This window comes from Schistocerca cancellata, chromosome 4 (genome assembly GCF_023864275.1).
Source record: "Schistocerca cancellata isolate TAMUIC-IGC-003103 chromosome 4, iqSchCanc2.1, whole genome shotgun sequence".
Taxonomy (NCBI): domain Eukaryota; kingdom Metazoa; phylum Arthropoda; class Insecta; order Orthoptera; family Acrididae; genus Schistocerca; species Schistocerca cancellata.
Genome location: NC_064629.1, coordinates 819,179,615 through 819,246,446, shown reverse-complemented (window position 1 = coordinate 819,246,446; position 66,832 = coordinate 819,179,615). Strand labels below are relative to the sequence as shown.

Genomic DNA, 66,832 nt, shown 5'->3' with positions numbered 1-66,832 from the left:
CGGACGCGGGTTTGGACCGGCGTCCCGGCGTCCTCCCAAATGCAAGTCCTCTGTGCTAGGTTTGGAGGGATAAAAAGTAAAACAATAGCCATGGACACAGTTTGCTAACTCCGTTATAGGGGTGATAGCTTCGGTAGGGAGAACAGCATTCGTGATTCTAAGAACAAATAAGCGCCTCAAATTTTAATGTGACTTGCGCAGTATGAATGTAGATGTAGATCACAAACATCATTATTCTTTCTGAAACATTTAATCGTTGTGCGCTAGAGTCAAAGTAGTTCTTATTTTCAGAAATATTAATCTGATTTTCTTTGTTCCAACACGTTTTCAAATTGCTCTCATTAGCCTATGAAATGGAGTATCTAAATCTATTTGTGGTTTTCTGTAGTTACTTAAAAACTGACAGGAAAAAAATAACGCTAGCGTCAATTTTCATCCAAGTGTATAGGCTCATGCTGACGTTATATCCTTTCGAATAGACTGGTAAAGCCTTTGAATGCAAAGTGTTACCGGTGGATTATTAATGGCGTGTGGGAAGAAGAAGTTAGCTAGAAGTGAATTAAAATCGTGTTCCCGTTCCATTTTAACGACCCTAAAGATGATACTTTAAAAATCAAGTAAAGAACCTGAAACTTTTCTAGCATGTCAGGAGTAATACTAAATCAATATGTGTTGAATATCAGTTCAATAACTTTAACCATTTTCGAAATTTGGACGTTTTTCTGTAAAAACCATTGGCGCAACAGAAAAGAGCTAGAAACTTAAAAATTTGTATTTAGATTCCTTTTGCATAATAATTTAGTAGAAACAGTATTCTGGATCTCACAAATTAAAATTTTAGTTGAAATTCATGATTTTCTGGTTTTTGTCTTAAAAATTAAGGAAGCAAGATAGATTAAGTAGGCTAATAAATAAGGCTAGGATGTTTAAATTTAAGTAGAAGGGAGATCCGCTATAATCATAAAAATGTGAGAAGTTTCAATTGAATAACTATAAAACTATAGCGATAGCGTATCTCCAAAGGGCAAGTTCAGAGCTCGTCTACTGCGTGTAGTGTGATTAAATTATTTCTCTCGCCCAAAATATTTGACTTAGCCACGTCAGACTTTTATTATAATTACTTACCTGTGTGCTGAATGCACATTTAAATTGAGAGCTTCATCGGCCATCAGCAAAGGAAGCAATGATTTATTCGATAACTTGAAGTGGTGCATTACTAGCCCAGCGGCTAGTCGGGAGAGCAATTTTGATCAGGCGTTCCCTTAGCCGTCCGCACCGCGGCTTTATATATAAGAACGCTGCGCGAGAAAAAGAGGCCCCAGTTCTCTCCAGACGCTGATTAGCACACCACCTGTGCTGGGAGTCGCGTCGCGTCGTTGTCATTGCTATAAACAGCCTCAGATGCCGTAATACGTTACTCGGGATACGCGTAACGATGAAATCGTTTTCGAGTGAAGTGTTAATTCTGGGATGACTTTAATGATCTATCTTCAGTTTGCGTATGTCGTATTTTCACGTGCCGTCGCGGGACAGACATTCCTACCATTATTGAGCGTGGCGTTTGATGAACATTATCATGAAATTATGGCGAGCATTCACTTAAACATTTAATTTGAACAGTTATAGTTGCATCAGCGCATTAGACTCTGAACTGCTCTGGTTGTTGGATTGTGTGGATTCTTTTTGGTCTGTGACTTTCAGAATATAGTGAACATTTTTAGAGAATCGTTTTTGATTATGAATCCCAGACAATCTCCTAATTCCTCAGAGCTATAAGCTGTAGCTATAAGTGTATATCTCAGATGAAGTGGGCACTAGGAATGCTAATTACAGGCTTCACGTTTTGCTAATCACTTTCTGGTTGCCAATATTGTAGTTAGTGAGCCAGTGTTGAGAACGGCAAAAGACTGCATAAATGATAGGAACATTTAAATAACAACATATATAATTCCACCCGCCGCCCCACATATGTTGCTAATCGGCCGGGAAAAACAAACAAAACATTTAAATAACAACAATAATTCCACCCGCCGCCCCACCCCCGCCGGGGTGGTCGAGCGGTTCTAGGCGCTACAGTCTGGAAATGCGCGACCTCTATGGTCGCAGGTTCGAATCCTGCTTCGGGTATGGATGTGTGTGATGTCCTTAGGTTAGTTAGGTTTAAGTAGTTCTAAGTTCTAGGGGACTGATGACCTCAGAAGTTAAGTCCCATAGTGCTCAGAGCCATTTGAACCGCCGCCCCACATATGGTGCATCGGCCGGGAAAAACAAAACATTTAATATACAAATAATTCCACCCGTCGCCCCACACTATGCATCTTCGGTAGGGTTCATCTCTGGAGAACATGTTGGCCACTCTAGTCGAGCGATTTCGTTATGCTGAAGGAAGTCGTTCAAAAGATGTGCACGATGGGGGCGCGAATTGTCGTCCATGAAGACGAATATCTTGCCAATATTCTGCTGATATGGGTGCACTATCCGTCGGAGGACAGCATTCACGCATTGTACAGCGGTTACGGCGCATTCCATGACCTCCAGCGGCGTACGTCGGCCCCAAATAATATCACCCAAAAAAAGCAGGGAACCTCCGTTCAGCCTTATCGGGTTGCCTCCAAACACGTTCCCGACGACTGTTTGGTTGAAGGCATATGCGACACACATCGGTGAAGAGAACGTGATGCCAATCCTGAGCAGTCCATTCAGCATGTTTTTGGGCCCATCAGTACCGCGTTGCGTGGTGTCGTGGTTGCAAAGATGGACCTCGCCAGTGACGTCGGAAGTGAAGTTGCGCATCATTCAGCCTATTGCGCATAGTTTGAGTCGTAACACTACGTCCTGTGGCTGCACGAAAAGCATTATTCAACATGGCGGCGTTTCTGTCAGGGTTCCTCCAAGCCATAATCCGTAGGTAGCGGTCATCCACTGCAGTAGTAGCCCTTGGGCGGCCTGAGCGAGGCATGTCATCGACAGTTTTGGTTCACTCCGAGACGCCTGAACACTTCCCTTGTTGAGAGCTCTTCCTGGCACAAAGTAACAATGCGGACGCGACCGAACCGCGATTTTGGCCGTCTAGGCATGGTTGAACTACAGACAACACGAGCTGTGTACCTCCTCCCTGGTGGAATGACTGGAACTGATCGGCTGTCGGACCCCCTCCGTCTAATAGGAACTGCTCGTGCGTGGTTGTTTACATCTTTGGGCGGGTTTAGTGACATCACTGAACAGCCAAAGGCACTGTGTCTGTGATGCAATATCCTCAGTCAAAGTCTGTATTCAGGAGGTCTGGGAACCGAGGTGATGCAAAGCTTTTTTTCATGTGTGTACAATCTAGACGAACGTTCATTTGTTTGTTTGCATGCAACGTGGTCTTACGAGTGTCTGTGCGTATTATTCAGTTCACACTTCAGCTATACTATTAAGCAACCATCTACTTGAACGTTTACTCGCTCGTGTGTCAAATAAAATGGCGATTTCCAGATTAGTTTCAACAAATGCTGAGCTGATTACCTATTTCATCATAAGATAGACAATATAAATTGAGTTAACGTATGATTACACTAAGAAAAGAGATCGCACTGTATACTGATAAATAGTGTACACTCCATGGTGTCGTACAGTTTTTCTGGCATACTAATGCCTAATGTTTTATTTGAAAGTAGCTGTAGTACGCAAAAACGATATTAAAGCAACCCCTTGTACTGAGTAATTACTGAACAGTGTCTGACAGGTCGCACATACATTGGTGTACGAAGCTTAAGGACAGAAGTAACCTAAGGCATGATGTGTCACTGCCAAGTAACGTATTTCGATGAAATGGACACCACTCATAGCAAGAACTGCTAAAGTACAACACAGAAGACCACTGAAAGAAATACGAGATAAGATGAACAGAAATGGCACTTTCATTCACGGACGATAATTACACTGAAGTTATTCCGATTTATGATGTTATGCTGGACATTACAAACGGCGGTAGGTGCCTCTTAATTGGGTGTTTGATCACCACGGATAGCAGTGCACACTCTAGAATGTGTTTCCATGCTGGCCACATGGTTGGGAAGGAGTTCTTGTGGTAGGGCGTTCCATTCCTCCACCAGCGTGGATGACAACTGCTGCATGGTGCATGTGGAAATGCTGCAGTACGTCTTCCCAACGCATCCCACACGTACTCCATGGGATTTAAATCGGGGGAATGGGTAGGCCAGTCGGATCGCCAACTATTTTCTCGCTCCGAGAGCTCCTCTGCCTGCGCTGTTCAATGCGGTCGTGCTCTGTTATCCATCAGCATCGAATGTGCCTCTGAAAGACGCACATGGGGAAGGAGTACAGTGCCACAATCATGTTGACCGGTAAGTATACCGTGTTCGAAGATGTAGAGGTCAGTACGCCCATGCAACATTATGGCTCCCTTCAAACCTGGACCACCAAAACTATCATGTTCGACTGTGTTCATGGGTGCGTTACGTGTTCTCACCTACCTCCGTGTAAGGGTACGTCCAGAATTGCTGTGAGCAGTACCAAACTCATGGGCTACACTCGTCGAAGTTCGTCCTTCTTTCAGTTTCCTGGTAAGTCTTTCGCATGTGAAGCTATCCAGATGTTGTCTCTGGCCCATTTTGTAATGAAGAACACCATCACAATGAACCGTAACTGCTCGCTGATTGACACACATTCCATTTTCCCGTTCCATCCGCAGCTCGTTGTCTAGTGGCTAGCGTTGCTGCCTCTGGATCGTGGGGTCCCGTGTTCTATTCTCGGCCGAGATGGGGATTTTCTCTGCCCGGGGACTGGGTGTTTGTGTTGTCCTCATCATTTCATCATCATCACCATCATCATCATCATTCGTGACAGTGGCTCTATTGGACTATGTAAAAATTGGGACTTTGTACGGGCGTTGATGACCACGTAGTTGAGCGCCCCACAAACCAAACATCATCATATCCCCGTTCCTTTAACTCCCTCGTGTTATAGGGACGGCCATTTTGGCATTATAGCCACTCTGACCTCACTCCATGTGACTTACAGCTTATTATGCACGACTGGGAAACCTCTGGCAATATACTCTCGCACTTTTACTCGTTTCCACAGAGTAAATAATACCCTACGGTACTTCATCTATCTCATCCTTATGTTTCGAAGAGCAGTCCAGATGATCACGTAGTTCTTTGTCAGACAACTGGAACTCTCCCAATGCCGCACGTTGCTTACATCTTTCTTATTTACCTTCCTTGTATTGGAGATAGGATGACAAAAGCCAAGTGACTGATCATCACCATTTGGACTACAAATAAAAAGAATTTAGATGTTAACAAATCGGGACCATTTGTAAGTTGCTATGTTGGTGATGTATGCTTTCCAAGTGAGTGATGATGAAAGAGATCCTCTAGGGTAAAAGACAGTGGGCAGTTTCTATGTCCCCGCAGGCAAGCTCTGGGCACTCACCCTCTTACGAAGTTGCCAATTGCGCTACTTTTTTTTTAAGTTGGAGGTTTTGAAATGCGTCAGGCTGTAGCCAGCCTCGGGTTTCAATCATTTTTCATCCAACAAATTTGATTCCTGATATGACCAGACAGTTTCTTCCATAACAGCAAATATATACACAAGAGAGATAGACATTATCGGTGGGATTGTGTGATGACTGCTGATGTTACCCTGTTTTCTTTTTAATTCTGATATGCACGGCTAGTTCATTTCTTTAACAGTTACGTGAGACTACTATGCTGTGCCCCAGAGGTTCCTGATAACAACAGCATCAAGCGAGGTGAGTACGCAAGGCAGACACCTGGGGAACACAGGTCCGTCCTAAGCCCTCACGGTGAGACGAAAGACGCCCTCAGTCCATTCACTGGGTCCGTCACTTTGACGGATTAGCAACGCTGGTGGTGGACGCCTGAGGGGCTGTGAGTTCAGTGACTGCCCTTAGATCTCGCTGTCATGGCGGATATGAGTACAGAGTTTCTCTGAAAGGCCCGTGCCCACCCGTGTCATCCCAAATGCTTAGAACAGATAACATCTCACCGTAGCGTGGGAGATTCAGAGCTCCTCCATGTGTTGGGCCACTGGCACCTCAATCGTAGACATTACTTACGGAAAATTTGCAGAAAGTTTAGGCGAGGCGACTTTTGATTAGTCGGCGTTTGTGACTTTTAGGAATGGCTATTTGCCATAGGTCATCACTCACAATTTCCAGAAAGATGCGCTAAAAATTGTAGAATATGGGCGTGGGAACGTTGTTAGAGAACTACCGATTGGGAGAATTCGAGATGCAGCCATGTATTGGCTTAAAATGCAATTTTGGCGGGCTCACGGCACAAGGGAGCAGACAGCACAAGTTTCTGGGGCATTCGGGCTGAGTTCTACGATCAAGCAGTTTGTTGCTTGCGGGCTTAATCCTTCATGCTGAGATCTTTTACATTCTGGGCAGAGACGCCTCGGGAGCTGTTGACACAGGAGAACAGATGAAACGCAGCATGCCGGAGTCCAACATCGTTTGGAACAGCGGCTCACCTCATCTCACACGTCTTGTATAAGTCTCTGCATTGTGCTGACTACAGGATTCGTACGTGATGATGGACGCGTTTTCACAGTTTAATTAATCATTCTCTAACGAGGGGACCTCTTAGTCACGGCTTTGTTCTTTGGTGTTCTTAGTCTTTATGCTCAGTAACCTACTGATGCAATCATCACCATTGACTTAATTCTACTTTTGAATTCAGCCACGACAGATGTGCAAATTCTTTACTTTTCAGTTTTACCTTGTTTGAACACCTCCTCTCGTTCTTTTCCCAGTAATCCACTAATATTACAATTTTGAAATGAATACCTACACTCATGTGCTTTACTTCACATCAATAATCAGATTGTTAAGCAGAAGTATTACTAAAAACCAGTTACAAGGAAATTAGAAGTAAAGGGTAGATAGATTCTAGGAAAAATCATGTCCCCTTCAAAACTATGGTGTATACATCATCAGAAACAACGAAGAATTCAATCAACGTGTAGAATGTATTACAACAGCAAAGAGAAAGAGGAGGGTAATTCTCCACAGCCATGTTGTCAGTGTGGACGACCTTCAGCTGCCTGGGAGGGAAAGCCGCTACCGATAAGTGACGAGTCTACTTGTGAAAACTAAAAATTCACTGCAACAACGTTCACAACAGAGTCAGTACACAACACTTATGAGAATATTAGATTCTCTTCAGTTACTTACAGCACTGACAGTTCGTTCGGGAACTGGAGATAAATGGACTTAGGAACAGAACAATAGGGTGACAGAGTATTGGGCTAAGAGTTAATCTCGCCGGAAGTATCAACTGGGTGGTCCATAGTAGGCTTAAACGAAATATAATAATAACTGTTAAATGGTATAATATTGTACCACGGTCTACTTTTCAGACTTTTGTCTCTAACCAGCCCAGTAATAGAACTTTAATATATTTTCTTATTCCATTTTTAAATGATGGCATTCACTTCTTATGTGCTGCAGTCTTTCTATTAAATTACAGACATTACCGTGGAACATTAAGGTATTTCCGAATGTGGAAAAGATCATCAGTGGTACAACATGTTCATGTTCATGTATGTAGGAAAATACACTCCTGGAAATGGAAAAAAGAACACATCGACACCGGTGTGTCAGACCCACCATACTTGCTCCGGACACTGCGAGAGGGCTGTACAAGCAATGATCACACGCACGGCACAGCGGACACACCAGGAACCGCAGTGTTGGCCGTCGAATGGCGCTAGCTGCGCAGCATTTGTGCACCGCCGCCGTCAGTGTCAGCCAGTTTGCCGTGGCATACGGAGCTCCATCGCAGTCTTTAACACTGGTAGCATGCCGCGACAGCGTGGACGTGAACCGTATGTGCAGTTGACGGACTTTGAGCGAGGGCGTATAGTGGGCATGCGGGAGGCCGGGTGGACGTACCGCCGAATTGCTCAACACGTGGGGCGTGAGGTCTCCACAGTACATCGATGTTGTCGCCAGTGGTCGGCGGAAGGTGCACGTGCCCGTCGACCTGGGACCGGACCGCAGCGACGCACGGATGCACGCCAAGACCGTAGGATCCTACGCAGTGCCGTAGGGGACCGCACCGCCACTTCCCAGCAAATTAGGGACACTGTTGCTCCTGGGGTATCGGCGAGGACCATTCGCAACCGTCCCGCACACCGTTAGGCCGTCTTCCGCTCACGCCCCAACATCGTGCAGCGCGCCTCCAGTGGTGTCGCGACAGGCGTGAATGGAGGGACGAATGGAGACGTGTCGTCTTCAGCGATGAGAGTCGCTTCTGCCTTGGTGCCAATGATGGTCGTATGCGTGTTTGGCGCCGTGCAGGTGAGCGCCACAATCAGGACTGCATACGACCGAGGCACACAGGGCCAACACCCGGCATCATGGTGTGGGGAGCGATCTCCTACACTGGCCGTACACCACTGGTGATCGTCGAGGGGACACTGAATAGTGCACGGTACATCCAAACCGTCATCGAACCCATCGTTCTACCATTCCTAGACCGGCAAGGGAACTTGCTGTTCCAACAGGACAATGCACGTCCGCATGTATCCCGTGCCACCCAACGTGCTCTAGAAGGTGTAAGTCAACTACCCTGGCCAGCAAGATCTCCGGATCTGTCCCCCATTGAGCATGTCTGGGACTGGATGAAGCGTCGTCTCACGCGGTCTGCACGTCCAGCACGAACGCTGGTCCAACTGACGCGCCAGGTGGAAATGGCATGGCAAGCCGTTCCACAGGACTGCATCCAGCATCTCTACGATCGTCTCCATGGGAGAATAGCAGCCTGCATTGCTGCGAAAGGTGGATATACACTGTACTAGTGCCGACATTGTGCATGCTCTGTTGCCTGTGTCTATGTGCCTGTGGTTCTGTCAGTGTGATCATGTGATGTATCTGACCCCAGGAATGTGTCAATAAAGTTTCCCCTTCCTGGGACAATGAATTCACGGTGTTCTTATTTCAATTTCCAGGAGTGTATATTCGATTGAAGTTCAAAAGCATTGCAAACGAGAGTCTTGTCAGTACTGTATTTAATAGCCTATATGCAACAGTATTGCTTTACTGCACATCAATAATCAGTAAGTTAAATCAAATTAAGCAGAAGCATTACCAAAAACCAGTTACAAGTTAAAATACAAACTATTAGAAGCTAACGCAAATTTCCATTTTCAAGACAGGTGCAACTGTAAAGATATTAGAAACTCTGTTCATTTACAAGTATCAGATGTTCCATGGTAAAAGACCTTCTTCTGCTTCAAAGTACAAATGATGCACGACCGACGAAGTATGACTTTACTGTCTACATGTTATATAAATAATTCTAAAAATATATATATATCATTTTACTCAAAATACAAGTCTGTACCTGAAGAATTAAAAATGATTCCAAATAGCTTATCAGTCTTCTGACTCGACTGACGCAGCCCACCACGAATTCCTCTCTTCTACCAACCTCTTCACGTCAGAGTAGCACTTGCAACCTGTGTCCTCTATTATTTGCTGGATGTATTCCAAACTCTGTCTCCCTCTGCAGCTTTTACCCTCTACAGCTCCCTCTACTACCATGGAAGTCGGCGATGTTTTAACACATGTCCTACCGTCCTGCCCTTCTACTTGTCAATGTTTTCCACATATTCCTTTCCTCGTCGATTCTGCGGAGAACCTCCCCATATATACAGGGTGGTCCATTGATCGTGACTGGGCCAAATATCTCACAAAATAAGCATCAAACGAAAAAACTAAAAAGAACGAAACTCGTCTAGCATGAAGGGAGAAACCAGATGGCGCTATGGTTGGCCAGCTAGATGGCGCTGCGTTTTTTTTAAAAATAGGAACCCCCATTTTTATTACATATTCGTGTAGTACGTAAAGAAATATGAATGTTTTAGTTGGACCACTTTTTTCGCTTTGTGATAGATGGCGTTCTAATAGTCACAAACGTATAAGTACGTGGTATCACGTAACATTCCGCCAGTGCGGACGGTATTTGCTTCGTGATATATTACCCGTGTTAAAATGGATCGTTTACCAATTGTGGGAAAGGTCGATATCATGTTGATGTATGGCTATTGTGATCAAAACGGCGACGAAGCGCCCAGCGGGCGTGTGCTGTGTATGCTGCTCGGTATCTTGGACGACATCATCCAAGTGTCCGGACCGTTCGCCGGATAGTTACGTTGTTTAAGGAAACAGGAAGCGTTCAGCCACATGTGAAATGTCAACCACGACCTGCAACAAATGATGATGCCCAAGTAGGTGTTTTAGCTGCTATCGGGCCTAATCCGCACATCAGTAGCAGACAAATTGCTCGAGAATCGGGAATCTCAAAAACTTCGGTGCTGAGAATGCTACATCAACATCGATTGCACCCGTACCATATTTCTATGCATCAGGAATTGCATAGCGACGACTTTGAACGTCGTGTACAGTTCTGCCACTGGGCACAAGAGAAATTACGTGACGATGACAGATTTTTTGCACGCGTTCTATTTAGCGACGAAGCGTCATTCACCAACAGCGGTAACGTAAACCGGCATAATATGCACTATTGGGCAACGGAAAATCCATGATGGCTGCGACAAGTGGAACATCAACGACCTTGGCGGGTTAATGTATGGTTCGGCATTATGGGAGGAAGGATAATTGGCCCCCATTTTATCGATGGCAATCTAAATGGTGCAATGTATGCTGATTTCCTACGTAATGTTCTACCGATGTTACTACAAGATGTTTCACTGCATGACAGAATGGCGATGTACTTCCACCATGATGGATGTCCGGCACATAGCTCTCGTGCGGTTGAAGCGGTATTGAGTAGCATATTTCATGACAGGTGAATTGGTCGTTGAAGCACCATACCACGGCCCGCACGTTCACCGGATCTGACGTCTCCGGATTTCTTTCTGTGGGGAAAGTTGAAGGATATTTGCTATCGTGATCCACCGACAACGTCTGACAACATGCGTCAGCGCATTGTCAATGCACGTTGCGAACATTACGGAAGGCGAACTACTCACTGTTGAGAGGAATGTCGTTACACGTATTACCAAATGCATTGAGGTTTACGGACATCATTTTGAGCATTTATTACATTAATGTGGTATTTACAGGTAATCACGCTATAACAGCATGCGTTCTCAGAAATGATAAGTTCACAAAGGTACATGTATCACACTGGAACAACCGAAATAAAAAGTTCAAATGTACCTACGTACTGTATTTTAATTTGAAAAACCTACCTGTTACCAACTGTTGGTCTAAAAGTGTGAGCCATATGTTTGTGACTATTACAGCGCCATCTATCCCAAAGCGAAAACAGTCATTAAAACAGTCATATTTCTTTACATACTACGCGAATATCTAACAAAAATTAAGGGTTCCTATTTAAAAAAAAAACGCAGTTGAAATCCGTTTGACCTATGGCAGCACCATCTAGCATGCCAACCATGTTGCCATCTGGTAACTACAAGTTACGTTCTTTGTAGTTTTTTTCGTTTGACGCTTATTTCGTGAGATATTTGGCCACGTCACGATCAATGGACCACCCTTTATACAGAACTTAAATGTGTAAAAAGCTCAATATTTACAACTAGTGCAAAACATAACCTCATATCTGAACAACAATAAAAACAGTAGAAAAGGGCAGAAACTGCTTATAGCGGTATTTAGTGCACATTCCTTCATATGATTCTCAAGTCAGCCATTAGACTGAAAGTACCGACCAAAAAACCATCGTGTGCTCCGAAGTACACTGTCCTCTAGGTACAATTCTCTCCCCTACTAGTTTTTATTGCTGTGAATTACTCACACATCATGGAAAGTTTTTACAGGGGCCACTATTAATGTTCGTAAATCTAATGTGAATTCAATTACAACGAAAAATGCTGTACGTAGAAATCTCGTTTCCAGCATAAATATTCCAACACTTTTCAGTAGAAGTTGCAATGTATTCTCCCTGCCAAGCGATATAGCCATTTATCACGGAATTTGGTGAAAGCTTTTTTCGTTGTAATTGAATTCATACTAGATTTACGAAGATTAATAGTGGCCCCTGTAAAAGCTTTCCATGATGTGTGAGTAATTCACAGCAATAAAAACTAGTAGGGGAGAGAGTTGTACCTAGAGGGAAGTCTACTTCGGAACACGCGATGGTTTTTTGGTCGGCACTTCAGTCTAATGGCTGACTTGGGAATCATATGAAGGAATGTGCACTAGATACCGCTATAAGCAGTTTCTGCCCTTTTCACCGTTTTTATTGTTGTTAGATATGAGGCTATGTTTTGCACTTGTTGTAAATATTGAGCTTTTTACACATTTAAGTTCTGTGTACAAGGTGGTCCATTGATCGTGACCGGGCCAAATATCTCACGAAATAAGTGTCAAACGAAAAAAAACTGCAAAGAACGTAACTTGTCTAGCTTGAAGGGGGAAACCAGATGGCGCTATGGTTGGCCTGCTAGATGGCGCTGCCATAGGTCAAACGGATATCAACTGCGTTTTTTTTTAATAGGAACCCTCAATTTTTATTACATATTCGTGTAGTACGTAAAGAAATATGACTGCTTTAGCTGGATCACTTTTATCGCTTTGGGATAGATGGCGCTGTAATAGTCACAAATATATGGCTCACAATTTTAGACCAACAGTTGGTAACAGGTAGGTTTTTTAAATTAAAATACAGTACTTAGGTACGTTTGAACATTTTATTTCGGTTGTTCCAATGTGATACATGTACCTTTGTGAACTTATGATTTCTAGGAAGGCATGCTGTTACAGCATTTAATCTGTTTCTCAAAAGTGTGTAAACCATGTGAGTCCATGGTCGTTACAAAAGTTTTTGTACCTTTAGAAACAGCGTTCCTGTGTAATTTTCAATAGCTTTCAAAGCGTTAAAGGATGACATCTAATTTACGTACGTGCGGCAGCATAAAGTTTCTCCGCGTTTTCCCCGTAGCTGTGACAAGCGGGCGTAATAAAAGCGAACGCCTCTCGTAGCAACTGATGGAGACAGAAAAGCGTAACAAAGGGATTTGGAGACTGTGGGTGAGGACAATGGGAAAATTTGCCCGCGACAAAGGCGGGACGAGAAACAACAGTGCTGGCGCGGCCATCCACCTGTCACTCGTGCCGCGCAGACAAAGGGAGCCATTTGGGGCACAGCCGCCACCAAAACACGAATATAGCGCGCGCGCGGCTCCAGCTGTGGCTGTGTCAGCCCTGCCCGCCAACTCCGTCACATTCAAACATTTTCTCTACTTTCCAAAAATTATACCACACGTTCACCCAAACGGCAATCAGACTCCTTCGTCGTGTATGTGCCGGGTGATCAAAAAGTCAGTATAAATTTGAAAACTTAATAAACCACGGAATAATGTAGATAGAAAGGTAAAAATTGACACACATGCTTGGAATGACATGAGGTTTTATTAGAACAAAAAAAAGTACACAAAATGTCCGACAGATGGCGCTGGACAGTAAAACGTCAGTGTCTGCGCATGACAATCGTGTATATAAGAAGCTGTAATGAGAGAGAGAATCAGATGCGCCAGCAATCGCTGCATGTTGACGTTACCCGAAAAGGCGCTATTTAGTGAAGCTGTATTATCAGAATGGGGAATGTGCTAGTTCAGCGTTACGATCCTATCACCATAGGAAGGGGATTCGAACGGGTAAAGGTCCGTTGCCAAATGCAGCTGTGGCGAGAATGATTTCGAAGTTCGAAGCCACGGGTTGTTTAGACAAGCGGTCTCCAAACTTTTTAGTCCGCGGGCCACATTGACTCCTCCACGAAGTCATAAGGGCCAAGATCTACCTAGTGGGATTAAAGCACCCTAGCACTCCACGATCACCATAATGTAAGGCTAAATAATAATATAATAATAATAGAAGTAATAATAATATAATAATAATATTATAATAATAGAAGTACCTGTAGTGTAGAATAAAAAGCTGCATTGTACTGTATCATCATTAAGACCCACTAATGTAGTTAGGTAGTGGGTTATATGAATAATGTAATGAATTGAATAAAGATTTTTTTTTATGTAAGGCTAAAGGAAAGATGAAATCGCAAAAATCTAAGGTTGTGGGAATAGCTAACACTGAAACGAACTACGATTTTTATTTAATTATATAATTTTGATTGGTGGATGTACCTGACCGAAATTCTGGCGTATTTTATTCTGGCGAATTTCACCGACAAAAATGTATGTCACTGCGCATTCTTCACGAAAGCGTTCTGCAAAGTTAACGAAATCTCAAAATCATTGCTAGCAACACAATTACTGCAAGACGTAACAGAGGTAGAGTATTTGGTTTGTGGTTTTAGGGCGCAAAACTTCTATGGTCATTAGCGCCCAACAGAGGTAGAGTATGTCAACGCATTGTTATTTCAAGCGGAGCAACAATAAGTTTAGTTATGTAGTCTTGTAGCGAGTAGTAGAGCCAATGTCGCGGCGTATTGGTCGCGATAGGCCTCGAAACTCAATTGTTGGCAGTATAGGTAACACCTCAAATATTTGGCGGGCCGGATACCGGGGATGTCCGGCGAGCTAACGCGGGCCGGTTTGCCGGCTCTCGTGGGCCGGTTTCGGCCCGCGGGCCGTAGTTTGGAGACCCCTGGTTTAGACGATAAACCCCGTAGTGACCGACCGAGCACAAGGTGTAATGCTGCTGAGACAGTTCAGGAAGAAATGGAGACTGTAGCGGGTTCGTCCATGCACGGGGAAATCAGCGCTCGTGCAGTAGCACGTCGCACCGGCATTCCACACACTATTGTTTGGTTGGCACAGAGGCGTACCCTCCGATGCTATCCGTACAAAATCCATCGGCATCATGAACTGTTACCTGGCGATTTAGTGAAGCGGAGGGCATTTGTTGTGTGGGCGTTTCAAAAGATGGCGGAAGATTACGATTGGTTGAGTAACGTGTTGTGGACCGACGAAGCTCATTTCACGCTTCGAGGGTCTGTCAACGCCCACAACTGCAGAATTTGGGCTACCGAAAATCCTAGAACTGTCATGAAAACTCCATTGCACGAAGTGAAAGTCACGGTATGGGTTGGATTTACCACATCTACCGTTATCGGGCCTTTTTTCTTCGAGGAAATGCGTGATTCTGGTTTTGTAAGTGCTACCGTGAGGGTGAGAGGTATGCCGATATGTTACAGAATCGCATCATCCCCAGCCTGGCTGATAAACACCTGCTGGAACGTACGACGTTTATGCAGGATGGCGCTCCATCCCATATTGCTAGACGCGTGAAAGATCTCTTGCGCGCGTTCTTTTGGTGATGATCGTGTGCTCAGCCGCCACTTTCGTCATGCTTGGCCTCCCAGGTCTCCAGACCTCAGTCCGTGCGATTATTGGCTTTGGAGTTACCTGAAGTCGCAAGTGTATCGTGATCTACCGACATCTCTAGGGATGCTGAAAGACAACATCCGACGCCAATGCTTCACCATAACTCCGGACATGGTTTATAGTGCTGTCACAACATTGTTCCTCGACTACAGCTATTGTTGAAGAATGATGGTGGACATATTGAGCATTTCCTGTAAAGAACATCATCTTTGCTTTGTCTTACTTTGTTACGCTAATTATTGCTGTTCTGATCAGATGAAGCGCCATCTGTCGGGCTATTTTTTTAACTTTTGTATTTTTTTGGTTCTAATAAAACCCCATGTCATTCCAAGCATGTGTGTCAATTTGTACCTCTCTATCTACATTATTCCGTGATTTATTCAGTTTTCAAATTTATACTGACTTTTTGATCACCCGGTATATAATAGGCCACACCATAGCGGCGGCGTGTAACAAACGTTAAATTGTCATGCTTGGACACGGAACGAACTTCGAAATGGCAGATATTAAGATAACTGATCTAGGAATAGAAAAACAACAACAACCACTTTGTAGTGGAAAGGCATCAGGACCAGAGAAGATTATGCGAAAGAGCTTGCTGCTTCTAGCAGCAATTTATCGTAGGTCGCTGGAGCAACGAAGGGTACCCAGCAACTGGAAAAAAGTACTGGTCATCCATGTTTTTGAGAATTAAAAATCTTGTCTAGGCAGGTATCAACGTACATATAATGTAGGAAAAGCGTAACACAAATGCTAATTTTAATGCAATTCGAACCGCGCTGCTGCTACGGTCACAGGTTCGAATCCTGTCTCGGGCATGGACGTGTGTGATATCCTTAGGTTAGTTAGGTTTTAGTAGTTCTAAGTCTAGAGGACTGATGACCTCAGATGTTGAGTTCCATAGTGCTTAGAGCCATTTTTTTAATGCAATTCATTTACCGACCGGTTTCAGTCCATGACCATGTTCATGGTACTATACAAAAACAAAACAAAAATTGTACTAGAATGCAGTGACCAATACGACCTGAAAGGTCAAAAATTAAGATAACAACATTCATAAGAAGATACTTACGTCAAATATGTTTAAAAAAACTGAACTCCGTCCGAACGCTCTCCCAGCCGTTGTCAGTTTTCGTGACCGGAGCCGCTACTTGTCAATCAAGTAGCTGGTCAGTTTGCCTCACAAGGGATGAGTGCACCCCACTTGCTATCAGTTGACAGTTCAGACGGTCACGCATCCAAGTGTTAGCCAAGCCCGCCAGCGCTTAACATGCAATTCTAAAACCAACATTACATAGCACACACTTTTCTAGTTCCAGGGTACATAATTTAAATCAAGCAGAACAATTCTGAACACAAATGCAGGCGCTAATCACTACAAATGAAGAATTAAACCATATCGATAGATCAATAACAGAATCACATATCTTCTTCTTCTTCTTCAGTAGCGCTACAGACCTTAGTGAGCCTTGGCTTCTTCTACAGTCTTCCTCCACACTTCTCAGTTATTTGCTGCTCTTTCCCACACCCGGACTCCCATACTGGTGATATTCATTATTACCTCGTCGATCCATCTTCTTCTAGATCTCCCTTTTCGCCTAGCTGAATGGATCACACCTTTCATCATTTTCTTTGGAATTCTACCCCTTTGCCATTCTCTCCAAGTGTCCTAGCCATCGTATTCGCTGTGGTTTCACAAATTTTAGTATGTCCCTGCCTTGTATTAACTCCTGTAATTCGGCATTGTAGCGTATTCTCCATCGTCCCTTATTGGCCCATATATTTTGCGTAATATTTTCCACTCAATGGTTCTTAGTGCATTTTATCGTGTTCTGTCAAAGTCCATACCTCTGACCCGTTTGTGATAACTGGGCGGAATAGGGAATTATATATTAGCAGTTTTGTTTTTCTTGTAACAAGGCTATTTTTGAAAAGTTGCACATTTGCAAAGTAAGCTCTGTTTCCTGCTTGTATTCTTTCCCTTACAGCCTTTCCCCAATTCTGTCATCATTTGTTATTAGGGTTCGCAAGTAGTTAAGAGAGGACACTTCTTTGAAGCATTTCCCATTGATGTTTAGGTTTTTAGGGGTTCTTCTGGCCTCAGATTGTGACATTACCATATATTTTGTTTTGTTTTCATTTACTATGAGGCCAATTTTAAGGCTTCTCTTTCCACTGCCCGATATGTTTCTAGGAGTGTATTGGTATTTCTTCCTACTATAGCAATGTCATCAGCGTATGCACATATCTGGCTAGTTTCCATAAATATGGTGCCTCTTTTATTGATTTTATTTACTACACTGTGCAGGGCTATATTGTATAGGACAGTGGGGAGACTATCACCTTGCTTCACAGCTTTATTAATGTTCAAAGCTTTCACTTGTTCTGCTAAGGACCTTTACTTTTGCTCTTGTCTCTGTCGTTGTCATTCTGATTAGTCTTATTAGTTTAGCACATATACCAACTTCTTTCAGTACTCTGTATAGTTCTTGCCGTAGACCACATAACTAATGAGGAGGTATTGAATAGAATTGGGGAGAAGAGGAGCTTGTGGCACAACTTGACTAGAAGAAGGGATCGGTTGGTAGGACATGTTCTGAGACATCGAGGGATCACCAATTTAGTATTGGAGGGCAGCGTGGAGGGTAAAAATCGTAGAGGGAGACCAAGAGATGAATACACTAAGCAGATTCAGAAGGATGTAGGCTGCAGTAGGTACTGGGAGATGAAGAAGCTTGCACAGGATAGAGTAGCACGGAGAGCTGCATCAAACCAGTCTCAGGACTGAAGACCACAACAAGGCTTGTTTGAAGTCGATGAATAGCAAATGCAGATCTATATCATATTCATAGAATTATTCCATCACTTGTCTTATCACAAATATTTGATCAGTTGTTCCTCTGTCTAGTCCAAAGCCACACTGATATTCCCCTAGTATTGCACACGTCTGTATCGATTTGTTTAATACATTTGTGAAGCTCTTATAGGCTGTGCTTAGGAGTGTTATACCTCTATAGTTTTCACATGCTGTTCTGACCCCTTTTTTTATAAATGGGGATTATTATACCAATTTTCTAATTATCTGGCATAGTTTCTGTTTCCCATATATCTGATATTAATGTGTGCAGTTCCTTTATTACAGCCTCACCACCAGTTTTTATTAATTCAGCCATTATGCTGTCTTCTGTTCTTGCCCTGTTATTTTCCTCTACTGCTGACCTGATCACAACATAATGGTCAAGCACCACGCAGTTCAAAGATAACACAAATATGGAACATACTTGATGACATCAAAGATTACAAGGTCACAATGTAAAACACATATAATGAAATACTACACAAAATACCATACTGCATTTTGTAAAATATGTAAAAGATTAATATAGAAGTTAGGGCTTTTTGTAATTAAGCATAAAACTAACAACAATTGTTACAGAAATATACAAAATATTTAACACAGTTGTAATTATGGCTAATATCAGGCACAATATGTCACCACACCATATCGTAAGTTGATGATACAAGTTGTAATATTCCGGATATAAAACAAGAAGGTATGCTGACATAGCTGACATCAGTAATCAATCTCAGAATCAACAAATTTGAAAACTGCCATTTTATTTGACACACGAGCGAGTGAACGTTCAAGTAGACGGTTGCTTAATAGTATAGCTGAAGTGTGAACTGAATAACACGCCCTAGACACTCGTAAAACCACGTTACACGCAAAGAAACAAATGAATGTTCGTCTAGACTGAACACACATCAAAAAAAGCTTTGCATCACCTCGCTTCCAAAGTAGTTCAAATGGCTGTGAGCACTATGGGACTTAACTTCTGAGGTCACCAGTCCCCTAGAACTTACAACTACTTAAACCTAACTAACCTAAGGACATCACACACATCCATGCCGAGGCAGGATTCGAACCTGCGACTGTAGCGGTCGCGCGGTTCCAGACTGCAGCGCCTAGAACCGCTCGGCCACCCCAGGCGGCCACCTCGGTTCTCAGAGCTCCTGAATACAGACGTTGACTGAGGATATTGTATCACAGACACAGTCCCTTTGACTGTTCAGTGATGTCACTAGACCCGCCCAAAGATGTAAACAACCATGCATTAGCAGCGCCTACTAGTCGGAGGGGTCCGACAGCCGATCAGTTCCAGTCTTTCCACCAGGACGGAGGTACACGGCTCGTGTTGTCTGTAGTTCAACCTCGCCTAGACGGCCAAAATCGCGGTTCAATGGCATCCACATTGTTAATTTGTGCCAGGAAGAGCTCTCAACAAGGGAAGTGTCCAGGCGTCTCGGAGTGATCTAAAGCGATGTTGTTCGGACATGGAGGAGATAAAGAGAGACAGGAACTGTCGATGAAATGCCTCGCTCAGGCAGCCCAAGGGCCACTACTGCAGTGGATGACCAGTATTTACGGATTATGGCTTGGAGCAACCCTGACAGCAACGCCGCCATGTTGATTAATGCTTTTCGTGCAGGCACAGGACGTCGTGTTACGACTCAAACTATGCGCAATATACTGCATGATGCGCAACTTCACTCCCGACGTCACTGGCGAGGTCCATCTTTGCAACCACGACACCACGCAGCGCGGTACTGATGGGTCCAACAACATGCCGAATGGACCGCTCAGGATTGGCATCACGTTCTCTTCGCCGATGAGTGTCGCGTATGCCTTCAACCAAACAATCGTCGGAAATGTGTTTGGAGGCAACCCGGTCAGGCTGCACGGAGGTTCCCTGCTGTTTTTGGGTGGTATTATTTGGGGCCGGCGTACGCCGCAGGAGGTCATGGAATGCGCCGTAACCACTGTGCAATACCAATACATAAATGCCGTCCTCCGACTGATAGTGCAACCATATCAGCAGCATATTGACAAGATATTCGTCTTCATGGACGAGATCATTCGCTCCCCCATCGTGCACATCTTGTGAATGACTTCCTTCAGGATAACGACATCACTCGACTAGAGTGGCCAACATGTTCTCCAGAGATGAACCCTATCGAACATGCATTGGATGGATTGAAAAGGGCTCTTTATGGACGAAGTGACCCACCAACCACTCTGAGGTATCTACGCCGAAATGCCGTTGAGGAGTGCAAGAATCTGGGCCAATAGTGCCTTGATGAACTTGTGGATAGTATGCCACGACGAATAAAGGCATGCATCAATGCAAGAGGACGTGCTAGTGGGTATCATAGGTACCGGTGTATACAGCAATCTGGGCCACCACCACTGAAGGTCTCGCAGTATGGTGGTACAAAATGCAACGTGTGGTTTTCATGAGCAATATAAAGGGCGGAAGTGATGTTTATATTGATCTCTATTCCGATTTTCTGTACAGGTTCCGGAACTCTCGGAACCGAGGTGATGCAAAACTTTTTTTGATGTGTGTATATACGTAGTAGGCCTGGAGGATGAACTGCGGCCTAGAGGCACAGACCCTTCTCAAACCCGGAGCGTAATGGACACTAAACTTTCCAGCTATTCTATCCAAATACGCTATAAATGGTCTTTCACCCGTTCGCACATCTTGTTGGTGCTGATTTTGGATATGACCAGATTACGAAAAAGGTACAATATTCAACTGTCCTCAATGTGAACGTTCATTCCTCCAAGAGTCGTGTAAATTTGGTTATAGTTCGATCCATGAACGATGGCGGTTCGCCCAGGTCGAGACATGGATGGGGACTGCATTGTTTTCGGCTCCAAGCGACAGTTGTGGTACGAGCACACCATGCTTCGAGCTTCATGAAAGCATGTATACCGCAGATTATATCTCTCGCTTGATTGTGTAGCATTTGTCACTCTCCACCACCATCAGCCATGATAACTCACAACAAATGGAATAAAAAGTCACTAAATAATTCGGAACGCTCAAGTTTAACGCTCGTATTGGCTGCGACATCCACAGCAGGGCGCTCAGAACACTACTGAACACTCATTGTCTGCCGGAGAATGCTTTATGCAGTTGCGCTAAGCAAGTCTCAACTCAATCCCCATCATTCGTGACTCTAACTATAGATGCATCACTTAAGCATCGTTAGGGTCGTTAAAATGAAACTGTAACACGATTTTGATTCACTTCTAGCTCACTTCTTCTTCTCGCATGCCATTAATAATCCACAGGTAACACTTTGCCTTCAAAGGCTTTACCAGTCTATTCGAAAGGGTATAACGTCAGCATGAGCCTATACACTTGGATCAAAACTGGCGCTAGAGTTAATTTTTTTCTGTCAGTTTTTAAGTAACTACAGAAAACTATAAATAGATTTAGATACTCCTTTTCATTGGCTAATGAGAGCAATTTGAAGAATTATTGGAACAAAGAAAATTAGAACAATTTTTCTGAAAATTAGAACTACTCTGACTCAAGCGCACAACGATTAAATGTTTCTGAAAGAATAATGATGTTTGTGATCTACATCTACATTCATACTGCGCAATTCACATTAAGACTTGTGGGGTTTATTTGCTCTTAGAATCACAAATGCTGTTCTCACTACCGAAGCTATCTCACTGAAATGGGCGTTAGCAAATTGTGGCCATGGCTATTGTTTTTCTTTTTATCCCTCCATACCTATCACAGTGGACTTGCATTTGGGGGGATGCTGGGACGCCGGTTCAAACCCGCGTCTGGCCATCCTGATTTAGGTTTTCCGTGATTTCCCTAAATCGCTTCAGGCAAATTCGAGATGGTTCCTCTGAAACGGCAAGGCCGACTTCCTTCCCCGTCCTTCCCTAATCCGATGAGATCGATGACCTCAATGTTTGGTCCCTCAAATCAACTAACCAACCCTCCATACCACCAACAAAGTGAATTACTCTTTTCTACTTATTGAGAAATCAAGGAAATGTAATCTTGTTCTTAAAATGTTACTAGAAAATATTTAAAAAGGAGTTATTACTCTGTGATAACATAAATCACGATAAGATTTTTAAGCGAACTACATTTTATGTAGAATGATAAATCGCCGCTCACAGTTATAACAAACGTTCCAAGTTGATGTTGCCAGACGTGTTCTACACCTTCATCTACATATATACTCTGCTAGCCACCAAGCGGTGTGTGGCGGAGGGCATTATTCTGGCCAAAGATACATTCGCCCCCCCCCCCCTTCCCACATCCCACCCCCTTCTGATCCTCTTGCGGATCGCGCGAAGGAAAACGACAGTCTGAACGCCTCTGAACAAGCACTGATTTCCCTTAACTTTGAATGGTGATCATCGCGCGATTTGAAAGTTGGTGGTAATAATATATGCTCTACATCCTCGGCGAAGATCGGATTTTGGAATGTAGTGAGCAGCCCCTTCCGTTTAGCACGTCTGCAAGTGTGTCCCACTTCAAACATTCTATGAGATTTGTAACGCTCACGCGATGGCTAAATGTACCAGTCACGAATCTTGCCGCTCTTCTTTGGACCTTCTCAATCTCTTGAATCAGACCCAACTGGTAAGGGTCCCATACAGGCGAACAATACTCTAAGACTGGACGAACTAAAGTATTTTAAGCAATTTCCTTTGTTGAAGGACTGCATCGATTCAGGATTCTACCAATAAACTGCAGTCTAGAGTTCACCTTACCCGTCACTTGTGTAATCTGACCGTTCCATTTGTGATCATTTCGGATATTCACACCCAGATACTTGACGGATGTTACCGCTTCCAAATACTGGGCATTTATTTTGTACTTGTACATTATTAATTCGGATTTTCGCTTTGTTATACACTTAGTAATATTGAAGATAACTGCCAGTCATTACACCACGCATTTATTTTCTGCAAATCCTCAATGATTTGTTCACAACTTTCGTGTGATACTACTTTCCTGTAGACTATAGAATCATCGGCAAACGGTCTAATGCCGCTGTCAGTACCATCAAACAGATCGTTTATGTAAATCGTAAAAAGCAGCGGACCTATTCCGCTGCCGTGGGACACACCTGATGTTACGCTTTTTTCTGTTGAAGTCTCGCCATTCAGGACGACATACTGCTGCTCTCTGTCTGTTAGAAAACAATCTATCCAACCGTATATGTCATCGGATAGACCGGAAGCGCGCAGTTTTTGGAGCAAGCGGCAGTGTGGAACTGAGTCGAACGCCTTAAAGTCGAGGAATATGGCATCAACCTGGGAGCCGGTATCTAGAGCCTGTTGTATATCATACAGAAAGAGGGCCAGCTGTGTCTCGCATGACTGCTGTTTCCTAAAACCATGCTGGTTTCTGTAGATAAGCTTCTCAGAGCCTAGCAAGGTCATTACGTCTGAACATAATCGAATGACTGCGTGTGAGATCGCTCTCTAAGTTTTTATATATTTTTAGGTTTCAGATACATATTTTAACGGTTTTTGTGATAATATTTACTACATAAGTGACTTATTAGTGGTTTCTTCATTCACCTCTGCCTTTCTTGTGTAGTGACCTGATATTTGTGGGTGTTTCGTATCGAGAAACGTAACCTCTTAACTGTGTTTACATTCCGCGCTGACCAGTTGCAGCTGTAGCGGCGCATCGAAAGCTAAGTACTAATTAATTGTTTGTGTATAGTGGTTTATTTAGGAACTTTAGTAGTCTTCAACCGGTGTTTTTTGTGTTTTCTGGTGAAATAATTTCAGAAGAACCATTTGGGAACTGTTTTCAGCTTCGTTACTGTGTCATTAGATATTTGATTCTCTTTCTGTATTAGTCTTTTGTTATATTCACATTTGTTGTTTATTAATACTGTTAATAATAGTAGTTACTTCCCTTGTAGAGTAAGTTTGTGATTATTGTAGTCAGGTTTTTAACATCTTCTTATTGTAGTAGCGGAACTTAGAAAAAGTAAAATTTCACCATGAGTGAGAAGTGTGGGCTTTGCCGTAGGTTCGTGAGTAGTGGATTGCGGTGTGAGACTTGTTCGAAGTATTTTCACTGGGGGGAATGCAGTGGGGAAGCCAGTGGGCATTCTGGTGAGATCCTCTCCTGGAACTGCAGGTTATGTAGCAAGAGTAAGTTGATAAAGGAGCAGGAGCGTAAGATCTGTGCCCTTCAGGTGCAGTTGAAAAACGCACAGGAGGAGCTAGATAGGATGAGGAGGGAGAAGGGGGTTGGGGAATGGGAGCTGGCTGTTGGCAAGAGATCTGCTAGGAGAAGAAGATTTTCAGATAGTTTTACTATTGGTGTTTACAATAGATATGACCAACTGTCTGAGTCTAGTAGAGAGGAATCTCTAGTAGCTGTAGATGTAGGAAGTATGCAGCAGACCTCAGTAGTTACGGTGGCTAGAACAGTTGCAAAGTCGAAGCGGAAGAAGAAGGTTCTGCTGTTAGGTAGTTCTCATGGCAGAGGTGTAGGCCAGCAGTTGCAGGAAGTGCTGGGGAGTGAGTACCGGGTCACCAGCATTGTGAAGCCTAATGCAGGATTGGCTCAGGTGACTGTTAACATAGGGAGGTTATGTAGGGATTTTACTAAAAAGGATCAGGTAGTGATTGTGGGTGGGGCTGGTAATAGTATTGATAGGGATGGGGGGTATGACATAAATGGTGACCTGGAAAAGATAGCCACTCAGACTGGCAACACGAATGTGCATTTCGTGGAACTGTTTCAGCGTCACGATCGGCCTCATCTTAATACAGCCGTCAGGCGTAATAACATGAGACTTGGGGGTGCGCTGATGACAAAAAGCATGGGTCACATTTCAGTGGTGTCGGTGGAGTCTATCAGCAGGACGGGTTTCACTAGACATGGCCTGCACCTCAACAGGTATGGGAAGGGAAGGTTAGCAAAGCTTATAGGTGACAGCATAGGTGGGGTTGGTGGGATCACTCAAGGGAAAATTCCTGCAGTAGTGGGTGTTAGAGCTGCACCTTTTTTAGATTGAAGTCAGCTGATAGGTATTCCTGCTTAAGGGAAGTCTCTCTAACAAAGGAACCACTTTTGACAAAGCTTATGTATCCGAGTAATGAGGGAATTAGTATATTTCATCAAAATATACAAGGTATTAGAGATACAGTTAGTGAATTGCTTATAGATATTGACTCTGAAATTATTGGTATATCTGAACACTTCTTAAATAAGGAGATAATTCAGAGGCTTCCTTTACCAGGATACAGGTTGGCTGGCAGCTTTTCGAGGAGCTTTTTGCCGTGTGGGGGAGTAGCCATATGTGAAAAACGGCATCCCATTTGAGTCAAATGATGTTTCAAAGTACTGCACTGAAAAGGTCTTTGAATGTTGTGCAGGTGTGGTTAAATTTAATGGAGCTAAACTTCTAACTGTTGTTATTTATAGATCCCCAGACTCCGATTTCACAACATTTTTGCTAAAGCTAGAGGAGGTTCTTGGTTCACTTTATAGGAAATACAAAAAGTTAGTTATATGTGGTGACTTCAATATTAATTGTGCAAGGAAGAGGATTCTGGTAGACCTCCTTAATTCATATAATCTTATGCAAACCGTATTCTTTCGAATGAGAGTGCAAGGGAACAGTAGAACAACCATAGACAACATTTTTGTTCATTCCTCATTACTAGAAGGGCATTCTGTTAGCAAAAAGGTGAATGGCCTTTCAGATCATGATGCACGAATTTAAGTCTAAAACATTTTTGTGCTGCAACACGTGTTAAATATAGTCATCAGCTGTTTAGGAAAGCTGATCCAGTTGCTGTAGAGACCTTTGTAAACCTTATCAAGGAACAAGAGTGGCAAGATGTTTATAGCGCTGATGAGTAGACCATAAATGTAATGCTTTTCTCAAGACTTTTCTCATGCTCTGTGAAAGTTGCTTTCCGTTAGAACGTTCAAAACAGGGTACTAGCACAAACAGGCAGCCTGGGTGGCTGGCTGACTAGAGGGATAAGAATATCTTGTAGAACAAAGTGGCAATTATAACAAAACGTTAGAAACAGTCAGAATCTAAATGCAGCAGCCCATTACAAACAGTATTGTAAGGTGCTTAAAAATGTTATTAGGAAGGCAAAAAGTATGTGGTATGCAGATAGAATAGCTAAGTCTCAGGATAAAATTAAAACCATATGGTCAGTCGTAAAGGAAGTGGCTGGTCTGCAGAGACAGGTCGAGGATATAGAACCAGTGCGTAGTGGGAATTTCCGTGTTACTGATAAGTCGCATATATGTACAGTATTTAATAATCACTTTCTGAATATAGCAGGTGAACTAAATAGAAACCTAGTCCCAACAGGGAATCATATAGCGCTCGTGGAAAAAAGTGTTCCGGGACTGTTACCTGAAATGCTCCTCCATGATACTGACAAGAGGGAGATTGAGTTAATAATTAAATCACTAAAGACCAAGAACTCTCATGGATATGACGGGGTATCTAGCAGAATACTGAAGTATTGTTCTATGTATGTTAGCCCAGTACTTAGCCATATCTGTAACTTTTCCTTTAGGAGTGGTCGGTTTCCTGACCGATTAAAGTACTCGGTAGTGAAGCCACTTTATAAAAAGGGAGACGGGGATAATATTGACAATTATAGACTTATTTCTATGCCATCGGTGTTTGCTAAAGTTATCGAGAAGGTTGTATATACAAGGTTACTGGAGCATTTAAATTCACATAATTTGCTGTCAAATGTTCAGTTTGGTTTTAGAAATGGTTTAACAACTGAAAATGCTATATTCTCTTTTCTCTGTGAGGTTTTGGACGGATTAAATAAAAGGTTGCGAACGCTAGGTGTTTTCTTTGATTTAACGAAGGCTTTTGACTGTGTTGACCACAAAATATTACTGCAGAAGTTGGACCATTATGGAGTAAGGGGAGTAGCTTACAATTGGTTCGCCTCTTACTTTAAGAACAGAAAGCAGAAGGTAATTCTCCGCAATATTGAGAGTGGTAGTGATGTTCAGTCCCAACGGGGCACTGTTAAGTGGGGCGTTCCCCAAGGGTCGGTGCTGGGGTCACTGCTGTTTCTTATTTATATAAATGATATGCCTTCTAGCATTACAGGTGATTCAAAAATATTTCTGTTTGCTGATAACACCAGCTTGGTAGTGAAGGAGCCTGTGTGTAATATTGAAACAGTATCAAATAATGTAGTTCATGAAATAAGTGCGTGGCTTGTGGAAAATAATGATGCTAAATCGCAGTAAGACTCAGTTTTTACAGTTTCTAATTCACAATTCAACAAGAACCGATATTTTGATCAGACAGAATGGGCTTATTATAAGCGAGACGGAACAGTTCAAGTTCCTAGGCGTTCGGATAGGTAGTAAGCTGTTGTGGAAAGCCCATGTTCAGGATCTTGTTCAGAAACTGAATGCTGCTTTATTTACCATTAGAACAGTATCTGAAATAAGTGACACTTCAACACGAAAAGTAGTCTACTTCGCATATTTTCATACGCTTATGTCGTATGGTATTATTTTTTGGGGTAATTCTTCTGATTCAAAAAGGGTATTTTTGGCTCAAAAACGGGCTGTTCGAGCTATATGTGGTGTAATTTGGAGAACTTCTTGTCGACCCCTGTTCAATAGTCTGGGAATTCTGGCATTGCCCTCACAGTATATATTTTCTTTAATGTCGTTTGTTGTTAGCAATATTAGCCTATTCCCAAGAGTTAGCAGCTTTCACTCAGTTAATACTAGGCAGAAATCCAATCTGCATGTGGAATGCACTTCCTTGACTCTTGTGCAGAAAAGAGTGCAGTATTCTGCTGCATCCATTTTCAATAAGCTACCACAAGAACTCAAAAATCTTAGCAGTAGCCCAAACTCTTTTAAGTCCAAACTGAAGAGTTTCCTCATGGCTCACTCCTTCTATTCTGTTGAGGAGCTCCAAACTGAAGAGTTTCCTCATGGCTCACTCCTTCTATTCTGTCGAGGAGCTCCTGGAAGAGCTAAAAAATTAAGCAAATTACAGTGTTACATTGTTGATTTTCTTTATTTAAACATACGACTTGTCACCTGAATATGTTTTTTTTATATTTCATTTTATCTGTTTCTAATATCGTGTTATAATTTCATGTATTGACTCGTTCCATGACCATGGAGACTTCTCCTTAATTTGGTCCCATGGAAGAATAAATAAATAAATAAACTAAATATGTTCCATGATTCTACAACAAGTCGATGTCAGTGAAATCGGCGGGTAATTATGTGCATCCGATTTTCTACCCTTTTTATAGATTGCTATGACCTGAGCCTTCGTTTTCCTTCAGGTGGGATGCAAGCTGTGGGAGGGGGGAGAAGATTTCTGCCGATTTCCTCCATCCTCTTCAGTCTTCTACTGCTGCACACACAGCTGTCTAATCCGTAGAACCATTTCCTCTTGTACAACTGCAGACAGAGATGACAAATGCCAGAACTGGCCTAACAACTGTGTCATAATGCCTTCGAAGCACCTTTCTGCCTGTCCACACAACAACATTAACTGCCTTTCTACGAAAAGACTTCAATTACTACAACAGAACTGTTTTACAAATACAACCTAAAAATACATATTAGCAACTATTTACATTATAGACCTTCAGCAGCCAGGACTATACTTGAATGTCAGAAGATTCAGTCCAGTTGAGCACTTCATCAGATGATTCATGAAGATTTTCGATACCACCAGAAAAAAGTCTGTTAACGCACTCATTTACAGTGTGGCTCATTTTCTGAATATCATCACAGTCACATGTACTGTCAGTGCAAATGCCCCACTTTTGCGTTTTGTGTTCGCACATACCTTCTCCAGTCAGGAATCTATTGAGCTGTACCCGCACCTCCTTGGGATGATGAAAGCCTGGGACTTTAACAATTGGGTTGTTAATAAGTTCGTGATATTCGTGGCTTGCCACTCGCTTTTCCATTCAGAGTCGCAATTAAATCCAGTGTACGGCATTTGAACACCTTAATACACTCCTGGAAATTGAAATAAGAACACCATGAATTCATTGTCCCAGGAAGGGGAAACTTTATTGACACATTCCTGGGGTCAGATACATCACATGATCACACTGACAGAACCACAGGCACATCGACACAGGCAACAGAGCATGCACAATGTCGGCACTAGTACAGTGTATATCCACCTTTCGCAGCAATGCAGGCTGCTATTCTCCCATGGAGACGATCGTAGAGATGCTGGATGTAGTCCTGTGGAACGGCTTGCCATGCCATTTCCACCTGGCGCCTCAGTTGGACCAGCGTTCGTGCTGGACGTGCAGACCGCGTGAGACGTCGCTTCATCCAGTCCCAAACATGCTCAATGGGGGACAGATCCGGAGATCTTGCTGGCCAGGGTAGTTGACTTACACCTTCTAGAGCACGTTGGGTGGCACGGGATACATGCGGACGTGCATTGTCCTGTTGGAACAGCAAGTTCCCTTGCCGGTCTAGGAATGGTAGAACGATGGGTTCGATGACGGTTTGGATGTACCGTGCACTATTCAGTGTCCCCTCGACGATCACCAGTGGTGTACGGCCAGTGTAGGAGATCGCTCCCCACACCATGATGTCGGGTGTTGGCCCTGTGTGCCTCGGTCGTATGCAGTCCTGATTGTGGCGCTCACCTGCACGGCGCCAAACACGCATACGACCATCATTGGCACCAAGGCAGAAGCGACTCTCATCGCTGAAGACGACACGTCTCCATTCGTCCCTCCATTCACGCCTGTCGCGACACCACTGGAGGCGGGCTGCACGATGTTGGGGCGTGAGCGGAAGACGGCCTAACGGTGTGCGGGACCGTAGCCCAGCTTCATGGAGACGGTTGCGAATGGTCCTCGCCGATACCCCAGGAGCAACAGTGTCCCTAATTTGCTGGGAAGTGGCGGTGCGGTCCCCTACGGCACTGCGTAGGATCCTACGGTCTTGGCGTGCATCCGTGCGTCGCTGCGGTCCGGTCCCAGGTCGACGGGCACGTGCACCTTCCGCCGACCACTGGCGACAACATCGATGTACTGTGGAGACCTCACGCCCCACGTGTTGAGCAATTCGGCGGTACGTCCACCCGGCCTCCCGCATGCCCACTATACGCCCTCGCTCAAAGTCCGTCAACTGCACATACGGTTCATGTCCACGCTGTCGCGGCATGCTACCAGTGTTAAAGACTGCGATGGAGCTCCGTATGCCACGGCAAACTGGCTGACACTGACGGCGGCGGTGCACAAATGCTGCGCAGCTAGCGCCATTCGACGGCCAACACCGCGGTTCCTGGTGTGTCCGCTGTGCCGTGCGTGTGATCATTGCTTGTACAGCCCTCTCGCAGTGTCCGGAGCAAGTATGGTGGGTCTGACACACCGGTGTCAATGTGTTCTTTTTTCCATTTCCAGGAGTGTATACTGGTTACAAGCCAGCGGAGAGTAAATCTTCATGAAAAGGAATAGACTCAATTTACAAGCTTACTGACTAAAATTGTAGACAACCACCTTTCATCCAAGTTGAGCTGGACAGATGCCCAATATTCTTGATGGCAGCATGATCATCTGCATTGCTGTCAAAACGTTGCAAGCATCATCGTAGTTTTCGCAGTACCTTATGGATCTGTTCACACAAAACAATCTTTAGCTATCTCAGCTTTGAAAAATAAATTCCATTTATCTATAAGTATCACACCTTCAGTTTTACATTTTCCAACTTTAAGGTGACTACAACTGTTGTATCAACACAACGAAACTTGTAAGATCACATTCAAGGGTCTTACATACACATACGAGCATGAGTCTCAATTATTAGTCAACACATCACCTTAAAGGAGTGCTGCACAACACTATTCTTGCAGAAAAATTGCAGCATTTATGTGCGGCAAGGCTAGGGAAATGTCGCAATCGTGATACAGTACACATATTACCAGCGCCTTGTCTCGATGTGTTCCCAAAATTGCGCGCCAGTGGTGTGTCAGCGAGACATCGACGACAACGGCGTTGCATCAGTGTGATGCTGGTATCGCGTGATTGCAACAGTGTGTTACAACAATAAACAATTGATCAAAGAGTCTTCTCACTGTAGAGCACAAAACTCGACTGATGCCTACTGGATGAGATCAAAAAAGGAGTGGGAGAGAGCTCCATTCGGATTCGACGACCTTCCTCTCGCCTCCCCCTCCCCACTCTTCCTCACCCCTGGGTGACCTCGCCATGTGTCGATAGTGACCTTCAACATGCGAAGCTGTAATATGACACAAGCCAAAAAGTGCTGACAGATGATTAGTCAGCAATTTGCGCCAGAAAAAACACTGCCCCTCTACATACGAAGTATGGCGTTTTTATGTTCATTATTTCATTTATTATAACATAATTGTTGTTGTGTTATTACAAGCATGTATGTGCTAGATTTACACATAGTTATTTAAGTTGAATTGCTAACTTCAAGAATATTGTGTTTAGTATCATTGGAAACATGAGCAAGTATGCTTTTATTTAAAATATATGTCTAGTTTGTGGGCTTTTTAGTATTAAAATGGTGCTCTATTTCGTGCATTTTCTGACATTGTAAGGAAGTCGTGTTTTTGTTGGAGGTACCTCAAGTCCTCGTTTGTGGGAGCGTTAGGTTGCTGGTAAATGCCAGCAAGTGGAAGAGCTCTTGGATGCAAGGGAGAAACGAGAAGGGCACCTCTGTATGGGCAATAAAGGGATAGTAGCCAAGTTTTACTATGATGTCAAGCTATAGAAGGATATAGGACCTGATAATTTAGTTTAAGTAATAGGAAAGTTTTGCAAAACTTCTGGTCTGGGGCATCAAAAATGCAGTCTTTGTAAAATTCAACTACAAGTGGGATTTCGAACTTTCGAAGAAGCAATGAACTGTGAAATTATTAGGGACTTAACTAACTTTCATGATACATTTTACATAACATCGACCGCTGTTTAATATTTATTATTCTATAAGCCTTTTAGCTATGTTTTAGGACCACCGTTTCTGCATAATGTTGCTTTATTTCTGAATAAATTATCAGATTTATGCAACTTTAAATTCGTGGTACCGCGTACATTAATTTGCAAATGTTTCCCAGTTATATCATTTCTGATCATTGCTCATAACTACAACTTATCGTTATTAATTAACTTGCATAACTTGCTTGTGCTTAATTTATTAGAACTTAAGATCACAATTTACAACACATTATCAGATAGGTTCGATATCTTAGCTATAAAATTAAACTAAAAAGTCCTCCTGAACAGGCCATGAAGACCCAACGGTACCGACCGGCCATCGTGTCATCCTCAACCCATAGGCGTCACTGGATGTGGATATGGAGGGGCATGTGGTCAGCAGACCACTCTCCCGACCGTATGTCAGTTTCCGAGACCGGAAGATATCTTAGCTACTGGACTTAAAGATTATGTGTGTGGCTCGATCCTACAACATCAACGAGCCTCATTTTCATTTAGAGCCATACACAGTCCAATACCGATTCTTATTGCTAACTCACATACCTTGGTGTAGAGAAGAGTAAGAAACTCGTAACTCGCAAATGGGGTTTTCCTCGTCCATTATGTCTCAAAAAATTTGATGTAATCTGTAATGGCGTGTAGCGTGGCCAGTTTCCGCTAGAGCTTTCTCTAACCAAAGAAGATTATTCATTTTCTAACAGGTCAGGCGTGTGGACCGGACTGCAGAAGAAGCTATCAACAGAAAGTGAGTGGACATTTTCAGTGGGACGAACAAGAATATAACAGTGCAGTTGTAATATGTGCATCCAACCAATTACGTCAACATAACTGTATCCTTTCTGACTAACCTGTGTAACAATAGACTACAGTCATTCCCAAATTTTCCATGTGTGTCCCAAGACTAAGTTCTATCATCACGACTTTAGCTCTTACATGCAGCTGATGTGCAAACACCACAACCTCCCTTGTACTTATTTCAATATGATGATGACACAGACATTTTTCATCTATCCAGCCCTCCATTCATCCCAGCAACCCCTCCAACTCCATCCGAACGACTTCACATACCACTGTAACCAGTGGTAGTAGTGCACTGAACATGTGAAAACAGAAGCAATAATTATAGCAAAAACCATTCAAGCATTCCGTCCTCATCCCCCCACCTAACAGACCACAACCATCCAATCTACATAACTAAAATAGTAAAATATCTAAGACTGCCACTCAGTCGAAAAGTAACCAAGAATACCCATCTGGCAACCATCCAGAAGAAAGCTCACAGTAGATTAGCCAAACATGGCGACTAAACACCACAGCCATCATCAGGGCCCCATTTCTCATGACCTAAGAAACGGCGAAATATGCAAGCATTTATGACATAAAACTTATGTAAATATGACCTTAAAAAAGAAAATGTGATTTTCTATAAGTTTATTTAAAAATATCCTTACTGATTTCCTTATATACGACGTAATACAAAATTCAGTTCTAAACAAATTGTGAGTATAGTATTTACTTCTTACAGTGTTTGAAACTAACTAGCACTTATTTCTGAAACAGCTCTACAAACACTAAAACCCTGATTTTACTACTGCACACCACTTGTATAAAGTATTCCAAATTACAGTATTCATTCCACCCGAGTAATTCTAGTGCTGCCACCGGCTAAAGCGCCCAGCTGTTTGGCACCCAGGCCAATACGATGTACGCATGACTCTACACTGTGCTCTACTTGCTGCTATAACAGTTCAAAGATATTTCTAATTCTTCGTTGGTTTCCTGTATCAGTTTTTCAGACCCCGTTTTCCGCCGTGGCTATGGGCTGATTTCCGAAATTGCCTGTCTAAATTCCAATAGTTCCTTTTAGTTATTACGACGAGCGGATCTTCATCCAGACAGCTTTGAGTGTATGTGGTTGACATAGAGCTTTCGTATCCGGCGCAGTGAACTTCATTTGACAGTTTCGCGTGAGTGTTGTTTACGGTTTTAATAAAATTATTGGTGTAGCTTAGAACCATACCTTATTATGTCTATAAGATAATTGTTTAATTAACCACCATTTTTCTTTTAGGTAATTTGATGATGCCTAACCACGGTGGAACGCGTTATTTTTAAATACAAATAACTTTGCAACCCTGACTTTTATTTTAGATATATTCCAAATTAGTTAACACGTCCTTTCAATCTTCAGTTTCCGCAAGCTGCACTGGATAACTCGGTCCATTTTCAGGTTTTCCATTTTGAAAGAACTACGATTGTCGCTGAGGAAGGTTTTGTACCTAGAAAAGCTCCTCTCCACATCATAGGGCGTCACAGGAGCGTTTCTGAAGGTGGCAAGGTCTCTACACGCCATCTTTGTTTCATTGTCTTCGAATGTTGTGGCAGTCCTAGTAAGACTGTCGCTAATTTTGCACATTGTGGAACATACAGGACTCTGCTAGAGTACACTCGACGCATATCACTCTGCACATGTTGCACAATATCCAGGGAGTCATACAGTTGAGTAACAGCAGCTTCTAGTCCTCTGTTACCTTCCTCTGTTACCTTTTGATACTACTGAAAAGTTGGCGTTGATGTATGGCATGTTTCCAGACAAGGCATCTGCAAAGACCTCTTTCACAGCTTCGATAGCACTTGATTCATTTGCTGTCAATGTCACAAAAGATTGCCTTTGTTGTGGTGTAGTTGGTGCAACAATACTCAGCAGCTTCAAGCCAAGAACCCCATCGGGTAAGAACAGGCTGAGGGGTAAGTGGCGGTGAAGCTGCTTGATCCTTGAATTTCTACACCTGTAGTGGAGCTTTCACAAAGATTTTCTTGCCAATGGAAATTAATTTGTCCACATTAATTTGAACGAACTCTGTGTAACGCATGCGCAGGCCAAGTGACACATGCCATACCGTGGCGTGTACAAATCACCGAAAAGTAGCAAAACGTTCTCTCAGTTCACACCATCCGGCTACAGTAGCTTCACAGGGTAGTTAGACAGAATGGCAGTTGTCGAGAAGTTTACTCTCTTCAGAGCTTCACACGTTAGGAGACGCAGTCCTCCAGGCCCAACAACATTTTTAATATGACGCCCAACCACATCGGTGGTTTCGTCTATAGACCCCAGACCTTTTAGTCAGCAACACTATTTCGTATATTGTTGAGCACCTCCTCGTACGCTACGGTCGCAGGTTCGAATCCTGCCTCGGGCATGGGTGTGTGTGATGTCCTTAGGCTAGTTAGGTTTAAGTAGTTCTAAGTTCTAGGGGACTGATGACCTCAGAAGTTAAGTCCCATAGTGCTCAGAGCCATTTGAACCATTTTCGAACCTCCTCATAGCACACAAATAAATACAGGGTGTTTCAAAAATGACCGGTATATTTGAAACGGTAATAAAAACTAAACGAGCAGCGATAGAAATACACCGTTTGTTGCAATATGCTTGGGACAACAGTACATTTTCAGGCAGACAAGCTTTCGAAATTACAGTAGTTACAATTGTCAACAACAGATGGCGCTGCGGTCTGGGAAACTCTGTAGTACGATATTTTCCACATATCCACCATGCGTAGCAATAATATGGCGTAGTCTCTGAATGAAATTACCCGAAACCTTTGACAACGTGTCTGGCGGAATGGCTTCACATGCAGATGAGATGTACTGCTTCAGCTGTTCAATTGTTTCTGGATTCTGGCGGTACACCTGGTCTTTCAAGTTTCCCCACAGAAAGAAGTCACAGGGGTTCATGTCTGGCGAATAGGGAGGCCAATCCACGCCGCCTCCTGTATGTTTCGGATAGCCCAAAGCAATCACACGATCATCGAAATATTCATTCAGGAAATTAGAGACGTCGGCCGTGCTACGTGGCCGGGCACCATCTTGCATAAACCACGAGGTGTTCGCAGTGTCGTCTAAGGCAGTTTGTACCGCCACAAATTCACGAAGAATGTCCAGATAGCGTGATGCAGTAATCGTTTCGGATCTGAAAAATGGGCCAATGATTCCTTTGGAAGAAATGGCGGCCCAGACCAGTACTTTTTGAGGATGCAGGGACGATGGGACTGCAACATTGGGCTTTGCGGTTCCCCATATGCGCCAGTTCTGTTTATTGACGAAGCCGTCCAGGTAAAAATAAGCTTCGTCAGTAAACCAAATGCTGCCCACATGCATATCGCCGTCATCAATCCTGTGCACTATATCGTTAGCGAATGTCTCTCGTGCAGCAATGGTAGCGGCGCTGAGGGGTTGCCGCATTTGAATTTTGTATGCATAGAGGTGTAAACTCTGGCGCATGAGACGATACGTGGACGTTGGCGTCATTTGGACCGCAGCTGCAACACGGCCAACGGAAACCCGAGGCCGCTGTTGGATCACCTGCTGCACTAGCTGCGCGCTGCCCTCTGTGGTTGCCGTATGCGGTCGCCCTACCTTTCCAGCACGTTCATCCGTCACGTTCCCAGTCCGTTGAAATTTTTCAAAAAGATCCTTTATTGTATCGCTTTTCGGTCCTTTGGTTACATTAAACCTCCGTTGAAAACTTCGTCTTGTTGCAACAACACTGTGTTCTAGGCGGTGGAATTCCAACACCGGAAAATTCTCTGTTCTAAGGAATAAACCATGTTGTCCACAGCACACTTGCACGTTGTGAACAGCACACGCTTACAGCAGAAAGACGACGTACAGAATGGTGCACCCATAGACTGCATTGTCTTCTATATCTTTCACATCACTTGCAGCGCCATCTGTTGTTGAAAATTGTAACTACTGTAATTTCGAAAGTTTGTCCGCCTGAAAATGTACTGTTGTCCCAAGCATATTGCAACAAACGGTGTATTTCTATCGCTGCTCGTTTAGTTTTTATTGCCGTTTCAAATATACCGGTCATTTTTGAAACACCCTGTAGTTCTTTCCATTGAAGATCCGTCTGGAGCTGCACGTTTGCCTACTTCTCAAAGAACTGCTTCTTCAATTGGATGCTGCAAGATAGCATCCTCTCACACTGTTCGTTGAAGAATGATTGTAAGGTTGAAGATGGACCTGTCTGCTCAAAGAAAAGTGTTTGTCTGCTATCATTTTCAACACTTCTCTTCACACAGCCGCAGTGATTGGCGGTATTACAGTGTTGCTGCACATTAAAGCGCTTTTCTGCGCTAACTTGAACTTCACATAGTTTACAAAATAATATTTCTCCGTCAGTGCCGAAGAATTGCTCTTCAAAATCACGCACGAAGCCTGGCAACTTCATGCCGTTGGAACACTTTACTTTTGGCATGTTCAGCAATATTGAGTTTGTATTCAGACTGACTAATGTGATCACGTATGTCATGTTTATCACGTCAGAAGTCGCCTTAGTTGGCTTCGAGAGGATTTTGTCGACCCCGCGCAACAATGTCTTAGTCAGCGGACTGCTAGTGTGTTACGCTGCTTGACTATATAGTCCTGATAAATAAAACTTAGTAATGATTGTGTTTGTGACAAAAATCACCAGAGAGATTGTCATGTGAGCAACGTTTTCATGTTTTTATTCTTGTGCCCTTAAAGATACGACAAATATATGTATTTTTCACAAAAGTTGGTCGAAATATGACTTATTACTAAAAGGTATGCATATGACTAAATGCAAAATATAAATACATTTTTCTACAATACAATACCTAGATTCGATCATGAATTATTCTAAACTCTTTCCTAAATTTCAGGGGGGAAAAAACATTACTTTCATTAACATCCGGGCTCTAGTCCTCACTACTTACAAAATCCACATCCGACTCAATCTGATCTACTGAAATGCATTTAGTACTCTTGAGGCATCTGCGACACCTTCACTTGTTCTATATTTCCTGCAAACTCTCCTCAGCACCCTACTGTATCCGCCATCCTCGGAAACCCTATCCTACTGCCATGCGTCTTTGAACAGATTCCACCTTACCTCCGTTTCCAAATAGTACACATCTTCTTCCGCACTAATCCTCCTCCCTTGTCAACTCAAATCATCCTTATCTGTCCCTCCCATCAAGTATTATCAGGAGCCTCACTATTGTCTCCATACAACAGAAATATGTCACCACCACGTCATTAATTCATGGATGTTTCGTTTCATTAATATTTATTTTTACCGTAACTGTATTTTCGTAAAGCAAAAGCCGTTGATCTGCAGCTTGGACACTGCTAGCCCGCCCCTACAGGGGGAATGTAAATAGCGAATGGATGAAAGAAACATTTTACTGTCGCATTAACAGTGACTGAAGAATATTCATTGTCCCCTGCTTCAAAGTCGGTTCCTTCAATTTTCAAATTTTCCGGGCATCATTGTTTAACCAGTTTCTTTTACAATTTCCCGCCACTGAAACAAGTTTGTGACTCTTCGCGTCTTCCTCCTCTGTAAGCTCACGTTTGTCCCGTTAGTAAGACCTCATACGGATCCTATGCGCTTTAATAATAATCCAGCAGAGGCCGTGAAAAGTGGTGTATGACCTACCACTGTTGCAGACAGCTGCAGTTCCCCGTTTCGTACCAACAAACAGAACCTGGCCTTTGCTTTGCCGACAACTGAGTTATGTGATCGTTCCCTCTTCATATATCTACACGTTGTTCTCCCAAGATATTTGCATAGCGTGACAACAGTTGAGACTAATTGTGAAGTGGAAGGCTACTTTTAACGTTTCGTGAAACACACAGCTTGAGTTTCCTTTACATTCACAACTCTTCGTCAGCCTTTGCGGTTCGCTGATATCTTGACGAGATCTAAGTGCATACTTCTACTCTTTATCGGCTAAAACTTCTACCTGCGTAGACTGAGAAAAATCCGCGACTGCAACTAACACTATCCGTGAAGTCACAGATCTATATCGCGAATATTATTTGCCCTACTTCAGTTCCCTGGGACACACTCGGTATTTTTACTTTCGCAGCTATTGCATTGTCTAGGGCATCAGAATGGACGACAAAACACTGATTCGTCCACGCGATTTTATGTTCTGGGAATAAATAATTGAAACATTCGACAAAGAAAAGTAGTATGAACTGATAAAGAAAGTCTCTCCCTTTGGGTATCATGTAAGTTGATTGTACTGTTAACGGTAATGAGAAATCAAATGATGCACCGGTAGCTAGGCGACTTCTTAAAACCTCTAAGCCGCTGCCTGTTGGATGCTTTTGTTTTTTAAAAAAAATCCTGAAGACAAACAGGAAATATGCATGACATATCAAGTCAGAAGATAAGAGTCTTTTACGAAATAATCATTCGAAAGTCCTTTTTCAAGAATCACTAATACAACCAAACTAACAAACCATGTTACATTCATAGAAGGAAATAAATCTCATTTTATTCGCTTCGACAATCAAGTTATGTATCTTATTTTACGGTAAGACCAGCCTCTACCACCCTGTTTCCTGGACGCCCGAGCTGGCACAAATGCCCGCGTTTCCGTACCACACGCAGCTACTTGACGCATTGCAGGTACGCCCCAGCCAATCAGGGAGACGCTGCCACAATACAGGCAAGAATGTCAGTAAACAGCCGCACCCTACGTCAGGGGAGCAGTTCTCTTGCGCGCAGAAAATAAAGTCCCTAATAAAAACACTTGTCTCGAAATTAGAAAAGACCAAGAGTATGTTTTAGAACTTAGTTTTAAATGTTCTATGCAAATTTGATATATCTATACTGTGTATTATTCATATTATGATAAAGTGTTTCTTGTCGTGGCGGAGCAATACATGACCGTACTGTGTACCAGGCTTCTGTGATTCAGAGTAGCCCTTGGCGTCACGTCGCGTAGTGTGCTCGGAAGAAGGGTAGTGGGTGCTACGCAATGGTGAGTTTAAGTTATAAGATTAGGCGAAGCTTTACCGGTTTCTTATTCCATTTAGATAGAATGTGATTATTTTACTTAAGAGTTCTAGAATAACCTAACGCGAAACAAATAACGTTTCCAGTTCTTATCGTTTTTAATGATGGAAAAGTTCGAAACTTTGCCGCTCTGTGGTTAGTGTTGGTGCTTAAATTTAGTTTTACTATGCTAACTGATACATATGTAGTATTTCTTTTCCGGCTGTTCAACGTATGTTCAGTTTATTGAACGTTGCGTTTTCCTAGTATGTCATTCAGATAAAAAAACTATATACACTCAGGACATAGTTTTCACTCCATTTTGTGTACATAGAATTAATCAGGTGCTGTGAACTCGCATCCGGTCACGAAGGTTATGGGCCAGACATCACATGGACATGTTGTCACGCACTCATGATGAGTTTACGCGTTAGTACACAACTGTTACGAAGATCCACATCAGTTGTCTGTGGAAAGGTCCCGTGTCAAAGCAGCATCCGCTGTATTTGAAGCCGCTGTTTCTGTTGGCATTGTTGTAGAGCAGAGTTTCAGCACGCGAGTTGACTTGTATTTCCTCTTAAATACGTGCTCAAGAGTGCTCATTTTTTGCCTCATGTAATGAATAGCAAGCGTATGTCAAACATAGAGACTGCAAAAATTTCATTACTTCACATAGCCATTTAGACTGCTTAGAAAGCATAGAACAATGTATCTTAGATAGTAATCATTTGTTATTTCAAAAGAGGTGTTAATTTTGATACCTTGAACAGGCTTGATTTTTGTTTTGAAAGAAACTTGGATATGCATTTACTAGATCATAGTAGATGGCAGTCGGCAACTTTGACAGAATAAAGGACGCTGGAGAAGCTTAAACTACTTCCGTGTCAAATCAGGTATTGCTTTTGTTCGTAAATTACTTGGGTTCACATCCATAATAGTAATTTCTTATGCAGTGCACATTGCATCTGATATAAATAGGCCTACATATGTCATTATTAGCAGTAAGTTATATTTATACTGCAGTTGGTAATATATACAATCTGTTCTTCATATAACACCTGACAGGCTACCATGTCTGCATATTTGATTTGCTTTTAACATGTCACAACTGCAATATGCAATGTGACCGACTGGCAGTTTTTTGTGATTGTGATATAGAGGGAGGGGCAGGCACTTCTTAACAAAGTAATTAAAATAGAGCTTTAAAAAGAGTACCTAATTGTGTAGCAATTCATAATTTTCAGAAACTTGACAGATTCAGTAGGCAAACCTGTCCTCCTCCCCCCCCCCCTTTTCCAAAAAGAAGGGAAAACACCTAGTTAAATGTCAGAATTAAAATCTCATCTACTGCTTAATTTCCAAAGAATTTAAAACTTTTTGTATCATATTTTCATTTTTTACTAACTTGCCAACTTCAAGCATTAATTGTGGTCATTAATATACCCAAAAAAGAACTGTAATTGTGAAAGAGTTAATTAAAAATATTTTCTAAACTATGACAGTGTTACTGTCATAAATTTAGCTGTCACATTGTAACATGAATTCATCAATTGAAGGAATTACTGTACTGCTTTAAAAGAAAACTTGTATGCGAACTGATCACGACATAGTGTCAGTAACATTTCTGAGAAAATTACAGCCAGTTCATATTTTCCCACATCAGAGCTGTCACTAAACCATGTAAAGCATTGCGTGTAGTGTAAGGGGGTGTGGGGGGGGGGGGGGCGGCAGGGAGGATTCCAAAGTTTGTGAATGGACTTCCAATCTTCAGTGGTAGGGCTAAAGTCCCAAATTCAAATTTAGGTCTTCTGTGGTGCCACAATATTGTTAAAGCAAATGCAGGCATGGTTCCTGTGATTTGAACACTGTACTGTAGATTTCCTTTACTGTCCTTGACCAGTCAATCCGTATTTCACGTCATGATTTAATTCTCAACAGGAAATTAAACCATTTTTTTCAGTGGTGGAAAAGACAGCTATTAGGATTTTTAAATTTTTGCTCTAGCAAAGGAATATAGTGTTATAAGTTAGCAATACTTACTGGAGCTGCTAGTCATTTAGGTTAAATAAATTATTTTGTTGTGAATCATCTGTTGGGAAATTTGATTTGGTCCCACAGTGTATTCCACAGTAAAAAAGCTGTAAGTTGTAGCCCATACAGAAAGGGGTACACAAAGTATAATCTTAAAATACTATTATTGCCATTTGATGTTCATTACAAATTTAGAATAAAAGTAACATAGGTTACTAGGTTGACAAGGTACAATACATCCATAACACTTACTGACAATAACTCATTATGGAATATTCTACATCTATATTCTTCAAACCACTGAAGTGCACTGCAGAGGGTATGTCCCATTTTACCAGTTATTAGTGCTTTGTTACTCATGTATGGTGCACAGGAAGAGTGACTGCTGAAACCTCTGTCCATGCTGTAATTAACCTTCACAGTTCCTATTAGACCAATAGGTGGTTGCAGGACCTGTATTCGTTATTTAAAGCTGGTTCTTGACATTTTGTAAGTAGGCTCTCACTGTATAGTTTCGAATCTGCAAGTGTTGACAGTTCAGTTCTTCTTTTGACGATTCCATATGTCCAACATCCTGTACTCACTCTTGCTGCCCTTCATATCTATTCACTATCCCCTGTTAGTCCTATTAATGAGACAATGTAGTTTTCTTCCCTAAAGATATTGTCTTTTAATTGTTTTCATCGTGTAAGCTGTGTTATGTTGGTAGTGGTTTGAAGAGTTGCTATTGCCACAGCCTGAACTGCTTGATACTGTTTAACTTGATCTTGAGGGAGAAGTCAAATTGTTTTTCTTAAAAATGAGATGGTTTGTTGTGGAGCCTCCTCCTTATAATATTTGAATGCAGCTGAGGCTTGTTACATACTGTCAGCTTTCACGTTTCATAGTGATGTGATTGTACCTAAAGCTGTATTCTTACTCTGCAACTTACTTCGATTTTGTGGCCCCATAGGTCCTATTTTACTGTAATCATGGCCTTGACAGATAAACTTTTTGTTGCTATCTCAAACTGAGGGATAATTTCAGTGCTTTACAGCTCCTAATTTCATATTTATAGATCTTGAAATATTGTACTCATGTATTCATTTTCTTATCTGATGGTAATATACTGTCCCAATCTAGTGAAATATGCACTCTGCTGTTAAAAAGTGAATACATCTACATCCATACTCCGCAAGCCACCTGACGGTGTGTGGCGGAGGGTACCTTGAGTACCTCTATCGGTTCTCCCTTCTATTCCAGTCTCGTATTGTTCGTGGAAAGAAGGATTGTCGGTATGCCTCTGTGTGGGCTCTAATCTCTCTGATTTTATCCTCATGGTCTCTTCGCGAGATATACGTAGGAGGAAGCAATATACTGCTTGACTCTTCGGTGAAGGTATGTTCTCGAAACTTTGACAAAAGCCCGTACCGAGCTACTGAGCGTCTCTCCTGCAGAGTCTTCCACTGGAGTTTATCTATAATCTCCGTAACGCTTTCGCGATTACTAAATGATCCTGTAACGAAGCGCGCTGCTCTCCGTTGGATCTTCTCTATATCTTCTATCAACCCTATCTGGTACGGATCCCACACTGCTGAGCAGTATTCAAGCAGTGGGCGAACAAGTGTACTGTAACCTACTTCCTTTGTTTTCGGATTGCATTTCCTTAGGATTCTTCCAATGAATCTGTCTGGCATCTGCTTTACCGACAATCAACATTATATGATCATTCCATTTTAAATCACTCCTAATGCGTACTCCCAGATAATTTATGGTATTAACTGCTTCCAGTTGCTGACCTGCTATTTTGTGTTTCTGTAATGTTGACTGCTCCAAAGCTACAAATGACATGCACTCCTGGTCAATAGACCTTCTATGTTAAGTGTTATTGACTGGTTTTATGCAAATGGCATCAACCTAAATTTTAAAAATACACAACGTATTCAGTTCAAACAAAAGCTTATAAACGTTAAAAATGTAACCATAGTTCCAAACTAACCTGTTATGTCAGTGTAAAATTGCTTGTCCCAAATCAAGACTTATCATGCAAATGATGCATGAAGTGTGAATCTAAGCTGTTACCTTACATATCTGGAATGGAGTGAGAAAATATCAGTTCTGATGTCATAGCTAAACTGGCAATGAGACAAGTACTACACAGTAGTGCTTTAATCATTCAGAATTTAGCTAGTGATTAAAAGCAGCAACACTTATATGAAACTGAAACTTCAGATGTGTTTATCATAAGAATTGACAACACTTACACGTATCTACATTAATATTTCACCTCTTTACTGTAACAGACCTTTGACAACTGACAGGATGGTTTTTGTGTGCCAAACGTGAGTCTTCATTGTTATGTTAAGTACTGTAGTGAAAAGTTGATATCCAGATTTGTATGTGTGCTCCTTGTGTACTATTCCATGGATTTGTTTAAAATTACAGGCAGATCAGCTAACAGAGGAACAGATTGCAGAGTTCAAAGAGGCTTTCTCCCTCTTTGATAAAGATGGTGATGGGACAATCACCACAAAAGAACTCGGAACTGTGATGCGCTCACTTGGTCAAAATCCAACAGAAGCAGAATTACAAGACATGATAAATGAAGTTGATGCAGATGGTAAACTTTGCATATTTTTCCTTTTCTATTGACTCGTAAAACACTGAAAAGCAAACGTACCATCAAATAGGATAAAGTTGACTGACTTTGGACTTTAAATACTTCAAAACCCAGTAACAGTAATGTATTGGTTTTTCTTTCAGACCCTGGGTACTGAGCTGTAGTAGCAAAATTTTTGATCTGTCACCTTTTGCTCTAACAGATAATAAAATTTAAAAAAGCTGTTTTAGTCAACTTTATCCCCAGGTGGGGGTGAAATTGATGAATTCTGTTGTAATTGTGGATTGTTTGTGGCTCAGGGTGACTTTGTTCTGAAATGTCCAATAACTGAAAAATAAATCTGGTACAATAATTAAATCTTAACACCAGTGTCATAACAACATTACAAAGAAAGTTTGACAAAAAATGTGACCAGATTTCTTTAGCACTAAAAACTGGCTGACCACCTTTTGTTTTACTAAGATGACCCTGAATCCTATTTATTAGGGTTTCTTTGGTAATTTGAAACATTTGGCTGTCTTTCTTAATGTTTGTTTTTCCATTTAAAATTTCTGTAAGGCACAGTTCTAAAACATACAGGCTATATTTCTTCTATTCACTTCTTTTCATTGTACTCACACACCGTTTTTCGCACTGACAACTCGTATTAACTGTATGGTGCAGCAAACAGAACAGCGGCCTAAAAGACAAATTTGCAAGTTAACATACACACACTTCATCTTTCCACCATTAGACTTGTTTGTAGAAAACTATTGTTGGATCCAGTGAGTCATTGTCGCTGCATTCATTGGGTCACATTCTTGCCACATCCACAATTTTTTTCATATAACTGCTGAAGCTGACAGTCAGCCTCACTCTAATTCCACCAAGAATTTGCAGTGTCTATAAATAGAAAAGTACAATAGATTAGGTTTTGTTATTGCTCTAGTGGAAGGTCGTTGTAAAACATACACAAGTTATTTTGTGTTTTATGACAGTCACATGAATAAGTTTTAGCTCATTAAGTTAAAGAAAAACAAATCCTTCTGAAAACAAGGAGTATTCAGAAAGAGATTCAGAACATTGTACATTGAGCCATTGCCACAAATTAAAAAATGTATCACCAGTATGTAGTTATGACAATTTTTGTAACTTCATGGTGAACTTCACTCCATCTGATAATGTCAACTGATCACTAAACTGACATACATTTATATTATTAATAAATGTAGGTCAGCAGTTTTATGGATTTTCAAACCAGAACACTGTTTCTTATTTTGCATTTTATGTGGGAGTTGATAGACTGAATCTGTTAGTGGTACATTTTTAATAAAAGCAAAAGAAAGCTGTAGTATTGGTTTCATGCATGTGACATTTAGTTTTCAGACATTGGTGGAAACCCAGTAAGTACTGATTTTTAGATCAGAGCTGGAAAATTAATTTTCCATTCAGGATTACAATGAACTGGCTGTACAGGTACTGCATTCAACATCATTAGATACTAGACATTTGTAATCCAAATGTATTTCTGTAGCAGTGTCACAGGCCAAACTGCTTAAGGCCTTAACTAACCAGTGGGAAAGGGTGTACTTGGAATGTTCCTGAGTGACAACTAATGGTTGTAATGTTGTTAATATTACTCATGGCAAATATTTTTGAATGGGGTAAATACAAAACTGACACACCTCATTGTGGTAGGTCCCCAGTCTGTCTGTTTAGGAGTGTAGCAAAGAGGTGTGCTTGAAATTAATTTTCCTCCTGTAATTACATACATTAGCCAAATTTGGTAGATTCTGTATTATGTAATCACCATTCAGAGATTATGCCTTAACCTGACCCTGCTGGCAGACTGCTGCCTAAAACACAGGAGCAATCTAAGATTATGAAATTTGATCATTGTATCACTGAACTTCCCAGCTGTAATTGTCAGTAGATGAATCTTGGTGGTACTGCTGCTTCTTTATTCAAGCAGATCCTACTTTGGCATCACAAGGCTGAATGTACCCCATTCCAGGCCATCCCACATCAGAGAAACTTTGAAGTGGTGCTGGAATTGAATCCAAGTCCTTCCACACAGTGCTAACCAGTTAGAGGTGGTCATTCTGTATTTAAATTGTTTTTCTGTTACATACATCAAATTCGGTAGGTTTTCTGTTTTTACTGTTTATTTGTGTAGTGTTTTTGCATTGTGTTGGAGATGATGATAGAAAGGAGAGTGAAATCTGGTGCTGACACACAGCTGCTTCCTCCTCCTCCTCCTCCTCCTCCTCCTCCTCCTCCTCCTCCTGAAGAGGGCCACTGAGCTTAACATCTCCATCTGACAGACGAATCACCATCAACAGTTTCAGATGCAGTCACTTAGTGATGGAGAGAGGTTTGGAATTTATTCTGGGACATTGGTGCAGAATGGTGATAGGGAACTATTTGCCAGCATCTTTCCTCCCCTTACCAGCCACCATCAGAATTTGAACAGGCTTACCTCAGAGTAGAGCACCACTGCAAAAACATGAATAGTGACCTCAGCCATGGAGCAAGGTTTTATTTAAGTGCTTATCAGTGGGTTGGGACATAAATCTATTGCTAAATTGGATTAAAAGATTTTAATTTTACCAAGAAATTGAGAACTTACAGAATGTGAAGAATCTGCTTCTGATGTAACCTTAAAAGCAGGAAGGCAAGTGTTTGATTCAACACTTATCATAAAATTACACGGTCAGTGATGCGTTATTTACCCAGTCAACACATGTGCCTACAGAGTATTAGAGTATACAGTTGAGTTTGCTTATTAGTGAAAGACAGTCAGTGTCATTCTTACTAAAGATGTCAAAAGCAGAAGTAGCATCCAGCATACTAAAAGGCTGGATGGTAGGTACATTAGCGTTGACAATATTTATAAATGTCCTGGCATGCGACATTTGTAGCTCTCTAAAAGTGCATTTATGAGCCATATCTTATGGCACTATAACAGTGTAGTGTTGCTGCAGTGTGACTGCAACAGATGGCAGTTTTATTGTATGGCTGGGTAATATTGCTGATATCACAGGTAGTTGCCATTTATATTGGTGAGGGATTGCTGGTGTTGCCCACCAAAGGTGGAGAATATTTTGTATTGTAGGGCAATATTTGTCCTTATCTCTAAATGGTTACCACTCACTTTCACCTTTATTTCCTACATCTCCCACTGAGAGCAGTTCTCGGACAAATTGCTTGTAAGAGAGATTCTGACATTTTGGTAAATTCTGGAACATGTATGTTCATTAGTTTAATTTCCTGAAGCATTCCCCTTGCTTAAAGATCACATCAGTAAAACCCAATTTCTCTTGATCTTTTTAACTTGATTCCTTGTGTGATGTTAAAACAGTGAGGTGGAAATGTGTCTAACAATTTTTTAAATATTTTTTGTTAGTCTGACTTAGTAGTAGGATTAATAAACAGGAAGAGAATATTTGCAGAAGCTAGGCCTGTTGCATTATGAGTATGCTTAGTCATAGTTAATACAGCAGAAATGTTCAACAAGCCCCAGTGGGAGATGATGAAAGAAAGGTGCTGCATGTTGTGGAGAGACATATTTTCAAAGTTATGCAGGACCAGATTTCTCGAATGTACATTTCACATTATAGCCACATCATCAAAATTTGAGATATTTACATTATGCAGAATATCAATAATAGTTGTATTGTGTGCATCTCTAAATGAAATAGAGAGGAGGAAAATAATTCTGGTATGTTGTGTAACCTGCATAGCATATTGTACATTGAATTCAGAATGCAAAGGTAATTAAAATCCTAACTTGTGGGGAAAAAATTGCCTATATTATGGAGCATTAAGTGAACATTTATTTGTATGTCAGATGTTAGTTTTCACTCAGAACATAATGTATTCCATTTATTATTATTAATATTATTGTCATTATTTTTAGGAAATGGTACTATTGACTTCCCTGAATTCCTCACTATGATGGCAAGAAAAATGAAAGACACAGACAGTGAAGAGGAGATAAGAGAAGCCTTCCGCGTATTTGACAAGGATGGTAATGGTTTTATTAGTGCTGCAGAACTAAGGCACGTTATGACAAATTTGGGTGAAAAGCTGACTGATGAAGAAGTTGACGAAATGATAAGGGAAGCTGATATTGATGGTGATGGACAAGTTAATTATGAAGGTAGGAAACAGCAGCAGCATTGTTTTTTGTTACTTGTGTGTGTGTGATCTTGAACGTAGCTTTTCCCCCATATGAAATGGTACCTGGGATTATCTGTTTTCAGTTGTTTCTTCTCTCGCATATGGCTCTTTTGTGTGTTGTAGATCAACTTACCCATGTTTTCTTCTGTCAGAGGAGGATGATTGATTTCATTTGCATGTAGGCACTTAAATGTTCAGATTGAAGTTGCTGGTACAAGAACAGTTCACTTGAATCCTAATACCACAAAAGTATTACAGAAGAAGTCTTTAATTTTTTGTCTGCCAGATATTCCCTCATATTGTGTGGCTGATAAGTTCTTTAAAATAGAAAATGCTTTAGTTGTCTTGCATGATAAACAGCACAAATCTTTTTTCTGGATATGTCTTCCCTTGACCATATTGTGCTCCACATGACTGTGACCCTGTGCCCCAAATTAGTTGACTATTCTAAGCTTTCATTGCAGCTAAGTTGTGTATAAAGTTTAATTTCAGTATGTGGCTTTGCTGTCAGCTTTCTACCAGTTCAGTGACAGCATAGATCTAAAATATTTTAATTACTCAGCTCTCATGGCTTCATTCATACTCTCACGGAGTGTGAAAAAGTCTGATATTTTGTGTTGAAGCTGCACTGAAGTCTTTATTACAAGACATAATTCTTAGGTATGATGTGGTGGTAGTGGTGACCATAATACACATAATATCTGCACACACTAAGGTGTGCAGTTTGATTTTTTAATGCTGAAAGTTACACATAAATATTATGAAAGAATTCAGCCATGTGTAAAATTGTATAACATTTGGAACTGCATTCTGAAATATTATCATTGCAATTTTGATTATAATACTTTTTTATTGAAAATGGGACAAAAGTGAGATTTATTTCAGCAGGTCTATTGGTATGGGTGGGGATGGGTACAGAATTTGCAGGGGTTGTCAGAAAGGAATTGTTCTGTTGGTGTTAATAGATTATAGTCATAGTTCATGGAACACTAGTTCAGCTGAAAGGTATTGTGGAAATTCATTTGTGTCAAGTGTACATTTCTCCTAAAAAGAACTGTAATGCTAGTACTTATCTGTTATATCTTTCCTGAAATTACCAATGCGGATTGCCTCTAACAATTAATGGAAGCAAATCCCAGGGATTCCCTTCCAGATTTTTAAGATTGTGCGTGAAACTTTTATTCATTTAGAGAGTGGAAGATCATTTTAATACAGGGACCTTCAGTGTATTTCTATAGTTTGAAAGAAATATACCACTTTAATCTTTGTTTCAGGATGTAGACATTATAGTAAAAATGAAACTATTAATGTTCCCTGCAGTGAAGTAGTTTCATTACCTAGAGGTAACAGCTGCACTGATGGTAAATTTGTGGTGGCCAGGTGCAATCATCAGTAGACAAGCTCTTAAAAAAAGTTGTACTCCTGAACATTGAAGAATTTGATGATTGTATCTTACCACACACATAATAATACTTAGTTTCAAATTAAATTGTGTAACTGTAAATATGTCAGACCTATAGCCGTGACTTTGTATGCACAATAATGCTTGTATTATGAAGTGGTCACTCTTGATTGCAAATTTCTCCTCTTGCAGATTTCCATGCCCTTGCTCAAATAATTTTCACTCGGTGTAGCAGTTAGACTGGGCTCAGGCCAAAGCTGTCTAAAGTTCCGGTGGTCAGTGCTTTAAAATGCTTTTTCGGAATGTTATTTGTCTTCAAGCACCCCCAGTATAAGGTTCTCAGTGACTTTTTGTTTCATTATTTTTTTAATGTTTATGTATAGTTTTTACTTTTCTAACCCATTATTCATGCAACCAAACAAAGCATTGCTGTGCATCGTACAGAACATTTTAACCCTGGACACAGTTATTGTAGGTTTAGTCCATTTTACTGACTTTAGTTTCTTTGTCACTGTTGGTACATGATTTTTTTTCTTTGCAAGCCAGTCTACATAATTTTCATTTTGTGAAATTGAGTGTTTAGCTAGTTAATGGACAGTAAATGTAAAACAGCAGCTTTTAACAGTCCCTGCAAATTGTGTTAATGACTAGAGGACTGAATTAGCTTCTTTTGTAATTTTTCATGTTACTAAATTATGTAACTAGCAGACTTTTTTGTCCTATAACATAGCTGTATAAGCTGTTGGCAGTGGAATTAAGTGTTATAGTTGCAGTTTGAATGCAAGTGTTCCTGAATCATTACTAATGGCATGGTTGTCTTCTCACACAGTCGTAATAATTATTGTATCTGCAAATGAGGGAGGATCTCTAATTGTGTGCTTTGATAAGTTAGTTGTGCTAAGCAGACGTCTAAGATTTTCTGCAAGGGGCTGTCATATTTTGTAATGTGCGGTTATATAATAAACTGACATTCATGAAGTAACTGACATTATTGGGATTAATAAGAAGTGTCTCCAGTAGAATGTTCAGCGTCCATTTTATCTAATTAGAATACTCAGTTAATTGTAAGCATATTTAGCATTGATTTTGTGTAGGCTTGGGGTAAAACTTTTTTCAGTTCTGGTAATACCTTTTTCACAATACCAATTTCTGATTTTAGCTTCCTATCCGAAATGTTGACTTTATAGCCATGTTGGCTACTGCTGAGAAAAATTAAAACCTTAAACATCATTATTTTTATTTTTTATCCATTTCTCACAGTGTCCTCCTTTGTAGATTTTAATTTTCTTGGCATTCCAAATTTTAATCAGTGCTAAATAGCATGCAACAGTTCACATAGCTTGAAAATTAGTCTTCACTTAAGTGTTTGACATTCACAGTATGCTTTTTATATTAAATTTAGTGATACTTTTAAGATTGTTTGCCATTTTAGTAAGGCAGAAACTGCTGTAGAGCTGCATGAATAACAGATAAATGGAATTATCTTTTGCTGCTAAGAAAGAAATTCTTACACTGCAGTGTTATGAATATGTAGATGTTGATTCACTTTGTGTTACTTCTTCTAGTATTTTGCAGTTCAGAATTGGTAATTAGTTCCCCATTGTTTAGAATTTGTTCCTGTTTGTATGTGAAGATATTTGGTTAATTGATATTCTTTGTAGTATGTATGTTCTGTTGCAATGCTTGAGAGAGAAAAACGAAGTTGATGCTCTTGTAATTAGTGCAAGTAGATGAAGTCTCTGCAAGTAAAATTAAGGCAGATAAATCTTTTTGACAATTGAGTTTTTTTAATTTCATCATAGATATATTCATTTTTTGTACTGAGAACTAATATCAAACTCGTACAAAAAAGCCTGCCTATTCATAATCAGAATGAATTTAGTTTTTATTAATGTAGGAGTTAGTACAACAACGAAATATACTGTAAGGAAGATAAACGAGGAAAACAAAATGACTGTTCAGGCCTTCAAATGTTGGATACTATAGTACATTCAGTGCCAAATTTACAGTATATCTACAGTGCCGAATGGAGTGGTGACATGCCAGTCAACTCAAGAAAACTTTCGTGTTCTGGTAGTAAACTGTTCACTCCTTGCAATTGACATTCGTTTTTTTTTTCCCCCTGGTCAGTGTGGAGGGATGTGGTGGGAATGTCAAGTTAGCTTTAATAGTGCTTGAAGTGAAAATGGGAAACCTGTACAAGATTTGGTTTGGGGACTTGGTATGACCTCTGAGGCTCCAAAGGACAAAATTATGCCCAGAATGTTTTGGGTGGCATAAACCACTCTGAGATTAATGTGAAGATGTCTGTTGCTCTGGATAAATCCCATGTCGATTCATATTCATAAAAAGGTGACCAAAGTGGAAGGGCTTTATATTAGTGATCAGTTTAACTGTTTGCTTGTAGCACAGGAGATAAATGTGGTAAAATCAGTTCTGTCTATTCTGATAGACGACTGGAAAAGTGAAATGGGTGAACGGGGTTGGTACCTAATGTTACATCCAGGGAGCAGGAGGAATATCATTGTGCAACAATTAGTCATGAACTGTTGGCATATTTAAAGAATGAGCCAAATCTATTTGGACAGTAAGACAGCTGGTGAAACAAAAACATGTTATTGGAAGATTTCAAAAGGCAGATTCTGACTGACACTAGCAGCTCTTCTGAAACAAAACAAAAATCCACAAGAGCAAATAAAGAATGAAATAATGTTAGTTTTCTTTCATTCAAAAGTTGATTGAAATGGAATGTGTGTCTGCTAAAGGAATAGAGGAATGGTAAATTTTACACAAGTGTGTGTTTGAAGGTTATGGTCCACCATGTTTGAGAAAATATCAGGTACCAGATGCCCTAATGTGAGGGAGGCACTGTTCAGATTCGCTGTGGAAACTCTTCTCTAGATCCTAAAGTCAGAGTGGGGTGGCACAGTGTTTAGCTCACTGGACTTACATTTGGGTGGATGATGGTTTCAAATTCGCATCTGGCCATCCTGATTTAGGTTTTCCATGATTTCCATAAATTGCTTCAGTCAAATACTGTGAGGGTTCCTTTGAAAGGACGTGGCAGACTTCTTTCCCCATCATTCCCTACTCAGATGAAACCAATGACCTCACGACTTCTTTCCCCAAATCAACCAACCTAGATTTTAAAGTCCAGACTTAGGTCCCCTGGACTTCTTTCCTCAAACAACATGTAGTGTGCAGTGACCACTGCAGGAAATATGGCAGTTGAGCATGAATTTGTGATCTGTTAAAAGATCTCCTCTGCAGTAGATGCAGTTACAGCATGTTTGTAATGGGTCTGGATACATTTTGAGCACAATAAGTATACACATAGTGCTGTTTTACATAGTTCCCATAATTTTTTAAGTTACTTTGACTTGGGAGTTCCAGACTGTTCTTATATTCAGTGAAAACAACTAAAGAATCACATATCTTTTGAGAAATATGAACAGTAATAGTTTTAAGCAATGAACCATATATTGCTCTAATAGTAAAGCAGTTATAATTTAAACAATTATTTGAAAATAGTCTGTTCTGGTTTGTTGCAAAGAGGTTAATGTTTTATATGTGCAGTGCTTTAAAATTATGGCAGTTGTCTTTGAAATCATCATAAGTGAAATCCCACTTTCTCAGTTTTGAAGAAAATTGAGAAAAAAATATCTAAAAATGTGACAAAATATAAATGTGGGAAATAACTTTTTAAGCAGTAAAGGTTACGTATAGGATCTCTCTTGCCTATGTGTAGTTTATAATATGCTCTATACTCCCCAGGGTCTTTCATTACCTAATTAAGGTTATCCGATTTTTATACTACGTTTAGCTATTGATATAAGTAGAACTGGCAACTGTCCGGGAATTATAAATTTTGACTTAATTTCATTTGTTATAATGAATATTTATGAAAAGCCTGCACTCTTTCATTATTTAAATAATGAAACGCTGCACAGTTAAATTTTTTTGCTTTGCATGGTATTTAGAGAATTTCTGATTGTCAGGTGCAGATATTTACTCAGTTATTGTGATATTTTGCCTCCTGCACTGTCGTAACTTTTTTGTGGTTATAAAGTGCTGTGCTGCCTTTATGATGCAGAAAACCATACATATGCAACCCATCACTCATACTGTTAGTGAAACATCACAAAAATACTTAAGTAAATATTCTTACTTGACAATGAAAATAAATTCTCAGTGTCATGTTATGCTTAAAAAAGTACGTAACTTGTGCAGTGTTCAGTTATTCAAACAAAAACATTGGAGCAATGCAAAGGGAAGATAAAGGTGTCACATAGCACTGCTAATGGCCAAACAACTAAACACTCGAAACGTGTGTAATGCAAAGTTGTCATGATGATCACAACCATTATGAAGTGGTGCATGCACAGAAGGGACCATTTGAAAACTGTTGAGAGGCCATGATACCTTCATTTGAATGAACCTGGTTTCTCCCATCAGCCGTCATGTCAAATAGAGCTCAGCAGTGGCAGGAACACAGCACAAATTTTTCAGATTCTTACTGACTTGGATGTGTTGAGTAGAGCATAAAACACTACTTTTGAGGCCAGTGCCAGGCAAGCTTAATTTTATGCCCATTGCATCAGTTTGTTCTTCAGACAGTTTCATAAACTGTAAATCATGCAAAAAGTGTATGGTAATACAAAACCTGGTGTGAATTAACATTGTGAACATACACAATTTAATGGGAGTGATAAAAATGTTTTAGATTGTTGGAAAATGTTAATTCTGGGAATGTAAAAGTGGTCATTTCTTTTAGTATGAAGAATAAAATATGCAACTGAAAAAGAACCCTAATTGAGATCAGAGATGCAACTAACATGTCAGCAGCTCTGACCAAATCCACATCACTAAGAGGTAGCCTGAATACAAGAGTATGAGCAGCTGGAGCAGGGTTGTGCAAATATGACTTTCCTTCATACTCATGTTTTCAACATTTTGCTCTAACAGCACCTTCATGGCACTGACTTTAAAAATTTTACAGTTCTCTGAATGGTGTCCACAAAAGCTGTAGGGGTTTCTGTTCACCAGTGAAGCATAGTTGACAAAGCATAGGCAAATCACTTGTAGCAATTACACACTGTTGACTTAGAAGTGGATGGTGTGTGTGGTGTGTTTCAAAAATAGCTTTACTGATGACTAAATAGTCTCAAGTATCTACAGATATGCTGCCAGTTACTGGAAATCATTCTACTGGGTATACAGAAATCCATGTGATGCCATCATTACTGACATCACCCATTCTTCACAAATAACTACATATCTGAACATGCTATTTGGAGATTATTGTATTAATCATCTGAGGACATGGAATGGCCTGTGTACTGACTAGAAAACTCCAGGGTATTATCTGTGTGGGAGGGTGGAAGTAGAGGTCTGCTATTACACTCCAGAAGACAAGAAATGCTATATAACCTGACTTTGACAAGTCCAGATGAAATGGAGAGAGGATCTTTCATATTGTGAAGAAACAAAATATCGATATAATAGGGCAAAACATACACAATTCAGTGTCATGACTTACTGCTGTATTTCCTTCTACTTGAAGTACCACAATATTAGCAAAAAACTTTCTACTGATATGTTCTGTTACAGCTATGAAGTCCAGATGTGGGATTTCAGTGAAGTGGTCAAAGCAAATTGAAACAGAATAAGCACATTTGAATAAAGCCTTTTGCACATTAAGTACCATTTTACTTTGGCCACTTCATTCAAATCCTACACTTCCATTTTGAATAGCTATGTAACACTGCCAGGTCAGTAGAGAAGTTTGTTGTTCAGATCGAATACGAAGTCACAGCACTGAAATGTTTCTGGTCGTAATATATTGATGTTCGTTTGTGTTTAAGTTCCCCCTCTTAGATCTTGAGTAAGTGATCACAGTTCTCATGGTAAGACACATAGTTTCCCATGTGTACTATTCATGCCAGTGTTTTTGGAATGATTGATTTTATATTCTGGGTAGTTTTCTGCAGTTCTGAGTGTTAGAGATAACATACTAAAAGTTGTTAGTGAAAACTACAGCCTGACACACATTCACTCCTGCTGGATATATTTAAGGTGAGCACTCTTAGCAGTCCCGTCAACCTAGCTTTATTACAAAGCTGAAAATTTCACCTTGTAAACAGTAAATGAATGCTGTTGACATGTGGAATAGCTCATTTCACTAGTTTCCAAGCTAGTGCTCTTCCTCTAGTTGTAGCAAACACTGACCTATGTTCCCACTAGTGGCTCTAGGGCTTTCCTCCAAGCGAGCCATGTTGTGAAAGGCATATTCATTGCTAAGGAAGTGGGTGCTCTCGATGTAGTAAGAATACTAGCAAACAAATTGATTTTGTTAATACATAGTGGAAAACTGTTATCCATTTAAGATATTAGTTTCTGACCACTGGCCTTGCACTTGAGTGACTTAGTAAAAATTTTATTTTTGTTGAAGGTTTGAAAGGTTTGGCTGATTTATAGATCTGAAAAAGTTTAAGAATGAGGAATCATTATTGGTTCTGTAAGGTGTAGTTACTATAATGTGAGCATTTTCAGAAAAGGTGCCAGCTACAAACACCCATGGATGTGTACATTTGAATTCTGAAATTTTTACATAGTTACTCTTGTCAATCAAAATTTACCATCAGTTAGCAGACTACTGCAAGCCTTCTATACCAGCCTTTTACTGGCTTGTAAATGGATTTATAGGTAGTGAGTGAAGTGACATGTTGCTTCCTGAAAATAGGTTGAGAGCTTGAAAAGTATATGTTAAGTTATCCATTTTGAAAAAATGTTATTTTAGTAGCTTACTCAAATGCCATAATCTTGTGCTATCTTAATGCCTTTGTGTGAAGATTGTAGGGTCTGTAGACCCATTTCTTTTTCACACTTAGTCACGTGTATTATCCATGGATAGAGCTTTTTGGGAATTTTAACTGTTCTGGTATAATGTTTAAATCTAGTCTTTTCCAACATACGTTGCTCACATAACTGCAATATTTTCTTATTTCCATAAATCATACAAGTACCCAACTATAGTGTTCTTGAGTAAGTTGAGCAAATCATTTTTTCTACTTCCTTGGAAAAATTAGTTCACAGGAAAATGATTGAGGGATGGAGGTAATATTTGGTCGGTGCAAGACATTTTGTATTAACCCTCGAGCAGTTTAACACGTGGGCATGTGGCACACTTTGTGCAGTGTAAAGAATAGTTGCCCTTTGTTAACAAGGTAAACATGTATGAGCAAAATCAGTTTAATCTTAGTTTAATTAGACAACGTTATCATAAACTATGATATATATTACTGTTTACTGAAACAATAACAAGCCTTTCATTATGGACAAATGCAAGTGTTATCCTCAGTAATGAGCCCCTCAGAGCATTAAACAGTAAAGTTGGATCAGATACCTGACAATTGCTCATTTGATTACTAATTATCTTGTAGATAATGACCCAATTATAGGATTCTGCTGCAAGCTCGGAATCTGGGTGTTTTCTTGCATGGATTGTAAACTTTCTTGCCTACATTGCTGTTTATTTTATATTACTGCTGTTCATTTGGATACATGACAGCTTATTACTGTGTTACTGGAAGCAATAAAGAAGCAATAGGTACAACAGTGGAACAGAACAAAAACACTGTCATTTGTTATTGGTGTGCTTTATACACGGGCACACTCACTTGAGGGTTAACATAAGTATAAAAGTTACAGTTTTGGCAGCACCTACCATACATGTTTCTTTTTAGTTTTGTTTATGTTCTTCAATTTATGCAATGTGAAAGTTGATATGATAGTATATAGATCGGCAAATGTTGGGAAGTAATGTTTGGTTGTGTTATAATAGTTACTGTGACACTGCTCTTATTCTAATATTGGTTTATGTTGGTAATTGCTGGTATTGCTAGTAATTTTGCATGGGTTGTAAATGTATTTTATGTCAACATTTTTGATTTGTGTGGGAAAGAAATATATCCTTTCCTTAATTCAGACTTTTCCTTTATTATAAATGTGGGCAAAATGTACTGGAAAAGTGAGCCTTTGATTTCTGGCAGTTATGTAGAAGTGTCACTTACCTTCAAGTAATTCTGTTAGGTTGGGGATAATTCAGTTAGGTTGTTAATTTTTCGTCTTTTTGCATTTGAAGTTGATTGTATTCTTGGCAGGTTGCATTATTCATGAGATTTATTTCTTTAATATTGGCCAGGGAGTTACAGGTAGCCCTTGTGGAATAACATTGTGTTCCTTCTGTCATTTGTATTCTGTCTGGTGCCAATCAGTGTATGTTTACGCAAATTGGGATAGTCTGTTATGAATAGTTAACATTCTGCTCAGAAATTATTCTGCTGCTATATTTGTCATGCTTAGCCTACTTAAAAATTTAATTACAGGATTTGTGCTTCATATAAGGTTTTGTACTGAAAGCTGATACTACTATAAATCAAAAACTTTCATAGTTGTCAAGGTTCAAAACAGTTAATTAATATTATGCTGTGGTTTGAGATTTTCTTGAAAATCTTAAAATTTCATCTGCTGAGAACAGAACTCTTTTCTAATTGAACTCAATTTTTGTTGCAGCTACAGCCCTGCAGATGTGACATTGCTTTTTTAAATTGTGGTTCAGTTTGGCTGTTACTTTTTGTCAGTCATTACTGATATTTTCGTACAGTGAAAAGATGTTTCATTTCAGCTTCAGCTCCAAACACTAGATGCCATTTTGCTTTGTCTTCATCTTTATCATTAAAATTATAAGTCATCTGTAGTAATCTCATATCAGTTCTTTCTTCACACTGGGTTGCAGTATCTGATCAGTGTTAATCGGGCATGGCTCTTGGTCTTAATGTTGTAGCTTTTTCACTGTGTATTAAATGGAGTGATGAAATCATCCTATCTCTCTTTCCAAAAATGGATTGATGTTCCTCTCTTTCTATGTCATCTGTTATCTTCATTGTCCCACATAATCTGCCCCATAAAAAAATTACTGTTTTCCTAATGGTTCTGTTCTATATAAAAGTGTTAGTGATACTTCTTTCCTTACCCAAGCATATGTTGAGATCGGTGTTGGTTGGCTCTGCATCCCCACCCATATTCTCAACAATGGGAATTTGAATTCCAGTGTAAATAATCTGAGTGTTTACAGAGCTTCCTATTAAGCTATAATCTCCTTTTATTAGGATAAGCACTTTAGAAATGTAATTGACTTCTTCACTAGTTGCCTGAATTTTTGGTGTAACTTGATTCATGTGTCCATGAAGAAAACTTCTTTCCTGTTTGCCAGGTCTCCACATTACAAATATATGAACATAACAGCACCAGATTCTTGGCCTTAGACAGCTCCCAGTGGCTGTTCATATATTTTCCCCCATGACATTTGACATCACTGGACTTGGGGAGGACTAGAAAAATAGATATATAGTTATGAGCAAGTTTACATGGTTAGGTGACATGAAGAATAATGAAGGAACAAGTAGAGGTACATCAAGGCAGTTGTCAAAGAGGGAATAGGATAAATAATATACAATGTAACTTGACAAAATAAAGAGCCTGTGAGTCTTGAGTAAATGTGAAGATAGTACAGAGGGGTAATATATAGTCTGTTATTTTAACTGGAGGAAAGAGGACAATTTAAAGCTTGTTTGTTTGTTTCCTAAAGTTGAAAAGGAGTGCCCCAAGTCTTCTACAGGGGACTATTGAGGGTGTAGAGAGGGGGGTGGTTTGCTCGATAGTGGTAGTGCAATAGACACTGGCCAAACTGTGCTCATTATAAATTGTGCCACCCCTCTGTAGAAATGTACACAGCAATCTGTAGCAAGCCACAAGGTACATTGATCAGATATTGAAGCCAAGTGGTGCTCTCTGCAAATGGGTCTGGAAAGTTGGAATTTTCAAGTTACTAGTATAAACCTGAGAAATTTTAATGTGCTGGATATGATAGTCTTGAAAAATAGTGCAAAAGGGATGGTCATTAGATAACAAAGAAAGTAAAAACAAAATGGGGTTGTACCAGGCTTGTAGGATCTGAGTAACATCATTTCTATGCTAGAACTTTGTTAAACCCAAGTGCTCATTTCTGTTCCAAAGTATATGGGAGAGTTTGTCCATACATACAGACATATTCAGGCATCTCTTCGCAACCATGGAAAAATTCAGTGTACATAGTCATTTAGTTCTTTCACTTGAATTCACTATTTTGTCTACATATTTATGTATACAGATATATTGGTTTGCAGTGATTCATTACTAAGGCATGAGACTGCACTCAAAATTTTAGCATATTGCTGTGTGCTCAAGTTTCTGCTAGCCTTTAAATTTTATAGATGTGATGTGTGTGTGTGTATTGCTGAAATGTGCTCTTCATGTAGTAGTGTGTGAAGCTTCTTTTTGCATTGTTTGACAATTGTGGATTGGCAGTTGCTCACCTTAATACTTAAATTTTCAGAATTCGTCACAATGATGACATCAAAATGAAGTGACAGTTCAAAGTTGACAGTGGTGGAGAAGAACGCTGAAACCAAGAATTAATGAACCTGCATTTCTGCTTTCCATTTAACACTTCTTGACAACACTTCTTGACAAGAGTAACTAAAGTGGAAAGAAGCTTGAATCAGTTCAATGTATCTAAGTGGTTGTATAAAAGAATTAATGAATGAAAATTTTTGTGTGTAGTTTTCTTTCATGTAATGTTTTATCCCCAATGTGCAGTTTGCAGTTTTATTGATCATATATTCAAAATTGTGTGTGCATTTCAACTGGATTCATGCTGTGTAGTTCTTAAGTACTTAATGCTACTTACAGAAACTCACCTATTTGTCTTTCCTATAAAGGTAACAACAAAGTGTTACAGAAATCCTTTCATGAATGTTGGTCATTTGTGTATATTTTTAAGTACTTTTCTAAACCCAGTGCTGCAGAAAAAAGTGCTGTGGTGAAGGGGTGGTTGTTCCAGCCTCTGACATTCCTTCAGTAGCTTGTACAGAGTGTTTTGTGATGTGTCCTACACTTCTGAAATGTAATATGGAGTCAATATCAGTGTAATGGGCAGTTTCTTGCTTCACTGGACTTCCTTCACAGCATCACTGCCTACTTCTGCTGCACTGAATGTAAAAGACAAAATTGATCTGTTCCTTCATGTGAGGTATTGTCTGACAGTTATTTCATTCCTTTCCCAGTCTGAGATTTTTCGTATTGTTAGTATAAACAATGAGTATGTGTTAAATCTTTAAAACTATAAGAATACATATTTGTAAATTGTCTTCAATAAAGAATTTCATTTATTGTGTATCATGTAAAACTGTTAATAGTTAATATATCTTGATTGGATTCTTAACCTTCATTCCTAGCTATCTTGCAAATTAGTTTGGAAAAATGTCAGAATACAACATGCTTGGCAGGCAGAACCTAGATTCCTTCTGTCCTATCTCAGAGCTAAAAGTGCAATGTGTTGTAGAGAAGTTGTACAATAAACTATTACTTTTTGGCTGTGAATACCTTCTGTGCCAATTTTTCAGATATTTAATGCCACCTGTGTTCAATGTTACCTGTACCATTATAAACTGAAGTTGGTGTCAGAAGTTTCCTTGTGTACAAATCAAAGGGCCAGAGGGGTGTTTCAAATGGAAGTAATGAAAATGCAAAACTTCTGTGAAAGGGTGAAATTTTTGATAAAGAAAATATGGTCACTTCTTTTGCAGAGAATGTTTCTGGCAGAAAAACAAGATTGGCCTGCTGTACAAACCATAAAAGTTAGGGTCGCATTCTATAGAATACACTTGAAGTGCTAGATTTTAAACTGTAGTTAAGCCTTTAACAAGGTGTGTGCATGCATGCACGCACTTTCCATTCAGATCGGTTGAGAATAGTGAGTAAAGTGGAATAAAGTTTGAATCGGTTCCATGTTTCTAAGTTTTGAGCAGTATTATGCATTTGGTGTGAGCAGGAAAGAGTTGTACATAATACAATATTTGTAATGCATATGTAGGGCAAAAAGAGGAAATTGTGGTTGAGGATATTTCACAGAAGTCCTTGAAAATAGTGTAACAATTTTGTTTCCAGTGAAGCAGGTTCAAAAGTGGAAACACAACTGGCAAGATTCATCTAAAGAACTATGAAATATTTAATGAATTCCACATCTAGTAGCTCTTCTTTATAAGTTAAGGGTATAGGAATAACTACTGACTGGGGTTAAAAATTTAATGTACATTAGGGATCAAATATTTTGAATATCTTAAAGTGCTGTATTCATTAGATCGGTTTCCTTTGTAATAGCATCACATAATTACTTCCTTAACTGCCTCTCACCTGTGTTCATGTACACTGAAATGTTTTGCAACATATAGATAGTAAGGTTTTGGAACCTATTAAGAAATTGTGCTAACAAGAATGTGTACTTCAGGTTATAGATGCTGTAGTATTTGTCTGAAGTAAACAAAATAATTAGCCACAGGTATGTTTATTGCTGTCAAAAACTGTAATGTGCACTTCCAAAGCAATTCAATTTTACTATCATATCTTAAGAACTGAAATTTTGTAGATAAGAATACTCAGAGTAGATAGTTACAGAATAAAAAAATCTAGGTGAGTGCAGTAAAACATAACTTTGTTTTTGAAATTGGATGGTTGGGGCATAACAAGTCCATAAGATCATTTATTTCCCTCCTTGGCACTGATTGAACTGAACTGTCATCTAAACAGATCATTTACGAAACATTTCTCGGAAATAATCAGCATAATATTACTGTTTAATACCTGGTAGGGGAGATGTTTTATATTACATCCAATCGTCTTTCAGCCTTTGTCCCACTTCAACATGGGGTCGGCCATGTTAGTATGGATTTCGTAGTGTTAGTTGCAGAGGGTGGCTGGATGCCCGTCCTGCTGCCAGCCTGAACCCCAAGGATGTAAGTAGTGTACCCCACCTGTCTGCATCTACTGTAAGCCATGAAATAGTGCAAACATTTTCAAATGTATGCGAGTCCGGTAACTGAGGCAGGTGGGGACCAGCCCAGTATTCACCTAGTGGATGTGTAAAACCACCTAAAAACCACATCCAGGCTGGCTGGCATATCGGCCATTGTTCGCCAGGCAGATTCGATCTGATGCCGGCGCACATACCCAAATCCAGGAAGCAGCGGGTTTTGTATAGTACATCCAATGATGAATACAAATTGTAAAAATTTCAACTTCTGGTAGGTACTATAAATTGAACTATCCTCGAAGTTGGGAAAGACAATACTAAAATTTTGTGATGGGAGTACCAGTTCTAATGTATGGGTCAAAGTAGTATGCCAGTCAATGGAGGTGGATTGAAGCAACAGAGATGAGACTTAAGAACACTAGCTGGTGAGACTCGATCGGATAAAGAATAGTGAATCCAGAAATGAATTGGGTGTCGAGTGTGTGTGTCATAAAATAGAACAGTACAGAAAGATATGGAATGAACTAATAATAAACCTGAAGGGAAAAAGTGATGTCGGATATCCTAAAAGATGGATAGATTGGCTGCAGTCCACTTGAAATTGGAACAGGCAAGAATCCCTTAACCTAAACTAAATATGATGATGATTAGCTTATTTCAAGAGGCTTTAGTACATTTTGTACCAAAACATTATGCCTACAATTTTATAGAGTTTACAACCTATGGACTTGTTCCCAATGTAATTTATGTGGCAAATCATTTCCAAAAGACAAGCAGCTTTGATTTCCTGTGTAGTGACCCAATAGGTGGAATGATAGGATGGTTGGCCATAGGTTTGTGTTAAATGGGCTGAGAATTATAAGGGCCTAAAGCACACTACCTTTGATTTTGAGATTGTAGCATGTGTGCATACTCCTGGTGTACTTGGCAGGGCACAAGATTGACATTTTGTATGGGGGGGGGGGGGGGGGGGTGTAGGCTGGTGGTTACATCAGTGGCAGTTAGGTCAGTTCCTGGTGACCAGCTCTCAAACATGTTGTGGGCAGATTGAAACATCTACTCGGTGTAGTGTTATCTAATAAGCTACTTCAGCAAGTAAGCAGTTAAACTGATAAGTGAATTGCCATTGTAGTGTTACAGCAGAGGGCTTGCAACAGGTTGGCAGTGATTATATTACTGCAATATTTATAGTACAAATTGATATCAAGCGGGAAATTGAGGAGCTTGGAACATTTCATATACATCCCAGAAGATACATGTAGTGTTGTAAAATCAATAAATGAATCGGCTGTGATTGAAGAATACCAGTAGCATACTGAAATCAAACCTGAATATCATGCTTTTCACAGGCAGTTGCCTTAATTGTTAGTCTATTTTGACATGCCTCCAAATCTGATTTAAACATTTTGTTCTATTCTTCCCAAACAAATAGTCAAAGGTTTTCTATACCAGAATGGGATCACAATGGAGGAATATGGTTTACCTTGCCACGGGGAATGTGTACTAAGTGGATTAGATTTAGTGGACTGAAGCAGGGGGATGAAATTATATTTATGGTGTGTGTTTAGAAAATGGATTCTAAATGAATGAATATAGCATGACTACCTAATCAGTGTGTGTACCAAGAAATATGTTTAAAGTGTATCCAGAAACAACACCTCTGACCCAAGGTACTTCCTTTTGATTCGTGAAGACATGTCAGACTGAGCACTCACAGAAAATTGGAATACAAAAGATAGCCAAATTTCCGTTGAAAAAGTATACAAAACGTGTATTCAGTACCATTTTTATTTTAATTTTCACTCACAAAATAAAAAAAATACAATACACACGCCTATTTGTTTCAAAAACCAATAGGAGAGGTTACATTTGCGGTCCTGAGCCATTTTATTAAATTTACTTGCCAATGACAGGTTTGTTGAGATGCAATTTTCTGTGTGGACAGATGTAACTTTTTCATACGGTGGTAAGTCGCAGAAGTAACAGAAATCGCAGAAGTCACAGAAATCGCAGAAATAGCAGTGGCGGAGGGATACACGACCTATGTTCCTTAACTGCGACAAATCACAGTTAAGAATAACAGATACTGAAAAGTAGCATTCACAAAAATCACTGATATCGGAAAATCGCAGTTTAGCCCATCACTAAAATTTAGTATGACGTGGAGAGCAGCTTATGCGAATAGTGTCTACAAGATGGGCGGCCGTTCATCTGGAGCGATATTCGTTCTTTGAAAAAATTGAAAATCAAATTTCACAAGTATGTGACACCAATCATAGTAGCCACGTACACGGCTAGTATTTTTGAAATTTTCGTATTTTTCTGGGACATGTTTACTGCAAAATTCTTCAGCGGTTGTTAATTTATACGTTTGTAAGGAAATCTCTTCGTGCAAATGTATTATCTCCATACAACTGCGCAGTCACATACGTCGATTCTGCAGCTGGAGAAACTTCACAAGGCGATTTTAAGAACCGCGACAGCTTCTCCGTCTTTGAAAAGTCTAGGAATCTTGCTGCAAATTCCTTCTTAAGATCTGACAAAAAATTTTAGAATACTGAAATGTCTGTTTAAGAATTATTTTTATATTCAAAAATGGTTGAAAAGTGACAAAGTAATCGACTTACAATTATTTTTTCGAAGATAACCAACTTGCGACGCACAAAAGACACACTTCGTATAAGATCGTATATTAATTTCGCATTTCACTGTAGCCCGCTACCGAGCGCATTTAAATGTTTCAGAATGTCCTTCAACAAAGCCACAACTTGCGCACTGCGTTCGTTTGCTAGGAACTCAGATTGTTTCTTGCTCCTTGTGAATCCGTTTCGTAAGAAGGACGCTACTTTTATTTGCTAAAAACGTTCAATTACTTGATCTTTACGTAGTCAACGAACACTGTTGTATTTCAGTAAGTCAGAAAGCGCCGAATCACACTCAGAAAGAAATTCTATGCACTGTCTGTGCTGTAGAGCAGAGAGAGATCTCGTACAGTTAATCAGCTTGATAAAACCTGCCCATTACTTCTTTCAGAGTCACACTGTTTTCCAAAAAGGGCTGCCTCGTGAACTATGCACATACTAGTAGCCCAGCATTCTTATCTCTTTACTATTCCTCTTTCTTTGCCGATCATTGCTGGGGCCCTGACAATTAAGACACACCATTTTATCATAACTAATGTTTTGATTTTGTCATGAAGTCATCAAAAGTCTTGAATAGGCCTAAATCTTCTCTGCGAGTCTTGCCTTTCAACGGTAATGTTGCTTGTAATTCTTCCCTAAATTCTTTGCTTTCAATATTCAAAAATCGCATTAAAATGATAGACATTCGTTCTTCATCAACAACGTCTCACGATTCATTTAGTGCTATGGCGTAGCAGGGCGCATTCTGCAGACGCTCGAGCAACCTACCTTTATTTTCAACAGCCAAAATTTCGGTTCTTTTTGTATTACTTCTTGCTGACAATGGATTACCTTTAATTTTGCAACAACATCCTTTTCCTCTTCAAAAACGTCAAGGCCATTTCCAGAATACTTTCCTTTTTTTTACGATTTGAGTCAGAAAATTGTTTCTGGTGTTTGTTTAGCGTCGAACACAGACGCGTTGCTGCTTCTGCAGATTTTTCTTGCTCGCTCATAGAGCGAACTAGGAGGGCCCTGCTTGTCTTGTAAGAGCTAGATATGCCTGGAGTTTTTCTTTGCGAGCTT

The 66,832-nt window shown here is 40.5% G+C and overlaps 1 protein-coding gene across 1 annotated transcript; it reads left to right on the top strand.

Moving 5' to 3' along the window:
• Positions 1-39,912: 39,912 nt before the first annotated feature.
• Positions 39,913-61,698, top strand: LOC126184839 (calmodulin). The gene is made up of 4 exons (XM_049927446.1): positions 39,913-40,008; positions 44,478-44,652; positions 48,551-48,793; positions 60,651-61,698. The coding sequence occupies exons 1-4, from the start codon at positions 40,006-40,008 to the stop codon at positions 60,677-60,679; spliced, it is 450 nt and encodes a 149-aa protein (XP_049783403.1). The 5' UTR covers positions 39,913-40,005; the 3' UTR covers positions 60,680-61,698.
• The last annotated feature ends 5,134 nt before the right edge of the window (positions 61,699-66,832 follow it).

Coding starts and splice junctions, on each gene's coding strand:
- LOC126184839 (XM_049927446.1), top strand. Junction 44,653..48,550: donor AAATGAAGTTGATGCAGATG/GTAAACTTTGCA, acceptor CATTATTTTTAG/GAAATGGTACTATTGACTTC. Junction 48,794..60,650: donor TGGACAAGTTAATTATGAAG/GTAGGAAACAGC, acceptor TTAAATTTTCAG/AATTCGTCACAATGATGACA.